The 71,678-nt window shown below is 47.9% G+C and overlaps 1 protein-coding gene and 1 long non-coding RNA gene across 2 annotated transcripts; one reads left to right on the top strand and one right to left on the bottom strand.

Moving 5' to 3' along the window:
• Positions 1-15,263: 15,263 nt before the first annotated feature.
• Positions 15,264-19,627, bottom strand: LOC143820178 (uncharacterized). The gene is made up of 4 exons (XM_077302645.1): positions 19,488-19,627; positions 15,750-15,836; positions 15,511-15,630; positions 15,264-15,379 (listed from the first exon to the last, which is right to left on the bottom strand). Exons 1-4 carry the CDS (start codon positions 19,555-19,557, stop codon positions 15,264-15,266), a joined length of 393 nt encoding a protein of 130 aa, XP_077158760.1. The 5' UTR covers positions 19,558-19,627.
• Positions 19,628-33,348: 13,721 nt separating this feature from the next.
• LOC143820994 (uncharacterized) lies at positions 33,349-35,566 on the top strand. Its single transcript, XR_013225620.1, has 3 exons — positions 33,349-33,715; positions 34,325-34,510; positions 35,512-35,566. It is a non-coding gene; the product is annotated as an uncharacterized LOC143820994 (long non-coding RNA).
• Positions 35,567-71,678: the final 36,112 nt, after the last annotated feature.

Below are 71,678 nucleotides of genomic sequence, written 5' to 3'. Positions count from 1 at the left end.
TAAAGCTTTCTTATTATTAAGAAGTTAGTTGTGAGTTCTTTCAACGTCTGACAGGCATGTCCCAGCCCAGGGCCATGGAAGGCCCACGTGATGCAAACATGGGAACTTCCACAGCTTCCTGGATACGCCGGGCGGTGGCAGGGGCTGAGGCAGGCCGGTGCTGTGCATAATGGACAGCGCCAGACCTTTCGGCCCACCCAGGCCCAACCTATGGTGTCCCTACGGGGACACCGCACGCCGCTGTGGGCTCAACGGAGCCACTGAGCCAGCAGGGGCAACCCCCTGACCCCGCCATAGCGTATAGAGGGGGCACAGTCCCCCCCACTCCCCCGGCCCCTCCCCACCTCCCCCTCCCCGGCCGCTGCCACTTATCATGGCCGGCAGCATCCCAGCCCTCCTGGCTCCAGCGCAACGTTGGAGTAGCTGCCGTCATGCATAAAGAGTCTTTGTAAATTCGGAAAGGCCTTTGAAAGCTGTGCTGTTTCCTTGAGTTTGAGCACTGTTAAGAATGCACCATTATTTATATATACATTTTAATTTTTATTTGTTTTTATTTATTTATTAATATTTTGAATTATATGCTTCCGCCCTCAAAGACTTGCAGCAGTCTACAATAAAAGAACAAACCAGAAGAAGAATAAAACTGCCCAATGCACAAAATTCACAATACCTTGAAAGATGCCTATTCTGTGGAAATAATCCCCTCTCTCTCCTCCCTTTGCTTTAGGATGCTTAGGGCTGATCCTGCGTTGAGCAGGGGGTTGGACTAGATGGCCTGTATGGCCCCTTCCAACTCTATGATTCTATGACTCTATGATTGGACAGCAGCTGTCAGAGCTCTTTCCTTAGGAGCGAGGGTCTTGTTCTAATTCTAGGGGATCCACAGACGATAACTCCAGGACCTCAGCCCGGCCTGAACCATACGCCTGGCAGAAGATCTCCATCTTGCAAGCCCTGCAGAAAGCTGGTAACTCTGGCAGGGCCCTCAGCTCTTCCGGGAGCTCATTCCACCAGGCTGGGGCCAGGGTAGGAAAAGCCCTGGCCCTACTCGAGGGCAGGCGAATGTCCCGAGGACCCAGGATGACCAGCGGATTCATAACCACAGAGCGAAGTGGCCTGCGGGGGGCTTAGGCAAACTAGTGGTCCCGAGATAAGCAGGGCCCAAGCCGTGTATAGCCTTACCAATACCTTAAACTTGATTCGGAAACAGACTGGTAACCATTGCAGATGTCGTAGCACCATCTGAATGAGGGCCCAAGGTGTACCAGTGACAACCCTGGCAGCCACATTTTGTACCAACTGTACTTTCTGGGTCAAAGCTCAGGGTAGGCCCGCGTAGAGCGAATTACAGTAGTCTAGCCTGGAAATGACCATTGCATGGATCACTGGGGCCAGATGATCAGACAGGTAGGGCGCAAGCAGCTGTGCCTGACGTAGATCAAAAAACACCTTTCGGCCTATATGTGTGACGTGAGCCTCCATGGAAAGGGAGGCATCGAAGATCACCCCCAAATTCCTGGCGGTTGGTGCAGGTGTCAATTGCACCTGATCCAGACAGGGGAGGCGTGCTTCCTGGTCCGACCCTCGACTCCCCAGCAACAGGACCTCCATCTTAGAGGGGTTGAGTTTCAGGCGGATCTGCCTGAGCCATCCAGCCACTGCTTCTAAGCAGCTGGCAAATGTTTCCATGGGGGAGTCCGGCCGGCCAGCCGGCCATCAATCAGGAGATAGAGCTGTGTCTCATCCACATATTGGTGACAGCCCAGCCCATAACTCTGGACCAGCTGGGCTGGAGGGCACATGTAGATGTTGAACAATGTGTGAGGGAGGACCACACCCTGCGGGACCCCACAAGGAAGCCCCACAGGATCCAATAACTCATCCCCCACAGCAACCCTCTGTGACCAGTTCCGGAGAAAGGAGACCAGCCATTGTAGCAAAGTCCTCCTGATCCCGGTTCCAGCAGGGCCGTGGGCCAACAACTCATGGTCAACCACACCAAACACAGCCGACAGTTCTAAAAGCACGAGGATGGCCGACCCGCCCCGGTCCAGCTGGCGCCAGATGCCATCCGTCAAGGTGACCAATGCGGTCTCCACCCCGTGGCCAGGACAGAAGCCTGACTGGTATGTGTCCAGGGCCAAAGATTCTTCCAAGAATGCTAGGAGCTGATCTGCCGTAGCCTGCTCCATTACCTTACCCAGAAAGACAAGATGCAAAACCGGTCGGTAGCTGGCGGGATCTCGCGGATGTAGCAATGGCTTTTTCAGTAGAGAGCGAACCACTGCCTCCTTTAGCCCCTCTGGGATCTCCCCCGAAGTAAGGGAGAGGTTCACAATTTTCTAGAAGGGGCCTTTTATCCGCTGGTCACCCAACTTGAGCAGCCAAGACGGGCAAGGATCTAAGGTGCAAGTGGTCGCCTTCACTGAGTCCAGCAACTTGTCCACTTTGGTTACAGAGAGCCGTCTGAAGCCATCAAACACTAACCCCCCACGATGGCCACGGAGCTTCCAGTTCACTAACTGCATCGATCATGGCAGGAAGGTCCCGGCGGAGCGACTGGACTTTGTCCGCAAAATAGCTCCATATGGCCACACAGCTGAAATCCAGTTCCCTTAACTCCTGATGCTCCTCCTCGAGGGCAGAAAGTGACTTAATTACTCTAAACAATTGTGCCGGGTGAGAGCTTGTGGACACAATTTCACCACATTCTCGTAACGCCTTCATAAGCGTGTGACGAGATCTCCTAGCCGCCTAGTTGCGAGTCTTTGGTCCAAGACAAAATCTGCCTGTCAGCAATAGGAATATGGCTGAAATTAATACATAACCCACAGGGTATAGTTTCTTTAACCCTGAACAACAACTTCCAACCATCTTGGACTAAGGCTGTTCACAGAGGAATCCAAAGTCTGGGCTTCTCCATACACTTATTATCCAAATTAATTCATGATCAAGCTGCATTATTAGTTAAACAGCGGATACAAGACAATCGACGTCAAGTGGACCTGAGTAAAGCTACAACTTTTTTGACCCCAGTTAAAACAAGATATCTTCTTGCCCCTGCCACTTATCTGTCTCGGGTGGTAATAAGTAAGCAAAGAAGGGCATTTACCCTTGCAAGATGCTCCGTCTTGCCTTCAGCTCTTGTAGAGGGTCGCTATAAGAACATTCCCCTTATACTGAGACAATGCTTTTGTTGGAGCGGCGAAATTGATACAAGAGAGCGTATATTGTTCCACTGCCCTGCTTATGTAGACATTCGTAGCAACTTAATTGAACCATTCTTTAAAACATTGCCAGAACATCATGATGTAGATTGAGCAAAGAGGCTGCTAAGGGATGAGTCCCCCCAGGTGACAACTCAGCTGGCTAAGTTTTGTGCTGCAGCCATAAAACTCTGATGCTCTAAAGTAGCATAATGTTAAGTTCTTATGATCTGTTTTAAATTGTATTACATTAAATGACCATATTCTTTTGGTCTTTTATATATTGACTTCATACAACTTCATCTGAACGATTGTAATAAAGTTTGATTGATTGATACTGGACTTGAATTGTGCTCCTCTACTACAGACCAGCATGGATTGAAATACTTGAAGCAACTTGAAGATTGTAACTGTGTTTTGACAGATCAAGATCATGGTTAGATGTATTGTATTGGTGCCACCCTCTTCTGAACATTATTCTCTCCACCAGGCTGAACTAAGATCAGAATTGTGACCACCGCCGCTATATGTTATATGTAACTTTTAATTGGGGTTTTTATGGGGATTTTATTGTGTTTTAACTATTTATGTTGTAAACCGCCCTGAGACCTATTGGGAGAAGGGCGGTCTAAAAATTAAATAATAATAATAATAATAATAATAATAATAATAATAATAATAATAATAATAATAATAATAATAATAATAGGAAAAGATTTTATATAGTTCTCTCTCATTTGTCATAGGTTGTTTGGAAACCTCTTCTGCATCAAAGAGGGATCGAGTCTCAGGGTGCACTGCTGCCGTGCCACAAGATGTACTTTGGAGAGCACCTTTCATTCTCAGGCACTCTGGACTGCCTTGGAGAAGTGGGTGCAGAGACAGCAATGGCGAGGAGAAGCCAAATAGCACCAAGGTATGCTGCTCAAATCTTAAGAATATGCACTAGTATTTAAAGAACATCAGCATGCTTATCATTTGTTTTGGACCAGTTGGCCTTGTTTATTTCTTTGTTTCTTCCTGGAAAGCCAGAGGCAATTCAGACACAGAAGAAAATTTTGTTCCGGGAACGCAAGAAACTGGTTGGGCTTGCTGCTTCTGTCAATGTGTGCTCCTTCCGGAATTTACTTCAGTAGAAAGGGAACTGCCTCTATATAGAGATGCAATAATAAACGTGATCCTCTTTGAAATTCATGGACAAGTCCTTGATGGGCTGCTCTCTTATACTATGAGAGGTTGCTTATAAATGTTAATAATTTTAATATATTGGTCGTATTGTGGGTTACAAATGCCTAACTAATTTCTTCTGCATGACTATTTCCCTTTGGTTTTGTTTCTTCACAATCTCCACTCTTCACCTGTAGACTGGAGGATTTCCCTGCATCCCCAACAAGCACAGCCACACCAGAATTTCTCTATGTCGCATTGTGTTTCAATGGCTTGCAATTAGCACTGTGTGTGGTATAGTTAGGATGCATTTTATTGTCTTGAAATGTACCTGGCTCCTCCTTAATTATAGCAAATGTGCTGGAAAAACAGAATATACACTCTAGTGCATTTTCTTTGAGTATTCTCTGAGTCTTTTAGTTTCCAGAAGACTGGTACTCTCTTTCCAGTGCCTTCTTCGCAACACCAGTACTCATCTTGAATTTTTTGCTGACTTTTAAGGTTTCCAAAGACAGGTTCCAAACACTCCAATCCAGGGATCTCTTCACTCTTCAGAGCTAACTCCCTATTTGACTGGGGAGAGAAATTCTCCTCTAACTATAAGATCTATCTAAGTCCAGTGGCCCCTTTAAGTCCAACAAAGATTTATTCAAGGCGTGAGCTTTCGAGGGCAAACACTCTTCCTCAGGCTATGAACTGACCGTCATGACAGTGGGAATACATAAGCAAAAGTTAATCCTGTTAAATCAAATGACTAATCTTTGTAGGTCTTAAAAGTGCCCCTGGACTCTGACTTTGTTTTGTTGTGCTGCTTCAGACCAACACGGCTGCCCACTGGAATCTACAAGAGCTCTCTGTTCCTTGGAGCAGCATTCTGGGTTCATACGTGTGCCCTTGCTGGTTTTTAAAATCTCACTTTTTCACACTATAAAACACAATAAGATCAACACATTTCACCCAAAAACACAATACGGCTGAAGAATTATACATAATCAATAAGAAACATACACATTCATATAATTTCATGGTTCCACAGATGCAGAGTTATACCACATATTTAATTCAGTTTAAATTGAATTCCATTTAATTCAGCTTGGAACTATACAGTTAAAGAATAAAGTTTAAAGGCACAGCAAAGGAGAACTCTCACTGTTGCTTAGAGACAGGAGCATAGAAGAAACTCCAGAAGGAAGTTCGGCTGACTTCATGAGCAAACCAGTTATAAATCCTGTCATTTTCTATGTGATATTTATTTGGCACATGGCACATGGCTCTCTGATTTGTGGTGCCCATGTCTGCCCTGGTGCCCCTTGGGATTGTCTTGGGTGCTTGCTGAGCCTGGTCCTGAGTCAGGGCAGGATTCCATCACCCGTCCGACTTCCCTTCTTCCCAGGAGGTTGGATTCCTGCGGCAGCCATTTTGGACAGGTGCTCACCTCGCCTCGAAAACTGACAAAGGTGCACACAGGCTCCAAAACATGGGGGACTCTGGTACAGTAGTTGATCAGAAATGCCCCTCGTGTACCCAAAGCCACTTTATTTTTATTTATTTTGTTTATTAGATGTTTATACCGCCCTTCCATATGGCTCAGAGGGGTTTACAGATAACGTCAAGGGGGGATACCTGGAATGGTCTAATATATAACGTAGTCAATACATGAACAATAATCCAACAGTGGTTCTGAATAACACGATTTCAGTGGTCTTAAACAATAACAGTATAACAGGAAGGGTAACTTAGCCAAGTCCCCCAGAGAAGTCAGGCTGGTTCAGGCCATTGGGGGGGGACTTGGGAATGTTATTTGGGTTTGCTCAGTCTCAGGCAGATGCCTGGTGGAGGAGCTTCTTTTTGCAGGCCCTGCGGAATTGTGGGAGTTTGGCAGGGCCCTAAATTCCTCAGGGACCTCATTCCACCAGGTGGGGGCCAGGACAGAAAAATCTCTGGCCCTTGTTGAGGACCGACGTGCTTCTCTGGGGCCAGCCAATTGGTGGTGGTGGAGCGTAATGCTCTTTCAGGAGTATAGGCAGAATGATGGTCTCTCGGGGACACTGGGCCCAGACCGCATATGGCCTTGAAGAACCAAAACCTTAAGGTTGATCCGGAATTTGTGCATGAGAGAGTTTAAAGTGACCTTGGGTGCGATGAGATTTACCAAAACCATGCATAGGAGAAAAGAGTTGGATTATTCTTCCACATAAGCTACAGGTCTCTGAGCAAGGTTGCATGAAAGCCTTCAACTAAGGGCACTTACACAGAAGTAAATGTTAATTACATCTCTGGGAGTTTCATATAATGGGTGAATCGGCTTTTTTGCTCAGTCTTGGCCCATTTCTTTTCCTATCACAACACAAACGGCTTTTGCCCATTTAGGTACCCTGATTCCCAACATAGTGTTTTTGCTGTCAAACTGGACCCTTTCTCTTCTTTTTCACCACTGAAAAAGCTTCCTAGCTGCAAGACCTCGGAGCACGTGAGGTTCTCGTTGCTCTCTGAAGGAGCAAAAAAATAAATGTAGGAGGTATGCCTAGCTTTGACCAGGGCCAGGGCTTTTTCAGTCCCAGCGCTGACCTGGTGGAATGAGCTCCCGGAAGAGCTGAAGGCCCTGATGGAGCTGTCCAAGTGCCGCAGGCCCTGCAAGACGGAGCTCTACTTCTAGGCGCCTGGTTGGGACCAGAGTCCAGTAGCATCTCTGGAATAATCACAAAAAACACTGGGACAGATTATCTGGAGTTATGGCGCGAGGGGCCAACAATACTGACATCCATCTCTACTTCTTCCTTCTCCTGAATCGTATGTGCATGTTTGTGCATGCTGCACAAATGGCCGGAGAAGGTAATGGGATCGATGAGGGCAGATAAACTAACATACAGTCCAAACAAGGCTGAGGCATTGTTGAACAATGGCACAGCTGCTTGAGAACTAAGGATCCAGCCTGTCCTCAAGGTGGTTGCTTCTCATAAGAGCAGGTTCGTAGCTTTGGGGTGCTGACTGATCCTGGCTTTCCATTGTTCAGATCTTCTCCATGGCTCAGTGGCTCTTATTAGTGTCGGCTGATAGCTGGTTCCTGAAAGATGTGATTCAGCCATGCTCTGCCATGCTCTGATTGTCTTTAGACTAAGGTCTGCCTTCCCAAATTATCAGGAAATTTCATCTTGTTCAGAATGTGCTGCTGCTAGGGCCTGGCTACCACCATCCTGTCATCTCTCAAAGATCTCCACTGGCTGCTCTTTTTTTCCTGGCCTCAGCTCAAATGACCGCCCTCCAAGCTATTTCTTTACCTTGAAGAACTTAAACAGCTTAAAGCTGTGAGGGGGATCCTTGAGGGACCTCTTCCTCCTATACTTTTCAATGCTCCGGTTAAGATCTCCTTCCAAAGTATTGCTGTCTTTGTCACTAGTGGCAAAAGCAAGGCAAGAAGAGATGAGAGACAGAGCTTTCTTGGTGATGTCACTTTGGACATTGGAATGCCCTCCTCCTCTTGATTCTCACTAGTAATATCATCAATATCTATCTATTTATAAATATAGATCTAATTCTCAGAGTAGTCCAATATGACTGGAGACATGAACAAACAAGGCACATCTTTCTACAAATCTCATAAGAGATCTTGAAATATGAAGTAAATAAATAATGTTGTTGTTAGGTGCGAATTCATGTCCGACCACCAAGACCCCATGGACAATGATCCTCCAGGCCTTCCTGTCCTCTACCATTCCCCGGAGTCCATTCAAGTTTGCACCTACTGCTTCAGTGACTCCATCCAGCCACCTCATTCTCTGTGGTCCCCTTCTTCTTTTGCCCTCGATCGCTCCCAGCATTAGGCTCTTCTCAAGGGAGTCCTTCCTTCTCATGAGGTGGCCAAAGTATTTGAGTTTCATCTTCAGGATCTGGCCTTCTAAGGAGCAGTCCGGGCTCATCTCCTCTAGGAATGACCAGTTTGTTCGCCTTGCAGTCCAAGGGACTCGCAAGAGTCTTCTCCAGCACTAGAGTTCAAAAGCCTCAATTCTTTGACGCTCGGCCTTCCTTATGGTCCAACTTTCGCAGCCATACATTGCAACTGGGAAGACCATAGCCTTGACTAAACGCACTTTTGTTGGCAGGGTGATGTCTCTGCTTTTTAGATTTGCCATAGCTTTCCTCCCCAGCAGCAAGCGACTTTTAATTTCTTTGTTGCAGTCCCCATCTGCAGTGATCTTGGAGCCCAGGAAAATAAAATCTGTCACTATCTCCATTTCTTCCCCATCTATTTGCCAGGAATTGAGAGGGCCAGATGCCATGATCTTAGTTTCTTTGATGTTGAGTTTCAAGCCAACTTTTGCACTCTCCTCCTTCACCCGCATCAAGAGGCTGTTATTGTTATTGCTATTGCTATTGCTATTGTTAGATTTATTTCCCGCCACTCCCCGTAGGCTCATGGCAGGTCACAGTAGTCTTGTCCCCATTAAAATACCCATTATAAGACTTTAAAACAATCCCAGCATGGCGGAAGCTCTCATTATTCCCACCCCTGCTATCGGAGTGGCAGGAAGGATGGGGAGGAGATCTAACTTACTAGGTCCGGGGGGTGGGGGAGAATACTGACTCTCATTCGCTGGGCCCGGCCTCAACCAAAAACCTGGCAAAAGAGCTCCATCTTGAAGGCCCTGCGGAAAGCTGGGAGGTCGTTCTGCCAAAAAGGCCCTGGCCCTGGTCGAGGCCAGACACGCTTCTCTAGGGCCAGGAATGACCAGGAGATTCTCCCCCGCGGAGCATAGAGCCCTGCGGGGCATATAGGGCGACAGCGGTCCCTCAGGTATGTGGGTTCCTACCTGCGTATAGCCTTAAAGGTCAAAAACATAACCTTGAACCTGATCCGGGCAGCAATTGGCAACCAATGCAGCTGCCTCAGCACAGGATGGATATGGGCCCTCCAAGGTGTGCCAGTGAGGACCCGAGCAGCTGCGTTTTGCACTAGCTGGAGTTTCCGGATCAGGGACAAGGGCAGACTTGTATAGAGAAAGTTACAGAAATCTATTCTGAAGATGACTGTCGCATGGATCACTGTAGCCAAGTGGTCAGGGGACAGGTAGGGCGCTAGTAGTAAGGCCTGGTGAAGATAGAAAAACGCCAGGCCCACTACTCTCTTGACCTGAGCCTCCATAGTCAGGGAGGTATTGATGGTCACCCCCAAATTCCTGGCCTGGGGCGCAATGGTAAGTTGCGCTCCTGCCAGGGTGGGTAAGCCCACTGCCTGGTCCTCTCCTCTGCCTTCCAGCCACAGGACCTCCGTCTTGGAGGGTTTGAGTTTCAGGCGACTCTGCTCGAACCATTCAGTCACTGCTTCCAAACATCTGGCGAATGGTTCCGGGGTCGAGTCCAGGCAGCCATCCATGAGGAGATAGAGCTGGGTGTCATCAGCATACTATTGGCAACCCAGCCCAAAGCTCCGTACCAGTTGGGCCAGAGGGCGCATAAAGATGTTGAATAACATGGGGGAGAGGACTGCGCCCTGTGGTACCCCACAAAGGAGTCCATAGGGACTCTTTGCTTTAGTTCCTCTTTGCTTTCTGCCATTAGAGTGGTATCATCTGCATATCTGAGGTTGTTGATATTTCTCCCTGCCATCTTGATCCCAATTGGTGACTCATCTAATCCTACCTTTCTTATGATGTGCTCCACATACAAGTTAAATAGGCAAGGCGACAGTATACAGCCTTGTCAAACTCCTTTCTCAATTTTGAACCAATCAGTGATTCCATTCCCAGTTCTCACTGTTGCTTCTTGACCTGCATATATACGTTTCTCAAGAGACAGATAAGATGCTCTGGTATTCCCATCTCTTTAAGAACTTGCCATAATTTCAATGAAGCAGAAGTAGATGTTCTTCTGGAACTCCCTAGCTTTCTCCATGATCCAGCGTATGTTGGCAATTTGATGTCTAGTTCCTCTTCCTCTTCAAAATCCTGCTTGTACTTCGGGACGTTCTCGGTCCACATATTGCTGGAGCCTAGCTTGTAGGAATTTGAGCGTAACTTTGCTAGCATGAGAAATGAGTGTGATGGTGCGGTAGTTTGAACATTCTTTGGCATTGCCCTTCTTTGGGATTGGAATGTAAACTGACCTTTTCCAATCCTGTGGCCATTGTTGAGTTTTCCAACATGCTGGGATGTTAATGCTGGAATTGACTGTTTTTTTAAGTTTTATTATTTTATATATTTCAAAGCTGCAATATAAAATAATAAAACTTTAAAAAAGTCAAATCCAGCATTAACATCCCAGCATAAAAACCCAGACCATACAAACTGAGATTAGTTCCCAGACTAAAATAGTATTAACCCCTAGCTTTCTTGAAGGAAGAGTCAGCACTGGACCCATACCAGTCGGGCTTCCATCCTGGCCATGGGGAGGAATCAGTGCTGGTCGCCTTGAAGGAGGTTATCCTGTGTTATGCATGGCAGGATCCCTGCCTTATGCCTTGGCACACTGTACTCCTTAACCAATAGCACAGCGCGACAGTCTAGACTTGGGAGCAAGCTAGACACAGGACAGACCAAGTCACTCTGGCAGGGCAATGTCAGAGCAGACTCCATCTTGGGAATCAGGACAAGCCCAGGCTTGTTCTCAGCTACAGGTTTGGAAATCCAGGTGCCTCCATGCCCTACTCTCGACCCCCCCCCCCATTGTATTTCTAAGGGAGTGGACTGGCTTCCTCCTGTTTGCCTAAAGGCTCCTAGGAAAATCCTTTGTCTTGCAACATTTTTCACACTTGGCCCCTCTGCCAGGGGAAATCTCCTCCCCACATCCTGCCAGCGAGACCTGATGGCTCTCTTCCTCAGAGCCATTAATACCTTTATCCAAATCCATTTACGGCCATCACCCCCCCACTTGGCCAGGTATTGTCCTAATCTCCGGGGACCCTGGAAACTTCCAGCACATGCTTACCTGAGCCTTGTCACATAGCCCCCTTCCCAAAATCCTATAAAAACTGTGGCTTCACACAGACACTCAGAGTGTCTTCCAACCCGGGACCTCCCACGCTGGTTCGTGCTTCTTCCTCTGACCCACCACTCCTCGGACAGGTAACTATCAAGCCTTCCACTCTTCCTCCCCCCTTCTCTATATGACTGCTTGTATGTGTGTTAGCTATTTGTGTGTACTTTTGTTATTTTCCTTTTAAGAAAAGCTTATATTAATATTTTACCATTTACATCTGTGTTTGCCTTGAGTTCCTACAGGTGTAATAAACCCTCGTATACAAAGGTAACGATCCGATAACGCTAAGTTATCCCCCTCTCGCAGCATTTGAGCTAGGGCCATTTCGCACAGCTTCAAAATAGCACAATGGTTGCTAATTGGAAACGCTACTAATTTGCCATAACCCACGACGTCGTAGACAATCTGCAACAGTCCTGAAACCGACCCGCAAAAAGCGCTTCGTTGTAGCGCTTCTAGGGGAATCCAGAAAAGTGGATTCACCCTCCGGATAGCGATACACTCCTGCAACCAATCTGCGACAATAGCGCTAAAGACTTGTGCGTTACCATTGTTGCGGGTTCTTCAAAGTCCCTCCTCCCGAGCCTCTCCTCCAAACTTCCGGCGAACTGTTCGCCATTTTTTTTTTCTCGGACCGAGCACAAATCAACGAGGCAACGAGACAGCGACTGGCTTTCTAGCACGATCACTTTCGGAAATTCTGCCCGGACACCACAAGAGTATTTCAAAAGCACAGTAGCACACACCGTCACGTTCCCAACATTTGCCCAAAGCTTAAAACCCCGTCTACCTTCGGCCAGTACTAGCGGAGTCAACGTACAGGGAGCATTTTAAAAAACTTTCCTCTGAGCGTGCCAACGAACGTTCGCCGCTCGCAGTCTCCTGTTTAGATTAGAGGGGTTCAATAGATATGATTCGAGGTGATACCATGAGGGGCGGTTTATGTGTAGTGGGTCTTTGTGTGGTTCCGGGTACGTGGTTGTGCTTGGGTGCGGACAACCCCTTCCATCGGCGGCTAGACCTCCGGCAAGCGGAGTCGCCGTCCACCGTTCATTTAAAAAAACTTTCCTCTGAGCGTGCCAACGAACGTTCGCCAGTAACATGTCATTGATTTATGCTTTGGCTGGTGAATATTATTGGGGAACTGTCGCGTACCGCTGCACTTGCTCTCGGTTTTACACCGGCATGCGTTTTTGTAATGGCGGACATTTCAGTAAAATGGCTCCCGCTGCATGTTCAAACTGCTCTTCTCGCGTGTAGACGAATCAGCGCATGCGAGAAGTCAAACAACAAGGGCGCTAATCTGGCCATTAGGGGCAGATCCTGTTCCCGCGCGAGGAGTTTTGAACGTGACATGTGACCTCATGTGGCCAATGTGCCTGTCCCCTACTGCCCTCCACCAATCAGGAGCCGGCTAGTCCCTTTGTCTTTGTGTGCGGGAAGGTATATGATCCGTTGCACCCTGCACCTCGCACCACCTCCATTTTGCTCAGCTACTCGCGAAGGCACCATGGAATCTTCTTTGCAAGCGTCGTCCGTCCCGGCAACCGGCAGGGGGCCAACATGGAGGGACGCGGAGATCAGGGACCTGATCGCGATTTTCTCGGAAGAGAAAATCCAGGACGCCTTCCAGTCCTCACACAGGAATCGGGAGGTGTTTGAGCAAGTGGCCATTAAGATGCGTGCCCTGGGCCACAACAGGACCGGCCTTGAATGCCGGTCAAAAACAAAGACCATGCGGGCGGAGTACATGCGGGCCATGAACCACAATAAGGGTTCCGGCAACGCTAAAGTAACCTGCCCGTACTTCGAGGAGCAGCGCCCACTCTACGGCGACGGGGACGGAGCCGGCAGGCCGAAGCGCGTCGGGAGGAGCCTGAAGGTGGTTCGGAAGCCGGCTGCCCCGGTCGAGGAACCACCCGCTGAAGAGGATCCCGGCGAGGGCACCTCGTCCACCGTCCGGCCTCCACCCCCCGTCCAGCAACGAGGCGCGGACATGGTGACGCTGGACCTACTCGCCATCGCTCCTGGGGAGCCAGAAGAGATTCTTCAGCAGACGCCCCTTGCCTCCGGTAAGCACTTTTATTTTTATTTTATATTTAATTTTGAGCAAATGTGTGTTCTGACGTTTGGGAATCGTTTTCTCGTGTGTTCGTTGCAACGCATAATATGCTAGGATGTTTGTGGATTGCTTGCTATGGTGGCTTTTTAAAACGGTAGTGTTTAACCAACAACCCAAAAAGTTTTGCAGCATGCCTCAGCCATAGGCCTTCTGCAGTGCTTTAGCCACTACTTTGGGAGCTTGCTGTGTGGTTCAGGTTGTATGCTTGCTCCTTTTTCACTATTTTCTGCTCTTGTCCACAGAGACACAGATGCCAGGGACGGTGGTCCTCGAGTCCCCAGCAGCGGTGGCCGAGGACAGTGATTCTGGGGCGTCAACAAACGTTGGTAAGTATCAGTTGCATTAAGGGGGGGGGGGTTTAACTGATTTGTGCTTTTCTGTTTGTGCAGGGCAGCAGCACTGCTAAGAGACAGAAGAGAATCCCTCTACGTTGCTGCTTTAGGGTTTGAAGCTTGCTTTGCCACACTTTGGTCCTAAATCATGTTTTTTTTTCCTTTTTGCAGATTTCATACCCGGGACGCAGGAGGAGGAGGAGCGTGGGGTGGCTGGACCTCCTGCCCAGCGCAGGCGGATACAGATCCAAGATGGTGAGCGTGCATGAACTGTTCCTTTCGAGCCATGGCTGCAGGACAATGTCGCAAGCCACTAACTGTGTGCTCCCTTTTCATTGTTGTGAGTCTTGCTGTGAAAGTAGGCAAAGGAAAAAGGCCACCATGGGCAAACAAACACTAACCATGTGCTCCCCGGGCATTGTTTTGAGTCTTGGTTTAACAATATGTAACCAAAAAAGGCCACCATGTGCACCAGGGTGGGTTTTGACTGTCACGATGGTACTAACAGTTCTGTTTCTCATTTTTTGCCAACAGAGGTCCTTTCAGATGACGATGAGCCAGCCCTGGGTCCAGCCGGCTCACCACCTAGAGGTGCTCTCCAAGCAGAGGAGAGGCTGGCGAGGGAACGCGGCAGGCTGAGGCGCGTCTCCATCTTAACAAGCGTTGGAGAAAGGATCCTTGAGCACTGCCAGGAGGAGTCAAGGCGTGCCGCTGCCGCAGACCAAGCAATGCTCTCCCTCGTGGCCCAGGAGGGGAAAAAATTGCGGGCAATCCTTAGGGAGTCAAACCAATCCCTACGCGAAAGCGTGGAGGAGGTGAGACTGATAAGGAGACTGATGGAGAGGGCGGTCGTGGTAATGGAGACGGCCAACCCTCCTCAGATTACCGTACACGTCCCCCCCCCCACCCACACCTACACCACCACCTCCAGCACCCACCCCACCGACCCCGTCTCAGAATGCCTCGACCCAAACTAGAAGGAGGACTGTTCTCGGGAAGAGAATAATAAAACCCTCGGACAAGTTCTCCCCCTCCTAGTTTGGGCCAGTTTGTCTATTTAACTTTATCTGTGTTTGCTGTTGTTTGTTAAATAAAGTTTATATTTTTGACTCTGTCTTGTACCCTCTCTAGTGATTGTGTCTATTCTGGTACTGTTGTGTGGGTTGGAGGGGTGTCAGTTAAAGGTGTTTTAGGAGTGTGGGGTGAAAGGTGTGCGAGTGTAAGGAGTCACACTGGAGTCTTTTTCAGAAAATTTGCAACAACATTTTATTTTAAAAAACAGTTCAACAGGGGAAAAAAATTAGGGAATGTAACTTGGACCCCCCCACCACCACCACCACCCTCCAGGAAAGCCAACTTTTTTTTTAACAAATTTATATATTTAACAGGGATAAAAAATTAGGGAATGTAACTTGGACCCCCCCCCAACACCCCCCACCCCAAAACACAAACAGAAAACAAAACTCAGGTCCCACTGCTCCCCTCACCAGCCCCTTCCATCTCCCTCACTCTTCTGCACAACCGTCCCATGGTTCCCCTGACTTTGCGGCGGAAGAGGTCTTTGTCCTCCTTCTTCTTAACTGTGTGGGGAGGGAGAAAAAGTACACATTAGTGCCAAACATATTTTCCAATCTGGAGTTTACATGGATACACTTTTTAGTGGCCTTAGCCACAGTGTGAGAAGAGTTGGGCAGTGGGGAACATAACCTACGTTCTTCCGCCTCCCTCTGCTGCCTCTGCCTCTCCATCTCCCCTTTTAGGTCAGCCACTTCTGCCTCTAAGGATGTCACCCTGGCCTCCATGGCACGCATCCTTGCCTCCATAGTTTCTGCTATAGAAATCAAATAAAGAATTCAATCACACTTCAAATGGAAGCATCACAGCAGGCTCCCTTATGGCTCCATGGGGGTACACACACATGGGTCTCCCTCAAAGACATAAAACTCTCACCTGCAGCCTGTCCTGAGGTGGAAGGTCCCTCTTCCTCCCCTTCCTCACGCTCAGGTAATTTTGCAAGCTTGGATGGTGATTGTGTAGCTGGGCAAAGAAAAAGAGAAATCATAAGTAAAAGCACACAAACCAGAGATGAAACACAGCTGATGGCCACACCACAATCAGAGTCAAAGCGCATTACCAAAGTGGTTCTACAGTACTGGCGGGCTAAGTCAGAGGGGGTTGACAGCATCTTAATACTTTCTCGAATTTCATTGGGGACAGTAGGGGAAAGAGGCAGCTAGTCATTCCATGCATGTTTAAGGGTAAAACACAACGAGGGCAGCACTCACCCATATGCCTCCTCATTTCCAGGGGGGGCTTCCCAGCCTTCTCCCATATCTTGACCATCAGGTCGTGGAAGACCGTTCTCCCACTTGGCTGCGGGACCCCCCCACACACTGTTCTAGACTGTTTAGGAAGTCCAGCTTCACCCTCTTAAATTTCGTCCGGACCTGCTCCCAGGTCCGGACGTAGCCCCTCTCCCTCAGCTTGGATGCCAACACCAGGTAAGCACCCTTGGTGTGGCAGTGGGTGCTGGCCATAAGGTGGCCAACACTTTTTGATTGGAGAACAAGCTCCAGAAGTGCCTCAGCCTCGGCGCGCTGCCAGAAGGAGCCCTTCCGTGGCTTCGGCATCTTCGGAATGACGGTTAGGGAACGAACATGCGTTGCTCCGATCGACCACCCCTATTTTAAATGTATCAAAGCTGCCCACCAATGAAATTATTCCTTGGAACATAAGTGGATTGATCCTCCAGTTTGACAGGGGTCGCCAATACTTCCTGGCTACCCGCCTCCCCAAACTTTCCCCGTTCAGCGCTTCCGTATTGTGTTTGTCAATTTCAGCGGGGAGTTAGCATTTAGGGCTGTCAAAGTGCTTTTGGACCAGAGAATCCCCGTTTTTTTGCTGGCTAAGTAGACAAACCGCACAAGACAAGGTTAAACAAAGAACATAAAACTTTATTCAACACCAGAGTAGAAAAAACAATCAAACACGCCTCCTGTTTCTGTAGATGTGGTTGGTTATAGCGTCCCGAACCTTGCACCCCTCCGCATAGATCCTTTTTTTCCTTGCTTCAGGGATGTCTTGTGTGTCCTCAAGGACTACAGGATCAGGTTCATCCACAGGGAAGGGGATGTTATGTCCCTTGTCCTCGCAGATGTTGTGCAAAATGACACATGCGATGATCAGCGGAGTCACATTGTCTATATGCACATGGAGTCGAGACATCAAGCAACGGAACCGTGACTTCAAAGGGCCAAAGGCACGCTCCACGACATTCCTTGCGCGGGAGTGCCTGAGGTTGTAGTGGCTCTGCACGTCTGTCCTTGGCCGCTTATAGGGAGTCATGAGCCAGCGGCGTAATGGGTAGGCTCCGTCCCCGAGCACCAACGCCGGCACACGCACGCCCTCAATGGTGGCGGTGGGGTTTCCTGGAACAAAGACCCCTTCGTCCATGGCTTTCCTGAGGTTAGATTCCCTGAAAACAAGGGCATCATGCCTCCTGCCACTCCACCCCACCTCAGCATCGATAAACCGTCCGGAGAAGTCCACAGTTCCTTGCAGGAGAACAGAACAAAAGTCCTTCCTGTTCCCGTACTCCTTTATGCTTCCCCCGGGTGCACGGATAGGGATGTGGCTTCCATCGACGGCCGCAAAACAATGCGGGAATCCAAGCCTGGCAAACCCGTCCATACTCTGGAATAAGGGAAAAAAACCATGGCATGTTAGCGTGGGGTGCATCGCGTGTTCGTTGCTGACCTGTCAAACAAGAAAAAAAAATTTAAAGGGAAAAGGGCATAGAATGACACTCACCGCTCCAAGGCGGTCTCCGAGGCACACCACTTTGCTGAACAATTCCGCCTCCATGGCGAGGCAGAACTCCTTAAGGATATCGCCAACCGTTGTGACTCCGAGTCCGAATTGCTGGGCTACTGTCCGGAAGTACTGAGGGGTGGCCAAGTACCACAATGCGGCTGCCACCCTTTTTTCCACTGGAACAGGGCGCCGCATGCCAGTGACCTGCCTTTCCATGCGGCCACGTAGAGCCTCCACGAGTTCAAAAAATGTTCCCCTAGACATTCTAAAGTTGGCAATCCAGTGGTCATCATCCCAGCGAGACCACACAAAATTTTCCCACCAGTCAGAGGATCTTTCGTCCACCCAGAACTGTCTGGGGAACCGGACCTCTGCCAGAGCTTGCCAGTGCTTCTTTGCCGCCATGGTTGCCCGTAGAGAATGTCTTCTACTGGTGGTCATCGTTCCGGCAATACGTTCTCGGTAGTCCTCGATAGCAGCCCTCCTATGCCGCACGGTGGTATGGATACGCTGGACTACCGCAAGCATCTGAGCCAACAATTGATAAATAATCCTCTCCATTGCAACGTTAACCTGTGCTGCGGGCAGTAGGCTACGCAAACAAAGAGTGAGGCCGACCACGTGTCTGCCCAGGTGCATATAAGCAGGTAACCTGTGGGCGTGTACTGTGGGCGGGGATTAACCTATCAAAGATATCAATGCATCAACCTCTGGTTCATAGAAAACAATAGAAAACACGTTCCAACAGCGCCAATGATTTGACGATGACGCGTTGCTACGGGGTTTCCTGGGGTTTTTTTTAAAAAAAAGGGAACCCCGACAAGTCCGGCTTTAGGGTCGAGGTCAAAGGTGTGCCTGCAGTTTGATTGACGGGCACGGGAGGCCAGAAGCGCTAAAAAGGGACCTCCTCTGTAGCGATAAGACGGAGACCGGAAGCCTGTGGGTTACGAAAGTGACGAGAAGTGAAAGTGCTAAATTCCGCAAAAACCGCAGCTGTGCGTTACGGGCACAGCTAGTTACATTTCGCTAGTTGAAGTAGCGATTTCGCAAACAGCAACCAAATAGCCACTTTGAGCTCTGTGCGAAATGGCCCCTAATATTCCCCACAAGCTCAAAGATACATGTTTTAGGACACGTGTTCAGCAATTTGGGTAACAGATTATGGTGGATCTCGCGGGCAATTGCCCCAGGCTTACTCGGGAGTAAAGTGGACGCACGGCACTCTCCAGTAACCCGGACGTAAGGGGGAAAGCCCGTTTGAACTCTTGGCATAAGTGTGTGAATGTGCTCTTGGAAGTGTGCTTTCTAAAAGGGTTGGCCTCTCTCTCTCTTTTCTACCCTTTTACTATTGTTTTGCTCCTGCTGGAGATTAGTTTCCTTTAAGGCTAGGAACACCGACACGCACCCAACAACTAGGGATTAGCCAAGCGTAGGAAGGCGTTAGGCAAAATTCCTCTTAGCTGTAGGAAGGACCAGGAAAATCCCCCTACTGCTAAAATCTGTGCAAGCAGAGTTGCTCTCTGTAGCACCAAATTGCCCTGCGGCCGCAGGAGTTGGAGTTTCAAGTGTTGGGAGTGGCACGAGAACTCAAGCGGGCTTTGTGAAGCTCAGATGATCCAGGTTTTGGTAATTTTCCCCGTGTTCAGGAAAGCCAGGGCGATCCTAACCGAATAAATTAGCCGGTACCCTCAGGTTTTCTTGGTAGTTTTGTCCCTGAATCGAGAGAGCCCCGGCCATCTCGGTATAAAATAAGAAAACTAGCCAAACCCCGTAAGGACGTGCCTTGACGGGAGCCCTTCCCCCTTTTCCCCTTGCTGCTTTGAAGGATATAGAAGCCGCAAGAAAATCCCCCAGTGATCTCTTCCCTAAAAATACCTTCAGGTTTTCGGTGGTTTTCCCGAGGATCAAGTGCGCTCCAGCAACCTTGATTGGAAAAATCAGCCATCCTCTTGGTTTTTCGGTAGTTTTTGCCCTGAACTGAGAAGAGCCCCGGCCATTCTCAGCCAAAAACAAACTAGCCACACCCATAAGAGGTTAAACTCCACGGGATCCTTTTCCCTCTCTCCCCTGCTGTTCAAGAGACAAGCAGCAGCTGCCCCTAAACTCATCCCCTCTGTGCTTGCTTGCCCAGTGACAAGAAGCCAGAAAACCAAGCCCCGTCCCCTTTAAGATCTTGGAAATTAATAGGAAGAAATGGCATCCAGATTCAGTCTGACTAGCCTGATTACCCATAAGGAACCGGCCGACAGATTGACACTCTGGGTGATCAAGAAGGGCGGCCAGAACCCCTGGCGCCCGGGAGCTTTTAAAAGCTCTAACCCCCTGGAAACCCTTACCGAGGCTTTCCAAGAATGGTGTAACACCAGGAAGCTCGGGGGTGGCAGTAAGGACTCTTATGCCACTTGGGGTATGTTTGTTGCACTTCAGGACAGTGTAGCCCAGATTGCTGAGCTGCAACATGCCCTAGAGGAGAAGGATGCCCTAGTGAAGGAGCAGGTAGCTCAGCTGACTGACCGTCTCGAACAACGGGAGGCCCAGTTAGCTGATCTCCTGGAACAGCGTGAGGCTCATATCATCCACCTCTCTGATGAGATGGAGGACATGAGAACTGAGCGCTTGAGTGCACGGGTGGAGAAGGCTCATCAGCTTCAGACCATCCAGGAACTAGAAAGTCAGCTCCAAGCCACAAGGCAAAGAGCTAAGGTAGCAGAGGCTCGCATTCTCGAGCTAGAAACAGAGCAAGTTAAGATCAAGGGAGCTGCACAGTTCCGAGTGGAGAACAATGTGGCCAAGCATGCTCAAGTAAGCCATGAGGCATGCCATAGAAAAATGCAGCAACTTGAAAAGCAGTTAGAGCTCCAAAGGGCTCTAGTTGCCACAATTCATACAGAGACTCTTCCCCTTCTACCTTCTGAGCCTCTGCCAGAAGAAATAACCCCCAAAATGTTCATAGAACCCCAAGGGGAAAATTCAGCTCCCTTCCACCCAGTTCTAGTTACAACCCCTGCAGACAGAACTGAGAGGCAGGAAATCCAGAAACAGCTCCCCCATTGCAGGCCAGCTTAGAGAATCAGGTTCTCTTGAATTTCCCACTAACCAGGACTCCAAAAATTTAAACATTCAGGCAAACAGTGGTCTCCACTCTCAGTACAGGATCAAGAGGGAGAACCGCTTTAATCAGAATCACCCCAATTCTAGTAGGAATAGAGACAATCGCTCCCTGCAGCCACCTAATGGCTGGAGCAAACAAAAGCCAGGAGAAAGGAGTAAGCCACAAAATGGTTTCCCTTCAAATAATTTTCCCCCAAATACTCTCAAACCTAAATACTTCCAGAATAGAAATTCTGCCCATCAGCAGCGCAATAAAAGAATCAGTAACAGGACTTTTCTATGGCGGGAACTTAGAAATACTGGAGCAGACATGTCCCAGTATCATGACCAACCAACATCTGTACTCATGTTTGGTTTTGTAAAGGCCATTAGAGAGAAAAGGAACAGAGACATACTTAGATATGAGCTACAGAAAACTAGCCCCATAGAAATTTCTTCTCAATCCCCTAAGGACTGGCAGAAGGAAATAGAGAAATTTAAAACTCTTACCCAGAAACAAGATTTGGAAATTAAGGATCTTAATGAGAAAAACAAGGAATTCCAGGGTGAACTTTTTAAATGTAAAAACCCATTTGCAAAATGTACTGGATTTCCAAAGCCACACAGATAATAAATTGAAAAGAAAATACAGTAGACCCAGTAACCCAGCTTCATCTCTTGTCTTTAAAGAAGAGGAAATATTCTCAGTTCCCACATCTCAGAGTCAGGAAGTAAATCTTGCCTCTGAACCTGTACAGAGTTCCAAAATCCAAGTTCACAATAATTGTTCAACATGTGTGCTTCCATTTTTACTTTTAAACCTCCAAATTTTAAATTTGGCTGCAATTGGTAGAGCCTCCACTGATAGTTGCATTCACACTGAAACAGCCACTATTTTGCAATCTTAAAACAGACTCTCTTTGTCTAACTGCCTTCCTAGGCACTCAGGCCTATGACTCATGCCTTGCTCTCCCCCAGGGAAGCAACTAATCTACATAACAAAGGACTGATCAGGAAGGGAAGAAGATTTGTTTCTTTAAAGACTGACCCCTACCTCAGAGAGAATCTAAGGGGGGGGGGAGAGTACAGTAAAATTGTTCTGTTCTAAAATATGTTTTGTTTTAGTTTTTATTTTAAGACAATTTTGGCTGCTTTTAGTATTTGTTTTGCTTTTGTTTTGAATATGTTTAGAAAGCTTCATACAGACCTTTCATTTGGGTACTCAGGCTTCCACTCAGCCTGACTCCTATGAAAAGGCACTCTGTGTATGTACAGAGGAACAGTCTTTCCTCCTTAAAAACACAATTCTTTTAACACACTATTGTGTAATGGGACTCTGACTTCATCTTCATGTTCCTCTCATTCATTCTTTCCCACTCATATTCTCAGCAGTACTCCAATGTAACTTTTAAAAGAAGCAATTGACATCTAATCAGCCTGGCCTACCAGCAGGCAGATCTCAATCTGAAAAACAAGTTTCTATTCCTCAACCCTTGAATTTTCTTTAAGGTTATTTGTTTTATTCATTTTTATAAGAAAACTTTGCTTTTAGATTTGTGCTTATGTGCTCTAACTTTTTAGATTTATGTCAATCCACAATATTTTGCAAATTCTTTTGCCATGTTTTTGAGTCCTCTTTTAATTAGGAGTCCTCTCTTGTGCTCTTTATTGCAAGATCTTTATAGATCACAATCAAAGTGTTGTTTTTGAAGCTTTCTTTTTGTGTTTTGATTTATCTTATGTTCCTTATAGAGAAAAATCTGTAGTAGGTTTTCTGCTTATGCTTTTAACCTATTGCACATCAGAGCATCTATTTCTTTTTGTGCTTATTAACTGGAAAACAACTGACCAGATTCTACCTAGCAATTCTTCTTTTTTTCCCCCTCATATACATATTTGTATTTGAGCTGCTAATCTATTCATTCATAGACCATTTGCAACATGTTTGCAGGAACCTTTAACTTTGGCTCTTTGATTCTTTTTCTGAATGCGTCTTTTTACACAACAGTGCAGCGGACATGCACATGTCCAGTAGATCTTCTTACAGGACTTGAAGGACTTTCTCTCCTCTTGTGTATTTCTACAAAGCATCTTGCTTCAGTCATCCATAGTAATCTATCAATTTTCTCTCAAATTCCCAAACTCACCAGGAGTTTGGCATCCTCCTTCGCTTGTCTTATAATTTCGCTCTAATCTCCATCTCCCTCCCTGGAGATGGCATCTAGCTCCTCTTAAATTCTATTTTCAGTCTCTGTAAGGTCATGGTGGGCACCCACCACAGTGGATCTTTTTGACAGTCACTTATGGGGGCACCCCTCTGCTCCAATCTTTCATTTGAGTTCATTGTCTTCAAAGCTCTAAATTTTTGAGTATTTTTCCTAATCTGTATATCCATCAGGCTGGGTGCCTCCTTGAGCCCAGCCTCAACAGACTTTGCAGCCTCACTCTTTGCAGCTGCACACACTTCTCCATTGAACTTTTGCCTAGCTTCACCCTTCTCTCTCAATTGGGTGTCTCCCCTTTGAGCTCTTCAGCTCCACTGTGCTGTTGATGCCGTGGGTCACTCAAATATTATTGCAACCCACGTCTGCCAAGCCTGCCCTAAGGAGGCTCCAGGCTTGTGCATCTCAGATCAACAGGCCAGTTCCTGATGGTCCTGCCTGTGTGCTCTTCACCTGTATCCTGCTCGCCAACCTCCAGACCTGACCTGGTCAAGATGACAGCGATCCTCTGCCTGCGTTTGCTATGGATGTGTCCTGTGGTCATGACCTGCTGCTCTGCGCTTTCTGCCCCAGCCCACCTGCTGGTGAACTTCTGATGCTTGCTGTTTACCCCAGCTCCTGCTCTATGAAGCCTCACTGCCCAGCCAGCCTGATTCTTCTTCTGTATGCTACATCTGACCCTGCATACCCTCTGACGCCCTGGATTAGTGCCTTTACTGCCTCTTCCCCTGCCATTTCAGTCACAAGGGGGGGAAGAAGATCAACTTGCAAGCTAACCCGGACCTGCACACATCTCCAGCTATTTGCTTGTTGCCATAACCTCTTGCCAGTGTGTCGTGGTTCGGTCCTTGGTGGCTTGGGAACCGGACCGAACCCCGCCATCAGAGGCGCCCGCGATCACGGAGGTAGGGCATGGTGATCATAGGCAAGCCGGCAGCTGGGCGCCCCACCCGATCGTTGAGGTGGCAATGGCCGCTAAAGAACCTCAATGTCCCCCTCCACCTTTTGACAAGGGCCCGGAGATGGCCCTTTGTTCCAGGAAAATGGGCCATCAGGAACCCCGGAAAACCTCGCATATGTGCATGAGTCATGATTGTATCAGCATGTTCCCTCCGCAAGTACTGGGTGGGGCAATACAGCCTAAGGAGGTGGGTTTTGTATAAAAGGGAGCTTCCACCTGGAGTTCGGTGGAAGCTCTTACTCCATACCAGCGGACTCCACGTTGCTGAAATAAAGCTTGTTCCTGTTGTATCGTTCACCAGGCCTGGCGTGACGTTTTCTTCAAAGGGGCACCCTGTTTTTTCAGTTAGCAAGCGGGTCCCCGACATCGTAAGAGCTTCCCACCGAACTCCAGGGTTGGCATCGCATCCGAGCGCTTATCGGGACGGATCCAGAGATGGCGTTTTCAAGCAACGGGGCGGTCTCGACCCCCACGAACCCCGGGAACATGAGTTTAATGTCCCCGGGAGATTTCCTCCGAAAATCGGGGGGCCAGGAACAGCTGTCCGGGACCCCGAGACCCTCGGCAGCGGCGGCCAAGGGAAGGCGCCGGGCCATGGGGTTCCCAAGCACGGCGGGGAGCGCGCCGAGGTCTGGGGGGTTGGCCCCAACCTGGGACACCCAGCTGAGGCAGGCGCTTCGCCCGGTAGGACCTGAGGAATCCCTAGAGGACCTGCGGCGGGCCATGGCGGACTTGGCCAGGCGCTTGCAGGCAGCTGAAGCCCGTGAGCAAGCTCGGGCCGGGCCCGGAGGGACTGGTAATACAACGGCGGAGGGGATCGCGTCGAGTGAGGACGTCTCCAGCGACGAGGACGAGCCCGGCACTGGTGAGCGGGCCCCGGACCCCGACCCGGAGCAGTTTTCAGTCCCGAGTAGGCGAGACGGCCAGCGGAGAGGCGAGACAGCAGAGGATCTCGGGGGAGCGGGTGAGCCGACGGGGCGGCGAGAGCCGGACCAACGCAGGAGCGACGTGCAAGGCAGGGAGCGGCACGGCGTCGTTGGGCAAGTTGGTAGCCGGTGGAGCGGAGCAGGACGAGACGGCGGACGCCGAGAATCCCGGATCCGGAGGGGGTCGGACTACTCTCCAAAACGTTCCCCCCCAGAGCTTAAAGCGCGTTTCGACGGGACGCCGGACGACCTCCCGCAGTTCCTCCTCCACGCGCTGACGCATGCCCGGAGGTATGGAGACCGGTATGAGGACTCCGAGGACTTGGTCTGGGGGGTGGCCTCGTGTCTCCAGGGCAAGGCGGGTCAGTGGTACCTAGGGTTGGCCGAGCGCGGCGACCCGGCAACTCGGGACCTGCAGGACTTCGTGGTCGCGCTCCGCCGACGATTCCAGGACCCCCAGGCTGAGGACAAGGCAAAGAGTCGGATCAAGGGACTTCGACAGGGTACTAGGGGGGTTATGGACTATATAGACATTTTCCGGAGGGAAGCAGGCAAGGTGTTCTCCTGGAACGAGGAGACCCAAATCGAGTACTTCCGGGAGGGCCTTAACCCGAAGCTCAGGGAATGGGCCGTGATCAAGGGGACGGAAGAAGATCTGTCTACACTGGAGGGGTGGTGTTTTGTGGTCGCCAAGCTGGAAGCCAGCCTGGGTTGGGCCGCCGCACCCCCCCGGGAGGCCAAAGGCGGGTCAGCCGAGGCGCCGAGACCGGGCCCCGACAACTCTCGCCCCAAACGACCCCCGAACCCCGAGCGGGAAAGGAGACGCCGGGAAGGTCTGTGCCTGAAATGCGGGGGGTCAGGACATTTCGCAGCGGCGTGCCAACGGCAAGGGGGGGAGGACCGCGGGCTCTCCCAGGGGGGAGGTGCGACACGCCCCCAGCAGGCACGCCGGGCGGAGGACCTCCGCAACGAACCGGGAAGCGCCCAGGCGACGGGAAACGGCCAGGACCTGCTGTAGACGGCGCCGGGCAGCAGGTCCCGCGGTGCGAGGGAAAACCCCTACAGCATGAGGCGCGACCTCCGAACGTGGTAATTTTAGAGCTCCGGAACCCGGAGAACGGACTAAGTTGGGTGGGGGAGGCTCTTTTGGACTCTGGATGCGACCACAGCATGGTCCACCCCCAGATAGCCCGGGCTTTGGGGCTACCGAAGCGCATTCGGAAGGTTCCCCTGGTTTTCGTCCAGATGGACGGCAGCCCGATTCAGGGGGGACCTTTCGGGGAGGAGGTGGGTCCTATCGCCATCCACATAGGGGACCACCAAGAGCTGCGGTGGCTGATCCAGGTCCCCGTAGCGGGATATCGGGCGGTGTTGGGCCTGGATTGGCTGAAGGAACACAACCCCGTGGTGGACTGGCGGGCGGGGACCCTGAAGTTCGACTTGACGGTGGGTGCACGGCATCGGGTCCCCCACGAGAATTCCAGCCACAAGAGGACGGCGGCGCGTCCCAGGGGAGCGGCGGCGGCGCAGCAGGAGATACCAGAGCCCGAGGTCCCGCCAGAGTACCGAGACCTCGCAGCCGTTTTCAGCGAGCGGGAAGCGGACGAGCTACCCCCACACCGCCGCACGGACTGCGCTATCAACATCCCAGAGGGGGCGGTACTACCCAAAGGGCGCATCTACAAGATGAGTGAGGGTGAGCTCAAGGACCTCCGGGAGTTTTTGGGTAAAAATCTGGCCCGAGGTTTCATCCGGCCCGCTTCCAGTCCCATGGGAGCTCCAGTCTTGTTCGTCCGGAAAAAGGATGGGTCCCGACGGCTGTGCCAGGACTACCGGGGCCTCAACGCCATCGCAGCGGGGAACGCTTACCCCCTCCCGCTGATCCCGGATTTGCTGGCCCGGCTGGGCAAAGGGACTCTGTTCACTAAGCTGGACCTAAGGGAGGCGTACTACCGGGTACGCATCCGGGAGGGGGATGAGTGGAAAACAGCGTTTAACTGTCAATTGGGACAATTCGAATTTAAAGTGATGCCGTTCGGTTTAAGCGGGGCACCTGGGGTTTTCATGAGTCTAATTAATGAGGTGTTGCAGGACCTTCTGTTTCAGGGGGTGGTTGTTTATTTGGATGACGTCCTGATCTACAGCCAAGATCCCCAAGAGCACGTGACCCTGGTGAGGGAGGTGTTGAAGCGCCTGCTGGCAAACCACCTATACGTGAAGCTGGCTAAGTGCGAATTCCACCGTCCCTCCCTGGACTATTTGGGCTACCGCATCTCAGCCCAGGGCATAGCTATGGACCCCGAGAAGGTGCAGGCGGTGCTGGCCTGGGAAAGGCCCCGCACCCGGAAACAGCTACAAAGCTTCCTGGGGTTTGCTAACTTTTTTAGAGGCTTCATCCCCAGATACTCCTCCGTAGTGGCTCCCCTCACGGACTTGCTAGGTACCAAGGGGAGAGGTCCTCGCGCCACGCGGCCCAGCGCAGCGCTCGGCTGGAATGAGAAATCGGAGGCAGCGTTCCTGGCCCTCAAGCAAGCTTTCGCGTCTGAGCCCACGCTACTGCACGTCGACCCAACCCAGCCGATGGTGGTACAAGTCGACGCCAGCGACGCAGCAGCCGGGGCGGTTCTCCTGCAGCGAGACAAGGCGGGACAGCTGAGGCCGGCGGCCTACCTCTCACGAAAATTCGCCGAAACGGAGCGGAACTGGTCTACCTGGGAGAAGGAGGCGTTTGCGATTAAGTTCGCCCTCACCGAATGGCGGCATTGGCTGGAGGAAACAGAGGAGCCGTTCGAGGTCTGGACAGATCACAAGAATCTGGAGGCGCTCCGGCAACCGCGATCCCTGAACGCCAAGCAGATGAGGTGGGCGGAGTTCTTTTCGCGGTACAATTTCAAGCTTGGTCACATCCCCGGCAAAGAGAATTTCCTCGCGGACGCCCTCTCCCGTCTGCCGCATTATGGGGAGGGGTACGCTCCCTGCACCAGGTCCGTGTTTGGTGAGGAGCAGCTGGGACGGGGGGTCGTCACTAGGCGTCGGGCCAGGGAGGAATGGGAGCCCGACCCGGCGACCGCCCCGCTCCGAGACCGCCTAGTGGCAGCCTACGGGACAGACGAGGAGCTGGCTGAGCTCCGGGACTCTTTGATTTTGGACTCCGGTCTCTGGCGGAGGGGGGAGGCTGTCTACGTCCCGGAAGGGCTACGACGGGAAGCCCTCAGCCTCTGCCACGATGCTAAGACCGCCGGGCACTTCGGTTTCGTAAAATCCTGGAAGTTGGCCCGGCGGCGGTTTTGGTGGCCCAGTCTGCGGCGGGACACAAAAGCTTACGTCAGTGGTTGTCCTGTCTGCCTGACCTGCAAGCCGGGGGTTGGCAAGCCGAAAGGTCTGCTGCACCCGCTCGAGGTCCCGACCCGGCCGTGGTCAGTGATCTCCATGGACTTTATAACAGACTTGCCTCCCAGCAAGGGGAAAACGGTGATCTGGGTGGTGGTAGATCTATTTTCCAAACAGGCCCATTTCATTCCTTGCGCCAGTGTCCCCAGTGCTTCACAGTTGGCTCGGATGTTCCTGGATCACGTGTTCCGACTGCACGGGCTGCCGGACAAGGTGATTTCCGATCGGGGCTCACAATTCGTGTCCCGGTTTTGGCAAGCTTTCCTGCGCCTGTTAGACATCGAGCAAGGGCTGAGCTCCGCTTACCACCCCCAGACGGACGGGCAGACCGAGCGGGTTAATCAAGTACTGGAGCAGTACTTGCGGTGTTTCGGTTCCTATCATCAAGACACCTGGGTGCCCCTGCTCCCCCTGGCCGAGTTCGCGTACAACAACGCAGACCACAGCAGCACGGAGATGTCGCCTTTTGCCGTCGTCTACGGGACAGACCTGAGACACTTCCCGGAGCTTGGAGAGGTCCCCGCCCGGGAATCGGCCGACCTTCGCGAGTGGGGGAAGCGTGCCGGGAGCTGCTGGAAGTCGCTGCAGGAGCAGCTCCACAAAGTCAAGGCAGCGCAGAAAGAGGACGCCGACCGGAAGAGACGACCAGCTGAAGAGATCCGACCGGGGGACCGAGTTTACCTTTCCACCCGGAACCTACGGTTGAATTTGCCCAGCAAGAAGCTAGGCCCTCGGTTTTTGGGGCCTTTCGAGGTCTTGGCCCCGATCAACGAAGTTTCGGTCAAGCTCAAGCTCCCCAAGAACCTCCGGCACATCCATCCCGTCTTTCACGTGAGCCTTCTAAAAAAAACTCCGGACGGTGACGTTTGGCACCCCGTGTTTTCCCCGCCAGCGCCCGAGGTCCTGCCGGGGGGGGAGCACCACGAGGTGGCGGATATCCTGGACTCTAGACTCCACAGGGGGAAGTTGCAGTACCTCGTGGAATGGAAGGACTTCGCTTTGGGGGACCGGGAATGGGTCTGGGCAGCGGACGTCCTTGCGCCCCGACTCACTGAACGTTTCCACAAGCGGTATCCTGGCCGTCCCGGGGAGTTGGAGAATGGACCTTTGGGGGGGCAGAATGTCGTGGTTCGGTCCTTGGTGGCTTGGGAACCGGACCGAACCCCGCCATCAGAGGCGCCCGCGATCACGGAGGTAGGGCATGGTGATCATAGGCAAGCCGGCAGCTGGGCGCCCCACCCGATCGTTGAGGTGGCAATGGCCGCTAAAGAACCTCAATGTCCCCCTCCACCTTTTGACAAGGGCCCGGAGATGGCCCTTTGTTCCAGGAAAATGGGCCATCAGGAACCCCGGAAAACCTCGCATATGTGCATGAGTCATGATTGTATCAGCATGTTCCCTCCGCAAGTACTGGGTGGGGCAATACAGCCTAAGGAGGTGGGTTTTGTATAAAAGGGAGCTTCCACCTGGAGTTCGGTGGAAGCTCTTACTCCATACCAGCGGACTCCACGTTGCTGAAATAAAGCTTGTTCCTGTTGTATCGTTCACCAGGCCTGGCGTGACGTTTTCTTCAAAGGGGCACCCTGTTTTTTCAGTTAGCAAGCGGGTCCCCGACACAGTGTCTCTCTCATAAAATGGATCCTCGCCAAAGCTGCTTTTTACCCCCATGGAGGAACCTCCTCCACCATTCTATGTGTTTGCAAACATCACCCAGCAATTATATATATGCATATATATATCAACATCTTCAACTGCTGAACCAGTTGCTCATCTTCATCAATCCTCATGTTCAACTATTCAAGGAATCTCCAGCTTCACTCCCAACTTTACCAATGGGACAAGGGGGGGAGGAAGTTTTTCAAACTGTATTGTCTGTCTTCCAAATTGTATTGTGCCCTGTATTTCAACTCACTGCCTATTGCATTGTGCCTGTATCAGTTTTAAATAGTTTGCTAGTTTATGTATATAAGATTTGCTAAATTGCTTAGCTTTACCTTGTTCTTATTGCATTGCTTATTAGAAGCCATTGCTTAGTTCATTGCCTAACTTTTTAGTTTCTACCACGTTCTGCTTGCTTCATAGTAATTGCTTGATATTCATTGCCAGCATTTTTAGGATTGCCTAGTGCTCGCATTCTAAAATATTGCTCAGGTATTGCCCACAGTTTCCTGCCTGCATAGAATTTGGTTTTTACTGCATTTGCTTTTTGTCTATTGTTTGCTAGATTGCCTTGCTCAACGTATTAGTCTGCATTGGTTCATTGCTTTATTCATATGGTGGAGACCCTCACGCTTAGCTAGTTCATAGTTCATGTATGTTACATTTAGTTTTGAGTGGTTGTGGTAAAGAGGAACGGCAACTTCACAGCTTTCCTTAAGTCACCCAAACCTAAATGTGTTTTGTTTTTAATTTGGCTTAAGTTTTTGTAGTTTCTGTAGTGGCAGAAGATGGCCCCACTTTTCTCTCTGAATTTCTAGTCTGAATTTCAATCTTTGCCGCCACTAACGCATTATACATTGGTCTGTAGTGAATAAATTGGACATATAATTCACTACAGAAGGGGGGGAATGTTACGCATGGCAGGATCCCTGCCTTATGCCTTGGCACACTGTACTCCTTAACCAATAGCACAGCGCGACAGTCTAGACTTGGGAGCAAGCTAGACACAGGACAGACCAAGTCACTCTGGCAGGGCAATGTCAGAGCAGACTCCATCTTGGGAATCAGGACAAGCCCAGGCTTGTTCTCAGCTACAGGTTTGGAAATCCAGGTGCCTCCATGCCCTACTCTCGACCCCCCCCCCCATTGTATTTCTAAGGGAGTGGACTGGCTTCCTCCTGTTTGCCTAAAGGCTCCTAGGAAAATCCTTTGTCTTGCAACATTTTTCACACTTGGCCCCTCTGCCAGGGGAAATCTCCTCCCCACATCCTGCCAGCGAGACCTGATGGCTCTCTTCCTCAGAGCCATTAATACCTTTATCCAAATCCATTTACGGCCATCACCCCCCCCACTTGGCCAGGTATTGTCCTAATCTCCGGGGACCCTGGAAACTTCCAGCACATGCTTACCTGAGCCTTGTCACATAGCCCCCTTCCCAAAATCCTATAAAAACTGTGGCTTCACACAGACACTCAGAGTGTCTTCCAACCCGGGACCTCCCACGCTGGTTCGTGCTTCTTCCTCTGACCCACCACTCCTCGGACAGGTAACTATCAAGCCTTCCACTCTTCCTCCCCCCTTCTCTATATGACTGCTTGTATGTGTGTTAGCTATTTGTGTGTACTTTTGTTATTTTCCTTTTAAGAAAAGCTTATATTAATATTTTACCATTTACATCTGTGTTTGCCTTGAGTTCCTACAGGTGTAATAAACCCTCGTATACAAAGGTAACGATCCGATAACGCTAAGTTATCCCCCTCTCGCAGCATTTGAGCTAATATTCCCCACAAGCTCAAAGATACGTGTTTTAGGACACGTGTTCAGCAATTTGGGTAACACCTGTGCCAGCTGGATAAGGGCGGTTTGGCTATTGCCCAATTCTGTGGCCACTGTTGAGTTTTCCAACAAATAATAAAGGTAGTTAAAGATTGGGGGCAGATAAAAGTTAGTTGGTGGGTGGGAAAGCGAAAAGAAAGCAAGGAATGTTGATGATAAAGGCTTCCTGTGCTAATCAGCCCACATATCCCTCCTTCGTAAGTGGGCTTGCTATTTTCTTGAGTGGGACTACATAGAAGCCACAAGAATAAAAACAGGATTGCGCTTATCTTTAACTGTTGTTCATCAAGTGATCTTCTGTGCATGCACACATTTCTCCCTCCTTTTCCTGCTTTGGGCTGCTCTGCTATGGTCTCTAGCACTTCATAGCAGCAAAGGGAGAACTGAGTGAAGAGTTCTCCACATCTCTGTCACATGATGCTTTGGGTGGGAACGTGGACACACTGGAAATGGGGAGGGGGCAATCTTAGGCCCTAGAAAAATCTTAGAAAAAGCTTGGTAGCTCTCTCTGTACCTGGTCTGCAACTGCATAGTCCCATGTTTGTGCACACAGAAGAACACTCGATGAACAACAGTTACATATAAGTGTAACGCCATTTTTTATTTCTTTTTATTAAAGAGTTATATGCAAGTATTTTTGTATTCATATAAAAAGTCTGTAATAAAACTCCTGGTGGATATTCTCATTTTTGCATTCTAGTGAAATATTTGTCCATGGAGATTTGTCCAGGGATATTTTTCAACTAAGGATTTCCACATCAACTACTCCAGATCTCATCGAAATAGGGATGAAGCTTCAGGAATTCTTTATTCAGCAGTTCAATACCAGCAAGAGTGCTTTATCTACCCGGGGCACTGTTCCATATTTCCCCAAAAAAACTGTGGTCAATATAGTAGAAGAAAGTTCACATCAGCACTGTATGTATTAAAGTGATTTTCTTAACTCAGTTAAAACCTACATTTTAGACTTAGCCCTGAACCTTGTTAATTTTACTGTAGATACACCAAACATGTACATTTTAACATTAATATTAAAGATTCATGTATACCTTGGAAATTTGTTATAGGACTTCACAACATTAAGGCATAATTGTTCTGTGGCAAATATTCCTTTTCTATTGGCTAAAAAGAAGAAGTCTAGAAAGCTCCTGAATCAGCCTATATGTGCATCTGTATTACAGGGCACAGAGGATGTATAGGCTCTTCACAGTTCTTAAAACGAACTCACTTCTCCACCATAGTCCGCCTGTCCTTAAGTTTTAATGAGTTGAATCCAGCAATCCATATGTAGTCAATGTTCCCTTGTTACCTGTCTGCTTCCAGGGATGTGGGACACAGGAACAGAGCCATGCAGTCAGGGAGGCTGCACAGATGAGAGAGGAAGAGCAAAAATTGCCCCTCTTGATTCTTCTGTCATTGAGGAGTGAGGAGAGGGCAAGTTTGTCTTCAGTACAACTTCCCTGGCCTGTCTGAGTCAACGTTCCTGGTTCAGAAAAGACAGCAAGCAGGAGAGAAACAAGGGGAAGATCCACAGCCCTGGTTCTTAAGGAACCCACTCAGTGCGTTGTATCGTTGTTTCCAAGCTGATAAGAAACGTAACTTCATATGCCTGGTTGGTTGAAGTCTTTGAACAGTTAAATAGGGCTGATTGCCACAAAAAGGAGTTCCTGATACTGCTACTTCACTCTTTCTGCCCAAAGCTGACCTGTAGCAATGATGGATGCCTATCAGTGAAATTCCTTCTCTACTTTCTGAATTGGCATACAAGTTTTAGACTGAAGCATCTTGTTGGGTTCTCTAAATTTCATACCATTGTTGTTTCTTTTGTAGTGCTGGATGCAAGACCTCATCATCAGTGGCCAGGGGTTTTCAAGGTGGTATCTATGAGCTTGCACAGAAATCACATGAAGTTGGCATGTTTCCACAGACCTAATTTTCACTCTCAATCATGGGCTTCATTTCACCTTGACAAACCGAACACTGCCTTTTGGACAGAAGCACAGAACATTTGGCAAGAAGGTATCTAAATGTTTCTGTAACTCTGCAAAGGGTATTTTGCCTCTGTAATTGTAATTGAGTTTTTACTTAATAAAATGGTGTCTGTGAATGTTTTAAATCTTTTTTAAAAGTGCCTTTCCTTAGCTAGCTGGCTCTGACATTTTTCTCTCACTCCAGGCAATAGATGTTGTTCTCCCTTCCTCCATTTTATCCTCAAACAGTCCTGTGCAGAGCAGGTGGGATAACAGATCATGGCTGGCCCAGGGAAACCCAGCACGTTTCATGATATTCAGTATTTTCACACACACACAATAATGCACTTTCAATCCCGTTTTAGTGCACTTTGCAACTGGATTTTGCCATGTGGATTGGCACAATCCGCTTGCTATGGGGTGCTTAAGTGGATTGAAACCACATTATTTTGCATGTGTGAAAGCATCCAGAGTGACTCCCTGGTCTTAGCCTGACTCAGCGTGCCAGCTAAAGTGAGGACTGTATGTCAGGCCGAGTGTTGTTTCCTTGGTATTAATACAGGATTTGGATCCACTGTTTTTAAACTAATTGTATCTAACATAAAGATGAAGTATTCTGTGATCCATTAACCAGGTTTCTAAACTTCCCTCCCCACAGGTTCTCGTGAGCATCCCACCTCTATGGTGCAAATGCTGGACTTCCCAAAGGAGTTCCTTGGAGGAGCTCCAGGAAGCCCAATGGCAACCACCCTGAAGGGAACAAGGAGGCGTCTTGGAAACCCGCCCCATGGAGGGGCCAGTGGGAAAGAAGGGTGCCATGATGTTGTAGCTATTAGGAATGAAGGTGAGACCAACACCCCCACCAGATTTCCACTTGCTAACCAATGACAGAGATTCATAGCCTTTCCAGATTCAACTCTTGAGAAGTGGTTAACAACACGCATTTGGCAAAATACAGAAATGCGTTTGCTGGAAATGTGGACAGTGTTTCCAGGAAGTAGTTGTTCCCTTGGACTGTCTAATTCAGAGATGGAAAACCTCCATAAAGCCATATTGTGCCCATTGGTGCATGTCGTTACTGGGGAGGAGTTGTATAACAGAATTAAAGCTTTGCATCTCTAACAGAGTGTCCGAGGCTGGCAGCAGAAAATAAGTAGCTGAAAAGTGACTTTCAAAAACCACGCTAAAAACACCCAAGACAGGGTTCAACATGCAGTTCAAAAATAAAATTGCTTGCTTTCGCAGAGCAAATTCACTATCCTGTGCAGAGATCTGAAAAAGAACAACGTTTTTAGCGAGTTTCCACCAACTTTCCCATCATGCGGAATACCCCCTGGTTGGCCTGCCTAGCTTACTTCCCATCAACCAGCACCCTTGAGCACTGACCTTCTCTCTAAAGGGCAGTGAGGAGTCCCCTGTGCGCAGGCATGCCTGGACTTCTTTCAGCTGGAGCATAACGACTGAGCCCCTCCCCTAAGTGCAGGCACTGAGTGCGGCGGGTCAAGGGCACTCTGCCTTATTCTTCATGGCCTTTCACGCCACCCCCCGCAGCCCATCCTGATATCTGCTTCTCTGATTTCATGGTGAGAGGGAGCATTCACCCATTTGCACAAAATGAAAGGGGAAGAATAAGAGGAGTTGGCTGAAATCTGGAAGGGAGACTGATGCGTATTTTGTATAGGCAAGCCCCCTTGACCACTGACCGCCTCTCTCAAGGGCAGCAATGAGTGAGCTATCTGAAGGCAAGCTTGAACTTCTTTCAGTGTCAGGAAGATCATTGCCCCGCAATAACAGCTAGACAATTCATCAGGGTTTTGGACTAACTACCCTTTTCTCCACCCCCAGGGCTAAATATCAGGAAGGAGGAAGACGATGAGTCTGACACAGAAGACCAACAGTGACAAGGAGGGCACAGTTCTTCTAAAAATGTTTTTAATGGATTTAATGTGTTTAATGTTTTTAATGTTTTAATGTTTAAGTTTACACTTGTTTAATAAACGGTTTAATAAATAATAAGTTTATATTGTATTGTTCTTAAAATCTCTCCGTATTTCTTGAGTAAATGCTAACATAGTATTTGAGTGTACATGGGTACATAGGTGGGGAGAAACAAATCTCCCCAGGGCCTGCACTATCACCAACTCAAGAACACATGAAGGGTTATGGTTTTTGGTTTATAATATTATAAACAAATGGTTACCCAAAATTATTTAAAGGTGATGGAGGTAAAACCCGGGTCTGTTCCAGTGAGAGACAGCTCTCACAGTCAGGAACTTCTTCCTGATGTCCAGACGGAATTTCTTTAGAATTAATTTCATCCCATTGGTTCTGGTCCGTCCCTCTGAGGCAAGAGAGAACAATTCTGCTCCACCCTCCATATGGCACCCTTTTAAATACTTGAAGATGGTTATCAGATCCCCTCTCAGTCGTCTCCTCTCTAGGCTAAACAGACCAAGCTCCCCCAACCTTTCTTCATATGTCTTGGTCTGCAAACCCCTCACCAGCTTTGTCGCCCTCCTCTGGACACGCTCCAGCTTGTCTACATTCCTCATCAACTGGGGCTGTTTGGGTAGGTGGGTACCCAAAGTTTCTGCAGGGGTTCCATGCGCCATGCAACTTCTCTGGGTTATAAGAAGCAGGGTTTAAACAAACAGCTCTTCTTTTGCCAAGACCTTCCCCATCACTCCTTCGAGGCAGTGGAGGAGTGTTGGGGGCTGCAGCAAAAGCGTCTCTTCATCCAGAGGAGGAGGAGGAGGAGGAGGAGGAGGAGGAGGTCCAGCTGATCTGCCGAGACTTGGGCTTTGATTGAAGGAAGGTGCAAAGATGCTTTCCCCTCAGCCTCACTTCAACCTGGCTGGCAGGAGCATCCCAAGAGAGTGTTTGAAATGCATAGCTAGATGTAAGGGCTCCGGGGCAGAGTGAGCCTTGGAAATGCATGGCTGAGGACGAAGATGGCTCTCTTCTTCCGAAGTGGACAAGTTGTTGGGGTCGGTCAGGGTGACCACCTGCCCCCTTGATCCCTGTCCCTCTTGGCTTCTCAAGGGGAGCGGAGAGGGGATAGGAGGCCAACTCAGGGATATTATCAACCTTTCCCTAAGTTCCGGGGAATTCCCCGAGCGGCTGAAGGAGGCGGAGGTTTGCCCTCTCCTGAAAAAATCAACGCTGGACCCGCAGGACCCTGCCAACTACCGCCCGGTATCGCATCTGGCGTTCCTGGGCAAGGTGGTGGAAAGGGCGGACCAGCTCCTAGCTTTCTTGGATGAAACTTCGGCACTTGATCCATATCAGTCTGGCTTCCGCCCTGGCCACGGGGTGGAGACGGTGTTGGTCGCCCTGCTGGATGATCTCCGTCGCCAGCTGGATAGAGGCGGGTCAGCCATGCTGGTCCTTCTGGATCTGTCGGCTGCTTTCGACATTGTGGACCATGAGATATTGGTCCACCACCTCGCTGGTACGGGGATACGGGGTACAGCCTTGTGCTGAATACGCTCCTTCCTCCAGAACCGGACCCAGAGGGGGATGAGCTCTCGTGCCCTTATGGACTCCCTTGTGGGGTCCCACAGGGCGCGGTTCTCTCCCCCACACTATTCAACATCTTTATGCGCCCTCTGGCCCAGCTGGTACGGAGTTTTGGGTTGGGCTGCCATCAGTACGCTGACGACACCCAGCTCTATCTCCTGATGGACGGCCACCCGGACTCTCCCTGTCACTACTGCCAGGAAAACAGGTCAGATGAGTCCATAACTAGGAAAGGCAGTGAACCCCCCCCCCTTTCATTTGGGACTGTTGGCAGAAAACAAAGAAGGGTTGGCTGCTTTTCTCTACCCAAAATTGGATCTTCTATGCTGTTTTTCTCTCCCCGAAGGAGCCTCAAAGCGGCTTACATTTGCCTTCCCTTCCCTCTCCCCACAACAGACACCCTGTGAGGTGGGTGAGGCTGAGAGAGCCCTGAGATTCCTCCTTGGTCAGAACAGCTTTCTCAGTGCTGTGGTGAGCCCAAGGCCACCCAGCTGGCTGCATGTGGGGGAACGCGGAATCTAACCCAGCTCACCAGATTAGAAGAGCTGAGGGCCCTGACAGAGTTACCAGCTTTCCGCAGGGCCTGCAAGACGGAATTCTTCCGCCAGGCATACGGTTGAGGCCAGGGCAGGGTCCAGGATTTCCACCTTGGATCCCAGGGCCCATCAGACCAGCTCCCCAACTCACTGGAGGGATGGCCGGGCCTCAGGCTGAACATGATGGGATTAGAATTGATTATAGAGGATGGCCACTGCTGTATTTTTTTAATTGTTAATTGGGTAAATTATGGGGTTGTATTGTATTTTTAATATTTTATCATGTAAACCGCCATGAGAACAGCTGGGGAATGGCAGTATATAAATCTAAAAATAAATAAATAAATGCATACGTACAAGTCCAATCTCCTAAGCAATACACAACAATACAATACAATACAAAACCTTTAATGGCATCCACAATACAAAACAATATACAAATCAGTTCTACAATACGTCAGAAAAGCTGTAAGGAAAAGTGCAGCAGGCAGGGGAGCAGCAAACAGAGAAGAACAAAGCCAGTGACGTCCACCTCTTTAACCTGTGGGTCATCTCCACAGACAAGAACCTGGCTCCCCGCTCAGTGGTCTCCGGGCAACCATCAGCAAGCAGCAGCTCAAGAGCCCTGCCCTCCGAGACATCAGGGGAAGGTCAAAGGGGGGAGATCAAGTCAGAACGTTGGTTGTTATACAACTCACATCGCAGAATGATGTGGCAAATTGAGTCTGGTTCTGTATGGCAATACCTGCAAATTCTTTCATTGCAGGGAATTCTCCTGTACCTGCCTTCAGACATTGCAGAAGGAAACACGTTTAGTCCGGCTAACATAAACGCTCTGCAGTGCAAAGTATTATAAGGTTGGAAAAATACTGTGCCATAGTGTTTGGGGAATAGGATAGACCAAGAGCTTGTGGAGAGCATGGCCCCCTGCACCAGCATAAATTATCTGGAGATCAATATCCAGGATTCTTCTTTGGATGATTTGAAACATATGATCCTCTCCAGAGTTAGCTAGAGAATCAAGGTCAATGCCTATGGATTCAATTTTAGAGGCAATGGCCTGGGACCATGTCAAAGTATAATGGTCAGATGGAAGAAGTGCAAGGAGACTATTTGGTGGAGGGCTAAAGAAAAGATGGAGCCAGGATTTGATGGATAATATCCAAGCACGTGATTCGATAGTGTGTAGACCCAGCTCGGCACACAAAGTCAAATAGGTTACCGAATTTGGTAAGCCTAAAATTCTGTGGAAGAAGGCGGCAGACATAGCTTCTTTATTCAGAGGCTGGATCCATACAGGAATCCCAAAGAGCAGGCGAGGATCACCCCGAAGAGCCACAGGCACATATTGGTTGCCCTTCTGGAAGTGGAAGCGACTCATGGCCTGTGATTTGATCTGGGCCAGGGAAAGGCTAGTGTTACGGTGGGTAGACCATTCTAGGTTGTAATGAAAAAGAAGCCCCAGATATCTGAAGGACTTCACCTGTTCAATCTTTTTCCCTGCAACTCTCCAAGGGGCATGCTTCCAAGATTTAGAAAAGGTTAATATTTCGGTCCTATCAAAATTGATATCTAAGGAATTCAAATCACAGAAGGAGATACATTTACGTAAAGAACGTTTAAAACCAATTTCTGTGACTGAGAGAGCCAGAGCACTACACCAAGCTGGCACTACACGGAAAGGCAAAGTGTGCAACGTGGTGCAGCACTCACCCCTCTCTCACAGAATCACAGAATCATAGAATCATAGAGTTGGAAGGGGCCATACAGGCCATCTAGTCTTGCTCAACGCAGGATCAGCCCTAAGCATCCTAAAGCATCCAAGAAAAGTGTGTATCCAACCTTTGCTTGAAGACTGCCAGTGAGGGGGAGCTCACCCCCTCCTTAGGCAGCCTATTCCACTGCTGAACTACTCTGACTGTGAAAAACTTTTTCCTGATATCTAGCCTATATCGTTGTACTTGAAGTTTAAACCCATTACTGCGTGTCCTCTCCTCTGCAGCCAGCAGAAACAGCATCCTGCCCTCCTCCAAGTGACAACCTTTCAAATACTTAAAGAGGGCTATCATGTCCCCTCTCAACCTCCTTTTCTCCAGGCTGAACATTCCCAAGTCCCTCAACCTATCTTCATAGGGCTTGGTCCCTTGGCCCCAGATCATCTTCGTCGCTCTCCTCTGTACCCTTTCAATTTTATCGACGTCCTTCTTGAAGTGAGGCCTCCAGAACTGCACACAGTACTCCAAGTGTGGTCTGACCAGTGCCGTATACAATGGGACTACGACATCTTGTGATTTTGATGTGATGCCTCTGTTGATACAGCCCAAAATGGCATTTGCCTTTTTTTACCGCTGCATCACACTGCCTGCTCATGTTTAGTTTACAATCCACAAGTACCCCAAGGTCTCGTTCACACACAGTGTTACCTAGAAGCGTATCCCCCATCCAGTAGGCATGCTTTTCATTTTTCAGATGCAGAACTTTACACTTATCTTTATTAAATTGCATCTTGTTTTCATTTGCCCATTTTTCCATTGTGTTCAGATCTTGTTGAACTCTGTCTCTATCTTCCGGAGTATTTGCCAGTCCTCCCAATTTGGTGTCATCTGCAAACTTGATGAGTAGACCCTCCACCCCCTCATCTAGATCATTAATAAATATGTTAAAAAGTACCGGGCCAAGCACCGAGCCCTGAGGTACCCCGCTACTCACCTCTCTCCAGTCTGATGAAACACCATTGACAACAACTCTTTGAGTGCGGTTCTCTAACCATTTCCCTATCCACCTAACTATCTGAAAATCCAGATTGCAGTCCTTCAACATCCACCAAAACATCATGAGGAACCTTATCAAAAGCTTTACTAAAATCCAAGTAAACGACATCAACCGAATTTCCACGATCCAGCAAACCTGTGTCAGACGTTGCAAGGACTCACAACCAACTTCTTAGAAATAGAAAGTTTTATTGAGAAGTACTTCATACACCTAGACTAGAGAAGTCAAATCTGCCTGAGGACAGATTTGCTTCTCCTTATCAACACAATTCTCCTGCCCAAAACTTGAGAGTTCCCAAGGGAGGGGAGGAAAGAAGAGTGATACTTTCACATGGCCTTGGCTGTCTTCAGGCTCAGATAAGGTGTTATGGTTTCCAGAACCCGACCCAGCCGAGAGGCCTCAAGGAAAAGTACATTCAGAGATAATGGCTACAACAACATAGTTTCACTTTTAACGAGCAGGCATGATATAGGGCCTGGAGCTCCCAGGCACCAAGCAGCAACAAGCAATCTAACTGTCATGGAGAAACTCAGGCTAATTTATGACAGGGTTTTCTAACAAACCTGACATCCCTCCGCACTAAAACAGACTCCCCCATTACCCCGCATCCACTGGCCATGGGCACAATGGGAAGGCACGATGGAATGCCTGGAGAAGGCGAGGGCCTTTAACATTCCCCGCATCAACCCACTCCCTTTCCCCCAAAGGGAAATCTTTCCAATCCACCAAGTACTGGAGCCGGCCCTCGTGCAAACGGGAGTCCAAGATCTGGTTGACTTCGTAGTGGGTGTCCTTGTCAATAAAGACAGGCACAGGCGTTGAGAGCGGAGGGTGCCACACATCCGGCAAGGGGGCTCGCCGCAGCAGGCTGGAATGAAAAACCGGATGCACATTCCTGTAAGTTTTAGGCAAACCCAATTCAACAGTTACATCTTTGATCACTTTTACAATGGGAAACGGTCCCACAAATTTGGGACCCAATTTTTTAGACTTTTGCTGACAGCGTAGGTTTTTTGTGGAGAGGTAGGCGAGGTCCCCCAACTTCCAGGCGGGTGCCGGCGCACGTTTTTTGTCTGCCTGGGACTTATACGCTTGTTTTGCTTCCTCGAGGCTAGAGACAATGTCTGGCCAAGCTGCACTAATATTTTTAGCCCATTTAGTGACATCAGGGGCTTCAGTGGAAACCAGTTCCCAGGTGGGTGCAGCAATTAGGTCAGTTCCGTACACCACCTTAAAGGGAGATACTCCGGTGGACGCATGCACCCCGTTGTTGTAAGCAAATTCAACTAGGGGCAGGAGGGCGACCCAATCACTCTGTTGGTGGTTAATGAAACAACGTAGATATTGTTCAAGAATTTGGTTCACCCGTTCCGTTTGTCCATTGGACTCAGGGTGGTAGCCAGAGGTCAGGGCTTGTTCCACCCCCAGCAACTTCAAGAGCTCCCGCCAGAACTTGGCAACGAGCTGGGAGCCACGATCCGTGAGCAGTCTCCTAGGAATACCATGTAGTCGGACTATGTGAGCCACAAACATAGAAGCCAGTTTGGCTGCCGAGGGCAGACCCACGCAGGGGATGAAGTGAGCCTGCTTTGAAAACGCATCCACTACCACCCAAACCACAGTTTTACCCTGGCTGGGAGGCAAGTCAGTGATAGTCCAGAGTCACATCGGACCAGGGGCAGGAAGGGGTGGGCAGGGGCTGCAGCAACCCTTGATTCTTCCCTCCTGGGGGTTTGGAAACAAGGCAGGTGGGGCAGCCTTGCACATATTTTTCCACATCCCCTCTCAACGTTGGCCACCAGTAGTGTCTTCTGACCAGGTGCAGAGTTTTCACAAAGTCGAAATGCCCTGCAGTCTGTGCATCGTGGCACAATTTCAAAACTTCTCCGCGCGCCGCTGCCAAAACGTAGAGGCACTCACCTTTGAAAAACAGGCCCCCCCTTGTCGACTAGGGCGGGACGAAGGGAAACGAATTCAGTGTCTTGTAGGACCTCCTTCTGTACCCACCCACCGGGGACCGGGCTCCCCCCTTTTGTTTGACTACGCGTCACGGCAGCCAACCCCAGCTGGGCGGGCGTGAACACCGTGTCCACCAATGGGTCTCGTTTGCTGTTGTACTGGGGCAAGCGAGAAAGGGCGTCCGCCAAAAAATTCATTTTGCCTGGCAGATGCTTTAGAGAAAAGTTGAACCGGGAGAAAAACTCCGCCCACCGCATTTGCTTGGCTGACAAGGAGCGAGGCTGCTTGAGCGCTTGGAGATTTTTATGGTCCGTCCAAACCACAAACGGGACGGAAGACCCTTCTAGCCAATGCCTCCATGTAGCAAGGGCCAATTTCACTGCAGCTGCCTCCTTTTCCCAAATTGCCCAGTTGCGCTCTGTCCCCAAAAACTTTTTTGACAGATAGGCTAGGGGGTGCAGCTTCCCATCTTCCCCCTCTTGCAGGATCACGGCCCCCATTGCCACATCCAACGAATCTACTTGCACTGTGAATTGTTTGGATGGGTCAGCATGCGCCAATACCAGTTCAGAAGTAAAAAGGCGTTTTAAACTTTCAAAAGCCTCCTGGCAAAGGGGGGACCACTGGAGCGGGGCGCCAGGCCGATTCGCCGCTTTACCCCCATCTTTTGTTTTCAACAAGTCAGTCAAAGGCAATGCCACCTTGGCAAAATTGGGGATAAACGTTCTATAAAAGTTCGCGAAGCCTAAGAAACTTTGAAGTTGCCTCCTTGTCCTGGGCGGTTCCCAGGCCAATAAGTCCCGAACTTTGCCTGGATCCATTTCAATCCCAGCCCTGGACACCCGGAATCCGAGAAACTCCACCGCCTCCCGGTGGAACTCGCATTTCGATAATTTGGCAAACAGTTGGTGCTTCCGCAGCCGGCTAAGCACCTCCCGGACTAATTTTGCATGTCTCTCCAGGTCGTCAGAATTCACCAAAATATCATCAATGTAGACCAGCACCCCCTGATACAACAAATCATGCATAATTTCGTTAATCATGTTCATGAACACGCCCGGAGCGCCGGCGAGGCCGAACGGCATGATAGTGTTTTCAAATTGGCCCAAGGGGGTGTTGAATGCCGTCAGGTACTCTTGCCCCTTTTTTATGCGGACCCTGTAGTAAGCTTCCCTCAAATCCAATTTTGTAAAAATTCGGGCCCTCCCCAAATGTCCCAACAAATCCTTAATCAATGGCAACGGGTAGGGGAGACGACTGAAGATGGCGCCATAAAAAAGCTGGACTTCTGTTCAGCTCTTAAGCCATGCCGAGGGTCAGGAGCTTCTGCACCTGGCTGACCTGAGCAGATACGCAAATCTGCTCACCGGTCGCCCCAGGAACCGGGAACGGCATCCTGAGGGTCCTACAGATCCGTGGGGAGGTAGGAGGACCGAACTCCCCGGATTAATAGCGGCCTGTGCTCAAGGTCACGATGGCGTCTTTGTCGCAAACAACTTTACAAGCTTGAAACGACCAGCTGACCTTACATTCTTCCCAGACCATCATTTACCAGATCGACAGGAGCAGAAGCTGACAGAAGCTGGAATCTGCAACAGTAAGAATTGAAAGCTTTCTGGCTTTTCTCTCTCTTCTCCCACAAGCTCTTCCCTCCCCCCCCCCTCAACCAATTCACAAGCGAATTCCTTTTTTCGCCGAGTGAGAGACTCCCAGCTAATTATACCCATTAACCAAACAAAGAGAGTGCTTTGAAGATTTGTGGGTGAAAGTTCAGTGGGGGAATTTGACTTGATACGGAGATCGACAAACTGATAATTTGGGATCGCTCGTGCTCCCGCGAGACCTCACGAGACTTTCTGTTTATAGTTTGTGACTGCCTAGAACTATGGAAGAATTAACTAAGGCACAGCTTTTCCATTTGTTATGCAAAGGAAACTCAAAGATACTGAAAGCAGTCAATAAGCTGGAAAAGGAAATTCGTGGGACTAAGGGGGAGCTTTTGGATGGAGCCCATGGTCTGGAGAGACCAGCTGATGACGTAGCTCAGCTAACAATAAATCAAGTGAAACTTCAATGTCTGGAAGTTAATCAACTGGAGGGAGAGAGTGCCAGAGATGTAAAAACCCAAAGTACCTTTGAAGAACCTGGGAAAACAGATTCAAGGAAGGAAAGTACCGAAAACCTGGAAGTCTATTCAGAGCACGAAATGATTTGGATCAGCAAAATAAAAAGAGTCTATTCAAAAGCGACAGCAACTAGGAAGCTATCAGGAGATATTCCTGTGCGACCAGAGCCTCCAGAGATCCAGATTGACAAAGGATTCAGAGCCTCCTCAAAGGCGACTACAAGCAAGAATCAAGTAAGAGATTTCTCTGGCCCTGACAGAAGGACAATCAGAAACACTCTACTATGGAAAAAACACAATTTCATTTTCTGCGACCACCTGAAAGATGAGTTGAACAATGGAGTATTCTCTTGGCTTCCTGTGGGAAAGACAGCAGCAGTAGCTTTTAGGACAGGTCCAATATATGAAGGGAACTGACTTTATATCATCTAAGACAATAATAGAATATATCCTTATAATAGATTATACCCTCCTATGTATCAACAACTACTTTGTTAAGAAAGATGGTAATAACTCCTAGATCAGGATTAATATGCGATGGGAATTGAATATGTATGTCAATATGTATGCTAAAAGAGGATGACAAACCATATTTCATAGGCATTAACAAGACGGCAGTAGTAATTCTTGGGTCAGGGCCAATTTATGAAGGAGACTGACCTAATATCATTTAAGATAATAACAGAATGTATTCTTATAACAGATCATACTCTCATATGTATTAACAATCACTTGGCTAAGAAAAATGGTAAAAACTTCTAGATTAGGAATAATATGTGATGGGAACTGAATATCTATGTTAAAAGAGATGGCAAACCATATCAGCTGGTCGCTTTTTCTCCACAATTTCTCTGTAAATGCTTTATAAAATAATAAACAATAAAATTATTTTTTAAAAAAATGGCAACGGGAAGGCATTGCAGGTGGAAACAGCATTCAGCCCCCGGTAGTCCGTACAGAGGCTCAGGGACCCATCCTTCTTTTTCACAAAGAGGACTGGGGCGGCCAGGGGGGAAGTGGCCGGTCTAATAAAGCCCCTGGCTAAATTTTTGTCCAGGAACTCCCGGAGCTCCTTCATTTCTCTCGGGCTCATAGAGTACAATTTGGCCTTAGGACGCGGCTCTCCCTTTTTCAGCTCAATTGCACAGTCTGTCTTGCGATGGGGAGGCAACTGATTGCATTCGGTCTCAGCAAACACATCCTCAAACTCACAATACTCCCGTGGGAGGGTTAGTGCCCCCGCCTCCGCCACCGCGGCCATCGCCTGGCAGCCTGGGGCGGGTAGGGGTCGTACGTGCTGCTGGCAACCCAGGGACGAAAACTTTACTGTCCCCTTCTTCCACTTCACCGTGGGGTCGTGTTCGCGCAGCCAGTCCAGCCCCAACACACACGGGAACGCGGAATGAGGTGCCACCAGGGGTTGGATCTGCTCCCAATGTTTATCAATGTCCAAGTCCATCGGGAGCGTTTTCACTGTCGCCTCCCCCCCTGGGGCACATTTCCCATCCAACTGAGTGATGGGTAGGGGCTCCCTCAGAGGCACCTTCCCTACCCCCAAAGTCTCGGCCAGTGCTGGGCTCACCAGGGTTTTGGTACAGCCCGAGTCCACTATGCAACGTACTCCCAATTTTTTCCCCGAACTGGGTTCTGTGAGAGTGGCGGGTAAGAGAACCAGGGGAGAGTCACTCACCGCACGTTTGCCCCTGCCGGAGACCTGCTGGCGGGGCGCCTTTACAGCAGGTCGTCGTCGTTTCCCGACTGCTCTCCGGATTGCAGTTCCTCCTCTTGGCTACTGCCACTAGATTCCTCCACCACAGTCGCTGCTCCAGCCGGGGCGAGCAGGGACTTGGCGGTCTTCTTTGGGGCCATTTTCTTCGTTGTCGTGGCCTTGGCTGGTGCTCCGCCCGTCGGTTTGGTGCTCGCTGAACTTCCCGCCCCAGCTTTGGCTGGACACTGGGCAAGGAAATGGCCGGCCTGGCCGCAGCCCAAACATAATCCTTTCTCCATGCGACGCGTGCGCTCGCTGGGATCCAGTTTAGCTTTAGGCTTGGGTTTCTTCGGGGTGGAGATCTTCCCTCCCACCTTTTCCGCGATTCCTTTGTACTCAGCGGCCCGTTCAAGACGGCTTTCCATCTCTCCCGCCAGCTGTACCCAGCCCAACACAGTCAACGGGTCGTCTAGGAGGAGGCACTTGCTGGACAGGTTTCCGGAGAGGCCCCCCCACGAAGGCATGCACCCTCTGGGGTTCTGTCCAATCCGGAACAGCCGATGATAATTTTTTGAATTCTCGGGCATACTCGGCCACAGTCATTGTCCCTTGTTTGAGGGCCTTGAGTTTCTTTTCCGCCGTCTCTTTCTCAAAGGGCTCCACGTACATCAGGCGCATGGTTCTCAGGAAGTGATTGTAGTTTCGAACTGCTCTCGGGTTGTAACGGTAGAGATCCATGAACCACTTCCCCGCCTCTCCCTCTAGGCACTCTCCCACGAAACGGATGCGCTCGGCATCATCATGGAAAGTAAAACCCATGTCCATCATGTAAGCTTGGAGGTGGACCAGGAAAGAAGGAAAAGCTGACGAGTCACCCGAGAAATGGGCCTTAAACTTGTAGGTGCTCCACATTTCGACCCCCCTCAGATGGGGAGGCAGGCGACCCGGACCCCAATCCATCAGAGCCCGCGCTCCACGGGGTCGTGGGCACACTCGGTGACCGACTCCTGCCGCCGCTCCAGCCGCCGCTCCAGCCGCCGCCGCGGCGCCACCAGCGCCGCTGCTCCGTCGGCTGCCGCTGCTGCTGCAACTTGCACTCCAACGGCTCTGGCTCCATCAGCCTGTGCCTGGACCAAAGCCCGACCCAGCACCAGGGGTCCCGCTCCTCTCCCGGCAGCAGCCGCCCCGAAGTCGTCTTCTTCTTCTTCACCCTCTGAATGCGCTGCTGCCCTCGCCGCTGCCAGGGCTGCGGCTTCGGCCTCGGCCGTGGCGTCCATCGCTGCCACCTCGCGCTCCCTCAGGGTTGGAAGGTCTCCCACATGCTGGCCGCCTGGTTCGCGGAAGTCTGCTTGCAATTCTCGCAGCAAACGCCTCGCCTCATGCTGCGACTCCGGAGCCAACTCTCCCGATACCGTCTGCAGCCAGTTGGTCACCCTGCCGATTCTCTGCTGCAACTCCTGCACCTCGAGGGTGGTCACCAATCCTCGACTTGAGACCCCCGCAGGCAGTTGCTCAGGCCACAGCTCATCACCTGTCAGGCGGTCATACTTTGACAGGTGCCTGCGTTCGGTGATGTGCTTTTCCAGGAACTCGGAGTGGCCCGGAGTCGCTTCACCCAGGGCTTTGGCCATTCCCGAGCTAAACGAGCCCGCGCCGGCCACTTCACCCTGAGATTAGTCCCAATCCAGACCCTCTTCCTGTTCAGTATAGATATTACCTTCGTCCTACATATTGGCAGGCGAAAGGTGTTGTGAGATTTGACTTAATGTCAGACGTTGCAAGGACTCACAACCAACTTCTTAGAAATAGAAAGTTTTATTGAGAAGTACTTCATACACCTAGACTAGAGAAGTCAAATCTGCCTGAGGACAGATTTGCTTCTCCTTATCAACACAATTATCCCGCCCAAAACTTGAGAGTTCCCAAGGGAGGGGAGGAAAGAAGAGGAGACAGATATAATTAAAACAGTGATACTTTCACATGGCCTTGGCTGTCTTCAGGCTCAGATAAGGTGTTATGGTTTCCAGAACGCGACCCAGCCGAGAGGCCTCAAGGAAAGGAACATTCAGAGATAATGGCTACATCAACATAGTTTCACTTTTAACGAGCAGGCATGATATAGGGCCTGGAGCTCCCAGACACCAAGCGGCAACAAGCAATCTAACTGTCATGGAGAAACTCAGGCTAATTTATGACAGGGTTTTCTAACAAACCTGACAACCTGTTACTTGGTCAAAAAAGGAAACCAGGGCCTAGTCTGCACACCTAGGATAATGCACTTTCAATGTGCTTTGGCAGCTGGACTTTCCTGTGCGGAACAGGAAAATCTACTACGAAAGTGCCTTGAAAGTGCATTATCTATTGTGTGCAGACTAGACCCAGGTTGGTCTGGCAGGACCTGTTGGAGACAAATCCATGCTGACTTCCTTGGATCACCAAATTGTCCTCCAGATGTTTAATATCTGCTCCATTATCTTCCCCACAACAGAGGTCAGACTCACTGGTCTGTAGTTTCCCGGGTCATCCTTCTTCCCTTTTTTAAAGATCGAAATAACGTTTGCTCTCTTCCAGTCCTCCGGGACATCTCCAGTCCTTAAAGAGGTTCCGAAGACGATGGACAAGGGCTGTGCAAGTTCTCTGGAAAGTTCTTTGAGTACTCTCGGGTGCATTTCATCCGGACCAGGGGATTTGAACTCATCCAGTGCAGCTAAATGCCTCTCGACAATCTCTCTATCCATGTTAACCTGCCACCCAGACACTATCCTTTGGCTACGGCCATCTCTAGATGTGCCTAAACACTTTGACCTGTGGGAAAAAACAGATGTAAAATAGGCACTAAGCCTTTCTGCTTTCTCTGCATCATTCGTTAGAGTTTGTCCATCCGCACCCAACAGTGGGCCTATTGCCTCCTTTACTTTACGTTTGCTCCTCACATAACTGAAAAATCTTTCCTTGTTACAATGGGCTTCCCTGGCCAATCTTAGCTCACTCTCAGCTTTGGCCTTTCTGATAATTGATCTACAGTGCCTAGTAACCTGTAGGTACTGTTCTTTAGAGCTCTGTCCTTCCATCCATTTCCTGAACATTTTCCTTTTCTTTCTTAGTTCCTCTTGAAGTTCTCTGTTCATCCAAATAGGCTTCTTAGAGCTCCTGCAGTGTTTTCGTCTTTCTGGGATAGTCATTGATTGAGCATGCAATAGCTCTTGTTTGAGTAGCGCCCACCCTTCACATGCTCCCTTCCATTCCAGCATTCTCGCCCATGGTATGACACTTATCATGTTTCTGAGTTTATTAAAGTTTGCCCTACAAAAATCCAACATCCGCATCTGGCTACGAGCTTCCTTGGCTCCCCATGTCAAAAGGAATTCTATGAGGACATGGTCACTTCCCCCTAGGGTCCCCACCTCCTTCACCTCATCCACCAACTCTTGCCTGTTGGTCAGTATTAAGTCCAGTATGGCTGAACCTCTTGTGGGTTCATCTACCATTTGATAAATGAAATTGTCAGCCAGGCAGGTCAGAAAGTTACATGACTGAGGACGCTTTGCAGAGTTTGTTTCCCAGCACACATCTGGGAAATTGAAGTCACCCATGATGACAAGGTCCTGCCGCTTGGATATTGTATCAAGCTGCTCACAAAGTGCAGCATCCACATCCTCTCGTTGGTCAGGCGGTCGGTAGCAGACACCAACCACCACACTGTTTGTTTTCCCCTCGCTTATTTTCACCCAGATGCTTTCCACTGTAGATATGCACTCCTTCACTAGAATTTCCTGACAGGTAAGGCCTTTCCTCACATACAGTGCCACTCCTCCACCTCTTTGATCTATTCTGTTTTTTTCTGAACAGTTCATATCCATCCACCATTACATTCCAGTCATGAGAATCATTCCACCAAGTTTCTGTGATGCCTACTAGATCATACCTTTCCATCAGCATGAGAAGTTCCAGCTCTTCCTTTTTATTGCCCATGCTTCGGGCGTTAGTATAAAGACATCTGAATCCTTTTACTTTTGGTTCCCTATGAGCTGGCCTTGCCGGTTGGGCTGCCGCCGGTCATTTTCCTTCCATACACTCCCTATGTTGATCGTCTCCTTCCCCTTGTGGCTTTAGTTTAAAGCTCTCCTGATGAATCTCCCCAGGTTCCTGCCAAACACATTCTTCCCCAGTTTCGATAAGTGCAGTCCATCAGATGCTAGTAGGCTGTCCTCAAGAAAGCCTATCCCATGGTCCCAGAAACCAAATCTCTCCTGCCGACACCAACTACGCAGCCACTGATTCACCTCCATTATCTTCCTCTCTCGACGCATTCCTCTTCCCTTGACAGGCAAGATTGAAGAGAATACCACTTGTGCCCCCATTTGCTTGAGCTTCCTCCCCAGATCTTGATAGTCTTTTTAAATAGGAGCGATGGTATTCAGGGACGTGTCATTCGTTCCCACATGGACCATCACTAATGGGTAGTGATCCGTAGATTTGAGGAGTTTGGGCAGCCGTTCTGAAACATCTTTAATTTTCGCCCCTGGCAAGCAACACACCTCTTGGGTTAGGGGGTCGGGCCCAGCCACATGGCGATCCATTCCTCTTAACTGTCAAGCATTGCAAGAACTCACAACAAGCTTCTTTAAAAAAGAAAGCGTTTATTGAGAAGTTACTTCATACACCTAAGCTAAAAAAGTCAAATCTGCCTGAGGACAGATTTGCCTTCCCTTATCAAGGCAGTTCTCCCGCCTAAAACTTGACAGTTCCCAAGGGAGGGGGAAAGGAGGCAGCAGGTGCCATAAAACACAGTGTTACAATTCACACGTCCTTGGTCTTCTCCGGAGACAAGATAAGATGTTATGGTTACACAAGGCAGGCCCGGCCTAGAGGTTCAAAAGACAAATAATTCACAGCTCTCTGTGATAACAGGATGCACAACATAGTTTCAGTTTCAAGCAAGCATGCAAGCATAATATATGGGCCTGGGTCCTAAAGAACAAAGCAAGGGAAAGGTTAAACAAATAATCATGGAGAGACTCATGCTAACTCATGGCAGGGTTCAGCAGCAATCCTGACATTAGCAGGGAGTCTCCAATTACCAGTACTCTCCTTTTTTTTTTCTTCTCAACTCCATTTCCTTCTGTCCCCGTGGCCTCTTCCCTTTGTCTTAGACTTTGTTTTGGGACCTTTTCCCCTGTTGACCCTTGCACCTCCTCTGCAAGGGCCTGAAATCTATTCTGGAGCTCCAAAGGCCCTGAGAACTGTCTTGCTCTTCACCGTTGAGTTTTTTTCCGAACTGTCTGCAGAGGCTCCCTAGTGTGGTCAATCTCCTTATCCTCTTCAGGACTGGCTGTATTCTCTTTGTTCCGAGTTGCAGGGCTCTGGTCTATGAACTCCTCCCCTTTCTTACTTTGGGTCAGAGTAATAATTTTGTTTTCTAATCCCCTAATCATGGAGACTCTGAGGATTCCTCCAGAGATACTGAACAATCTGAACACTCTCGTGGTTCAGGACGGTTCTGACGGGAGTAAAGACAGATCTGGGGATTTAAACCATGAGACAAAACAGACTACCGTTTTACTCTGAGAGGTATCTCTTGGGATGACTGATATGTTCCCATTGGGCTTGACCACTCGTCAAGGTTCCCAGATCCTACAAGCCCTCTTAGACAGAACACACTCCCCTCCTCTGTGAAAAATGCAGCCATAATGGAACTCTATGCTCCAGAGGCCAGGAAGGCTCCCATATCTTGTGTTCCCATCCGGACTGAACCTCTCAAAGGTATTGGCTTGAGATACGGAAAACACATCAGTGGGGAACACGTATTACCAGAAGAGTAGTCAAAAACCTTGATGCCCTGTTTCTGTGACATTCAATGCCTGCATGGCTCTAAGCCTGAATGAAGGAGGAGGGACCCATGGAGGACCGTCATGGGAATTAGCATATGCACGCGATGATAAGCACATGGGGGCCGCAAAAGGAAAGAAGTCCTGCACAAAGAAATTTGCACACAAAGGTCGTTATTTTATGGCCTCTTGAGACTGTGTCAGATGGGCCACTTGGTTATCCCCTTAAGGGACAGAACCATTATTACAAAGGGACATACCCCCTCCAAATTGGTCAATTGGAGGAGGAGCTTCGGAATGATGGCACTGTAGGAGACCATATCTTATGGTCTCTCAGACCAAACTGAGGGGCAGGGGCAGCAGCGCCTGTCAGACTTGAGCGAGGTGCGCAAACCTTGCTCGTGGTCGCCCCGGGAGCCGGGAACGGCATCCAGAGGGTCCTACAGATCCGTGGAGAATAATTTCTCCGGATCTCCGCAGTTTGTGTCAGAGGCCCCGACGGCAGCTTAAACCGAAAGTAAATTTCTAAGCTTGAGACGACCAGCTGTATGAAATCCTGCATCTCTTCTGCCGGCTCTCTCAACTTTTTGACTAGCTTTTACAGCTCGAGCGACTGACAAAAGGAGTGGAATCATCAGCATAAAGACTGTGAGTTCTCTGTCTGCTTTCTATTGCTTCAAAGCTAGGCATCAGTCTCCCTCGATCTAATCAATTTGCATGGGAATGCTCTTCACAGACTTCACAGACGGGAGGGGAAACTAGCGAATCACACTTGGCAGAACAGAGAGAAGGAAAAGCTTAAATCCTTACCGACAGAGAAAGCGGCAGGAATTGTTTACAATTCATGGAGATCGCTTGGTTGATAATTACCGGGCTTCTCAACTCTCGCGAGACACTTTGGGATTTGCGGTGGATGTATGCAGCGGAGTTAATGAATATTGTAATGGAGGAAGGACCCATTTTAGATGTCTAACTTGCGCCTGTTTGAGTGGATTATAATTTGCCGATTCTGCTTTTTTCTTTTTTTTCTCTCTCCTGGTGGCTTTTTATTTTTTATTTTTTGGGGGGGGACATTCTCTATATACACTTCCATTGATATTTTTATAGCCCTGGCCCCCCCTCACCTTTTGTAACACTTTTTGGCTTTTGTTTTGAGACAAAGTCCCTGTTTATTGGTGGTTGTCACTTTTATAACGGCTCCTTTTAAAAAGAAATTTTTAACACCCCTCTGCAAGTCATTTTTGGAGCTATAGTTGATTTTGGAAGGACATATCTTTCTATCCCCCCTTATCCCCCCCCTCTTTTTTCCTATGCTTTTTTGTTGTTTTGTTCTGTTATCTGCAGGGTCTAAAGAGAGAGTCAGCCCCACCAACCAGGTTGGAAGAAATCAACGATCTATGCCCATTATATTGGTATAAAAGATTAGTATCGCACAGATAATAAATTAACAGAGTGTATGAATGTTCAGGCTGCCATTCTGCTAGAGTATTGATTTAATGATTATTGTAAGGTGATAAAGCAAGCACCTAAAGTTGAAGAAATAATAGCAACATATATTAATCTATAACTCTGTATTTAAAACTCTATTTACTGTATTGGCATTGTGAAAGCGGTCATAAAGTCAAATTATAGTGTTGGTTTTGAGCAAAACAAAAACTCTTTTTTGATGACAGACAGATTAAGACCTCGCCCAAAGCAAATCAGATCCCCTAAATCAGAAGTCACTATAACCAATTTTTGGAAGAGGAAAAAGGAGATGGCTGAAGCAAGAAAGGAGGCAGAAGCAGAAAAAAAAAGAAACAGATCAGGGGAACAGAAGCAGAAGAGAAGGAAAGTGATATTGAAAACCTAACCAATGCACAGATGTATTGCCTACTATGCAAGGCTAATTCAGAGATACTAGAAGCAGTTAAAAAGGTTGATAAGGAGGTTCAAGACATCAAGAAAGAACTTTCAGACAGAATTGATGGTCTGGAGAAAGTAGTTGGCAAAAACATAAATCAGCTGGCAACACACCAAACAAGAATCCAACGTGTGGAAGATAATCAGCAGGTGCGGGAAAAAGTGGCAGAAGACAAGTTCGAAGTCCTGGAAGTAGAATCTAAAGCCAGGAACGTAATAATTAAAGGCGTACCGGAAGAATTTGGTAAAACAGACCTGAGGAAGGAAATTACCGAAAGCCTTGAAGATTACTTGGAGGAGGAAGAGATCCGGATTGACAAAGTATATAGAGTATACTCACAGGCTGCCGCACGCAAGAAACAGCCAAGAGATATTCTTGTAAGTTTTGATAGCAAAGTAGTAAGAAATAACTTGCTCCAAAAGCATCGGGAGACGCCGCTGAAATTGGCAGACCAAGAAATACAAATCTTTCAAGATTTGCCAGCAGACACACTACGGAAAAGAGCACAATTTCATTTTTTGCGACAGATCCTAATTGCCAAAGGGATAAGATATTTTTGGAGAATCCCATTCGCCCTTGAAGTGATATTACCATCGGGAAGAAAAACTATCCGAACGCTCCAACAGGCTCAAGAGCTTGCCGACAACTTATCTCAAGGCACTACAGGGGCAGGATCACCTAGGACCTCCCCAACAAGAGCGGAAACTATGCATCGATTAGTTCAACTCTGCGACGATAGATCATCCTACCTAACACAAGCAATGGGAACACAAGCCACCCCTTCTCAAGCAGAACAAGGAGCAACCGCCCCAACACGGAAAAATGGAGAAGCTAAAGGTGCTATCCGTAAACGCTAATGGCTTGAATTCACCGGCCAAACGCACCAAATTTTTCAACCAACTGAAAAAAATGAGAGCAGATATTTACTGTATACAGGAAACACATGTGAGAAAAAAAAATCTAAATATATTATCAACAAGAAAACTAGGAAGAGAATTTGCAGCCTCTGCCACAGTGAAAAAAGGAGGGGTGATAACTTACATTGCAAACCCCAACATTAAGGCTGAGCAGAAAATCCAAGATAATGATGGCCGATTTTTGACACTTGAAATACAACTACCAGATGGTCAGAAATATACATTGACAAACATATATGCTCCCAACAATGCGAAGGACAAATTTTTCGAAGAATTCTTTCAGAAGCACACAGAAACTATTACTGAACAGTGGATCATAAGCGGAGACTTCAATGCAGTAATGAACCCATCGCTGGACAAATCACATAACCGACAGGGAGCATATTTTCCGAAATCGGCCAAGCGCAATATCCACCTCAATTCATTGATCTCTGGAGAGAACTCCATCCCAAAAGCAAACAGTACACCTTCTATTCTCCTCGACACTCCTCATACTCCAGAATAGACCAGTGCTGGTGCTCAAAATCGTTATTACCAAAAGTAGCAAATATGGAAATTCTCCCCAACACCTTTGCAGATCACAACCCAATATGGGCAGAATTTTCCTTCTGCAGAGCTGGTATGCGATGGAGAATGAATGAATATATTCTAGAAGACGAAGAGAATCTGAATCTGTGCGAAGCTGACTTAAAAGAATTTTTCAAACTCAACTGCACAAAAGAGATTCCATTATCTACGGTCTGGGATGCGAGTAAAGCGTATATAAGAGGAAGATTGATAAGCCTGAACACCGCTAAAAGGAAAAAGAAAGAAAAAGAGCTGAATGAAATTGTCTGGTCAATTAGACAATTAGAAATTCAGCACCAAGCCCATCTGTCTAAGAAGACAGCCAAACAAATAACGCTCTTAAGACTAAAAAGAGATGCACTGGAAACCGAAGATATGAGGAAAAAACTGGACTGGATAAAACAAAAGAATTTTGAACATGCTGACAAATCTGGAAGATGGCTGGCATATAAATTAAAAGGAAATCATAACAAAAGTGTTATATCCAGACTCAAATATGGAGACAACCACTTTCGTACAGATCCGGAAATACAACAATGTCTCTCAAACTTTTTCCAAAATTTATACCAAACAGACGAAGAAACTGTACCTGATAGCATGGAATATCTTGGAGGTACCCCATCCTTAACCTTCACAGACGAGCAACGAAAGATATTAAACCAGAGATTCTCAGCCCAGGAACTGGCCGAAGCGGTGACAGCTATGAAATTAAATAAGGCCCCAGGCCCAGATGGCCTCTCCGCAACTTATTACAAGAAATTAAATCATACATTACTACCAGTCCTGACACAGATGGTGAATGAGGTAGTGGACAATTCTGGAAAATCACTCCCCAAATCGTGGCAGCAAGCGTCGATAACACTCATACACAAAGAAGGCATGGACTCACTATCGCCAAATGCTTATAGACCAATATCACTACTTAACGTGGATTATAAAATTTTTGCAAAGGCCTTAGCAGAAAGACTGAAGAAATGCCTTAATGAAATCATTCATCCAGATCAAACAGGTTTCATGCCCAAAAGGTACATGAAAAACAATGTCAGATTTGTCCTTAATGCAATGGAGGTGGTCCGCACTAAAGGAATCCAAGCGGCTTTTGTGTTTTTGGACGCTGAAAAAGCTTTTGACAAGGTGCAATGGAAGTTCCTACTGGCCACGCTTACCCAACTAAAATGTTTTTGGAACCTAATTAAGCATGTATACTCAAAGCAGGAGGCAAGAATCTTGGTTAATGGAATGTTAACTAAAGACCCTATCCAAATTGGGAAGGGAACCAGACAAGGATGTCCGCTATCCCCCCTACTATTTAACCTGGTATTGGAGTCACTAGCTAGTAAAATTCGAGCAAACGCAAAGCTCTCGGGACTTACGATTGCGGGAGAAGAATTTAAATTTAAAAGCTATGCTGATGATGTTGTTTGTGTATTAACTAATCCAAGCACCACCTTAGAATTGTTGTTCGAAGAGATAAACACTTTTGGGAAACACTCTGGATACAAGATAAATCTCTCTAAAACCAAGGTTATGCTACTTGTCATGTCAGACTTGAATATAGAGATAATCAAAAGGGCACTAAGGTGTGAGATTAACCCTAAAAAGGTCAAATATCTAGGAGTCCAAATTGGAAATTGCTCTGATACCTTGTTTGCTAACAACTACGGGGAGCTCTGGTCACAAATCCAACAGGACATTAAGAAGTGGAACAGCTTGAACCTTTCGTGGTCAGCAAGAATGGCCACAGTAAAAATGTCAATATTACCAAAATTTAACTTCCTCTTTCAAACTCTGCCAATAGATATTAACGACTCTGTGGTAAATAAATGGCAGTCTGAAATAAATAAGTTCATTTGGAACTATAAGAGGCCAAGAATTGCCTTTAAAATCCTACAAGATGACAAGAAGAGAGGGGGACAGGGCGTCCCAAATCTAAAATTATATCTACATGCGGCAACACTGACAGCAGTGGCAGACTGGATAATTGATCCAATGACAAGAGATTTGGTGCTGGAAAAGGTAGATAGTAAGCAAAGCCTCCATGAAATGCTCTGGCCCTCTCTGAAAACAAAAGGAAAGGAAAAACCTAAGGTCAACTTCTGGACAAGATCTCTTCTAAAGATTTGGAATAAATACAAAACAAGACTTTGCTCCTCATCATATTTACTGAAATCGCCAATAGAGGCGTATTTTTCCAGACAGCAGCAAAAAAGAATAACATGCCCAATGTACAAGGACTTGTTAACGAGAACAGGTGAGCTCAAGAGTCTGCAAGAATTAAACAAAGAAGGATATGAGCTACGATGGATGGAGTATAACCAACTGAAAGTTAGACTAAAAACAGACTTTGAGATTCGAGTGGACAAAAACTCGCCTCTTAGTGATTTTGAAAATATGTTATTGCTCAAAAAACCACACCTACAGGGCCAGATCTATAAACTTCTTTTGAAATATGAGACTGAGTTAGAACAAGTAAAGAATTGTATGATTAAATGGATGCAAAACCTGGGCTCCATAATTGATATGGAGGAATGGGAACGAGTTTGGATTAAAATCCCTAAACAAACCAACTGCCAAATTTTAAGGGGAAACTGGTATAAGATGTTTTATAGATGGTATATTACTCCAAAGGTCATTGCAAAAATTTCAGATAGGTTTGATAATAAATGTTGGAAATGTCATAAAGCAGTAGGTTCTTTTTATCACATGTGGTGGAATTGTGAGAAAACAAAAAAGTAATGGGTTAAAATACATATGGTGTTACAGGAAATATTTAAAATGTGATACCCAATGAAGCCTGAATCTATGTTGCTAAGCTTCCACCCAAGTGCTTTACCAACTTCCTCTAGAATCCTCTTCTTCCATGCAACTACGGCGGCACGGTTGGTGTGGGCGAAGCACTGGAAGGCGACTGAGACTCCAACTATTTCTACATGGCTTGATAAATTAGCGGACTTAGCAAAAATGGCAAGACTCACTAACATGGTTAAGAAGAGATCTCCGGAAGAATATGATGAGCAGTGGAGTGATTATTTGGACTTTCTTAAGAAAGACAGCAGTAACTGTTAGATTAGGACCAATATGTAATGGGAACTGACTATATATCTCTTGAGATAATATCAGACTACATTAAGTATGATATACGTGTATTGATGATACTTATCAGCTGGTCGCCTTTTTGTGTTTTTTATTTTTCTGTAAATGCTTTTTATAAGAACAAATAATAAATAAAAAAAATTGGTTAAAAAAAAAAACAAATTGGTCAATTGGTCATTGCAATCCCATTGGTTTTACAATTCCCGAAGCAGGAATATTCTATAGTATCTTTGAGAACAGATTCAAAAGAGTAGTCATGTTGGTCTGAAGTAGCACAATAAAATCAGAGTCCAATAGCATTTAAGACCAACAAAGATTTATTCAAGCCATGAGCTTTTGAGTGCCAGCACTCTTCCTCAGACTATGAACTGACCATCATGACAGGAGGAATATATAAGCAAAAGTTAATTCTGTCACAGCATCCAAGCACAGCCACATTAGAACTCTCTGCCAAACCAGCCAATCAGACCCCTCGAGCCCATTTGTAGTTCACAAGGACATATATCGGAAATTAAACTGTCAATGCCAGTGATAAACGGCTTCCACCCCACCATTTGCTGCAAATGGGCTTGAGAAGGTATTTAAAGGGTCCAGGAACGCATCCAGGATCAGCCATGTTGTGTGGAGCAATGAGCTCTAGGTGGCACAGCAGCTCCTAGTGCAGGCTTCTCCTGCAGTCTGGTGTAAACTGGACTTCTGGAGAAATGAGCCCAGCCAGGATCTCCTGCATTTCCCATTCAGTTTCCTTGTAAAGTTCCTTCTTTTGAAGTCAAATGTCTCAATTGCCATGAATGTGAAGCTTAACTGCACTGTGGTCCCTGTTCTCAATTGGTGCCACAACTTCTACATTTCCCACCAGGTCCAGCCCTTCCCATCCCAAGTGCAAGATCCCTGCCCCTCCGGTTGGCTCTAAGAGCAGCAGTTCCAGGGCCCTCCCTAATGATGCCCAGGAATCTCATTTCTGCAGTATAACTCAAGCACATGTTAACCAGTCAGTCTGAGGGTAGTTAACTCTCCCAGTATAACATCATCTCCTTTAGTCGCCTCCCTTATTTCCTCCATATCAGAATAAGCCTCAAGGGTTTGATCAGATGGGCAATACTGTGTTTAAGTAACCCTTTAGGGCCCAGTATTTCCATCTGTATCACTTCTGTTGGGGTAAAATTTCCCTAATGTTTTGTACCTTATTTGATTCTATGCCCTCCTTGATGCACAACAGAATGCCTACCCCAAGACTGCCCCTCCTTGTCCCAGCCATCGGTAACAGCTTTGCTCAAGTCTTGCAACCTGAAGACTGCCTTCCCTTCATTGAGTCTACCCATCTCACATTGGGTCTACTTCTTATCCTACTGCCTTCAGCTCTTCCTAGGATTGTTTTTCCCCAATGAGTCTTCCCTTCTCATTGTATTTTAGGGATGCTAAGTAGGCCAAGGTTAAAAACATAATTTTTAAATGAGCGACTTAGCAATTTCCAAGTGCAACTCTATTATTCTATGATTCTATGAGTCACAAAGAAAAAAAATCCATACCACAGAACTAGCTAAGATACAGATTTCTGATTTTCATAAAACTCCAAGGTCTTAAGAAAAGGGGTGGGGTGGGGTAAACTCCCTCAAAGTACCTGTGATGTCTCTGCGTGTACAGAAATATCTTAATCTCAGCTCTGACAACTATTGGGATTCTGTAGCCACTAAGGTGCACTGGAGGAAGAAAATAGGATTTCCCCCTCCATTAATTCAGAAGACAGGTTTATTTGTGGTAGCAGCACATCCTGTAAGGTCACAGACTGTGGGAACAAATGACGTAGGGGTAGGATGGGGGCCCTGCCTATATGTCTGTCCTGAACTTTAGCTGTAACAACAAGGCAGCCTATGTAGCCATTTGTAGTCTCCAAAATACACTTGTTGTTAGTTGCAAAGTCGTGTCCGACCCATCGCGACCCCATGGACAATGATCCTCCAGGCCTTCCTGTCCTCTACCATTCCCCGGAGTCCATTTAAGTTTGCACCTACTGCTTCAGTGACTCCATCCAGCCACCTCATTCTCTGTGGTCCCCTTCTTCTTTTGCCCTCGATCGCTCCCAGCATTAGGCTCTTCTCAAGGGAGTCCTTCCTTCTCATGAGGTGGCCAAAGTATTTGAGTTTCATCTTCAGGATCTGGCCTTCTAAAGAGCAGTCAGGGCTGATCTCCTCTAGGACTGACCGGTTTGTTCGCCTTGCAGTCCAAGGGACTCGCAAGAGCCTTCTCCAGCACCACAGTTCAAAAGCCTCAATTCTTTGACGCTCGGCCTTCCTTATGGTCCAACTTTCGCAGTCATACATTGCAACTGGGAAGACCATAGCCTTGACTAAACGCACTTTTGTTGGCAGGGTGATGTCTCTGCTTTTTAGGATGCTGTCTAGATTTGCCATAGCTTTCCTCCCCAGGAGCAAGCATCTTTTAATTTCTTTCCTGCAGTCCCCATCTGCAGTGATCTTGGAGCCCAGGAAAATAAAATCTGTCACTACCTCCATTTCTTCCCCATCTATTTGCCAGGTATTGAGAGGGCCGGATGCCATGATCTTTGTCTTCTTGATGCTGAGTTTCAAGCCAACTTTTGCACTTTCCTCCTTCACCCACATCAAGAGGCTCTTTAGTACCTCTTGGCTTTCTGCCATTAGAATGGTTGCATATCTGAGGCTGTTTATATTTCTTCCTGCAATCTTGATCCCAATTTGTGACTCATCTAACCCCGCCTTTCTCATGATGTGCTCCGCATAAAAATTAAATAGGCAAGGAGAAAGTATACAGCCTTGCCAAACTCCTTTTATTGTTGCTCAGTTTTCCCAAGCCCCTTTTGACTTCACATTCCAGGATGTCTGGCTCCAGGTCAGTAACTACCCCATTGTGGCTATCAGAGATGTTAAGTTCTTGTATAGTTCTTCTGTATAGTTTTGCCATCTTTTTAAAATCCCTTCTGCTTCTGTGAGGTCCCTGTGAGGTCCCTACCATTTTGGTCCTTAATCTCAGTGGACCTCAACCTTTTTATCACTGGGGACCGGTCAATGCTTGACAATTTTACTGAGGCATGGGGGGGGTAGTTTTTTGCCGAGGGACATTGCCTCTGCCGCCTGAGCCCCTACTCAACTTGCTTTCCTGCCGGCGCCCCTGACTTCCTGCTGCCCGCTGGGGGGGTGCTGCCAGCAGCAGCTGCACAGTGCCATGCCGAGGGGGAGTATCAGTACCAACTGATCCACGGACCGGGGCTGGTCCCCGGACCGGGGGTTGGGGACCACTGCTTTATCTTACCCATCTTCGCATGCTATGCTCTCTTCATATCTCCAATTTTCTTGAAGAGATCTCTGGTCCTCCCTATTCTATTGTTTTCTTCTATTTGTTTGCACTGTTCATTTAAGAAGGCATTCTTATCTCTTCTAGCTATTCTCTGGAATTCTGCATTCAATTGGGTTTAACTTTCTCTTTCTCCTTTGCCTTTCACTTCCCTTCTCTCCTGCTAGTCTTGATTCATGGATCTGACGTTCCAGGTTCCTATGGAATAAAAGTCTTTACAGCATCGGACTGTCTTTTCGCCACCAGTTCCCTCCACAACTGAGCGTCCTTTCGGCTTTGGCCCAGTCGCTTCATTCATTCTGGTGCTACTCGTACTAGCTGTCTGCTCATCCCCAGTAGCATATTGGACACCTTCCGACCTGAGGGGCTCATTTTCCGGCGTCATATCGTTTCGCCCTTTGAACCTGTCCATAGAGTTTTCATGGCAAAGATACTGGAGTGGTTTGCCATTTCCTTCTCCAGTGGATCACCTTTTGTCAGAGCTCTCGGCTATGATCTGTCCGTCTTGGGTGGCCCTGCACGGCATAGATCATAGCTTCACTGAACTACACATGGCCCTTCGCCACAACAAGGCAGTGATCCTTGAAGGGGATACACTCCTGAGCTGCTAATCAGGACTCTGAGTTTCCCTTGTTGGGAGCATGACATGATTAAAGTCAGTCCTTCATCTGACAGCTGCTCTCCAGGACTCAACTAATGAGCTTCAGCTCTCTCATCTCCTTCAATTTGACTCTTTCACTGGAGCTACCAGGAATTGAAGAAGTGTTGTTTTTTATACCCCACTGTTCTCTACCAGAAGGAGTCTCCAAGTGGCTTACAATTGCCTTCTCTTCCTGTCCCCACAACAGGCACCCTGTGAGCCTGGAGACCCCTGATATTACTGCCCTGTGAGCGCAGCAAATCAGGGCTGTGACCAGACTAAGACCACCAAGCTGGCTTCATCTGGAGGAGTGGAGAATCAAACCTGGCTCACCAGAAGAGGAGCTGCCGCTCTTAACCACTATACCATGCTGAACCAGAGACAATCTACAGGCTCTACCAATGAGCCACAGACCCCTATTTTTTTTCTTCACCTTCTTGATTATTGATGATTGAAGGCATTTGCTTTAAATTTTGGGTTCTATTTGGATGAAGGCAATTATTCATTTTAAAATAACATTTGTAGATTCTTGTATTGAAAACCTGTGAGAACAGTGTTGGGGATGCCAATATCAATATCTAAATGAACTTTAGATCAATATCTAAATGAACTTTGCACTTAGTATTTAGATCCCCAAACCTTCATAAACAGTCCTGTATTTCTAGAGTTTAATTTAATAGTTGCCCATCTTGGAACACTCCTCAAGTTGCTCTCTCAGGACATCTGCTCATGAGTACTTGGGATGAAATTTTGACCATGCTGAGAAGATTGACCATGACTTTTCATATTCTACTTCTCTTTAAAACTACTGGGCTTTTTGTTTAATTTTTCAATTAGTTTAAAAAACATTTATAACATATTAAATTTTATTCAAGGTATAAGAAATTCAAAATAAATTCACACAGACAATAACAGCTTTATAAATTATACAGGAATAATACAATGTGCAAATACAAGAAAACAAAGAAAACATAGAGTCACATGACCCAAAGGGTATTAAAGATTATGGCCAGTAAAAATTCTGAAAATGCATAGTTAAGTTCTTTCAGTGTAAATTGTAGTTAAAACTATACAACTGAATGCAGTGTAAAACAAAGACATCTATAAAATGTTTGTTTGCGACATCTCTAGTCTGAGAGATCTTCCTTGTCCCTTCCTTCCCTTCCCTTTTCATCCTGCAGGACGCTGCCAAGCTGCTTGATCAGAACTGAGAGGACCTTGGAGGGAGGGTCCGTGACTCCGCGCTGATGCCGTTTGGAAATCGTGGTTCTTGCATGATGGTCAACCTTTCTTTCAGTCCAAGGAATTAATCTAAATGTAAAACATATTGCCCATGTCAGTATTCAAATAAGTAAATGAAGAATTTTTGTGGTTCAATGTCCAAAACTGTAGGTAATATTTCAAATATTAAGAAAATATGCAAGCGACAGGACCTTTTTCTGACCAAGTAACAGGTTTGCTGGATTGGGGAAATTCGGTTGATGTCGTTTACTTGGATTTTAGTAAAGCTTTTGACAAGGTTCCCCATGATGTTCTGATGGATAAGTTGAAGGACTGCAATCTGGATTTTCAGATCGTTAGGTGGATAGGGAATTGGTTAGAGAACCGCACTCAAAGAGTTGTTGTCAATGGTGTTTCATCAGACTGGAGAGAGGAGAATAGCGGGGTACCTCAGGGCTCGGTGCTCGGCCCGGTACTTTTTAACATATTTATTAATGATCTCGATAAGGGGGTGGAGGGACTACTCATCAAGTTTGCAGATGACACCAAATTGGGAGGATTGGCAAATACTCCGGAAGATAGAGACAGAGTTCAACGAGATCTGAACACAATGGAAAAATGGGCAAATGATGCAATTTAATAAAGATAAGTGTAAAGTTCTGCATCTGGGTCAGAAAAATGCAAAGCATACCTACTGGATGGGGGATACGCTTCTAGGTAACACTGTGTGTGAACGAGACCTTGGGGTACTTGTGGATTGTAAACTAAACATGAGCAGGCAGTATGATGCAGTAGTAAAAAAGGCGAATGCCATTTTGGGCTGTATCAACAGGGGCATCACATCAAAATCACAAGATGTCATAGTCCCATTGTATACGGCACTGGTCAGACCACACCTGGAGTACTGTGTGCAGTTCTGGAGACCTCACTTCAAGAAGGACGTCGATAAAATTGAAAGGGTACAGAGGAGAGCGACGAAGATGATCTGGGGCCAAGGGACCAAGCCCTATGAAGATAGGTTGAGGGACTTGGGAATGTTCAGCCTGGAGAAAAGGAGGTTTAGAGGGGATATGATAGCCCTCTTTAAGTATTTGAAAGGTTGTCACTTGGAGGAGGGCAGGATGCTGTTTCTGTTGGCTGCAGAGGCGAGGACACGCAGTAATGGGTTTAAACTTCAAGTACAACGATATAGGCTAGATATCAGGAAAAAGTTTTTCACAGTCAGAGTAGTTCAGCAGTGGAATAGGCTGCCTAAGGAGGTGGTGAGCTCCCCCTCACTGGCAGTCTTCAAGCAAAGGTTGGATACACACTTTTTTTGGATGCTTTAGGATGCTTAGGGCAGATCCTGCATTGAGCAGGGGGTTGGACTAGATGGCCTGTATGGCCCCTTCCAACTCTATGATTCTATGATTCTATGATAGGGATTACTGGGGCTAAAACACTTGACACAATACTCTTGATACCAAAAATAATGTGAGTCCGCAAGATAAGCCAGGTGTGATGCAGACTCTCTAACAATTTCTATTCCAACTCTTTTTTTAAAGTAAAACATTACCTTCCATTTCTGGTGCAGATTAGTGTCTAAATGATGAAAAGCAACTCTTCCCCAATACGAGTGGGTAGCTGGATTTCCCTCACCTTCATCATCAATCTCTTCCAGCAGAAAATGAACAAAAGGTACCCTCCCAAATCAACTGTGGCCCATAAGGAAACAACAGTTTTCGAAGGCTCCTGCAAAGATGATAAAGCAAGTCTCAGGGTTCCAAGCAGGATCGTCTTGTGATAACAGCAGAATTCATGAGTTCTGTGCCATGTGCCTGAAAGTTAGTTTTAGAGAGTCTGGAGATGGGTTTACCATCCACTAGTCCTCGGATGGAGGGGTTGGAACTGCTTTCATTCGAGTGTGATGTGTCCAGCCTCCCTCTGCCATTCGGACTGCGGTTTCAGTTGTCAATAATACCTGGAAGGGACCTTCCCATGATGGTGATAAGGGTTCAGACTTCCACTTCTGGATTAGGACCCAATCTAGAAGCAGAAAGGAATGGACCGCTACCTCCAATGGAGGAGCTTGATGAAGTTCTCTTTTCCTGCAGCGAGATAGTATTCTTTCTTCTCAAATCGGGAAGGGAAGAAGTTTTGTTTCTTTAAAGACTGACCCCCACCTCAGGGAAGCAAGGGGGGAAGTCACAGATCCTCTTTGGGAAATGCGTCCTTTACAGATTTTTCTTCCCTTTTACATTTTGTCTTTTTATTTTTAATTGGCAATTAGAACATTTTCTTTTTGTCATTTTTTTTTTTTGTTTTGAATGAAAATCTAGCTTATCAGCCAGCCAATAAAGACCCTGTGCCCATGCATAGGAACAGTCTTTCCCTTTAAAGATACCAGGTTTCTCTGCCTAAGAATGGGAGCATCTGGTTGAAGTATTTCCATTGTGTCCAGTTCAAGGAATGGAAGGGACAATCGGACAATCCCCAGGAGGATTGTGCCACTGAAGAGCCCCCAGAGGTCAAACCTCCAGCCCCCACCACAACCGTTGTGGTCAAACAACTCTCACTGAGCAATTCAGGAGAGCCTGCATTAGAAGGTGTAGCAGAAACCTTCCTCCAGTTTGATACAGGGTAAATGGAAATAGGGACAAAGACCTTGCCCGCTCTTGGATGCGAGGGGGGGAGAATACCTTACACAGCTAAATAAATGTATCCATCTGGTTAGCCCCAATTGGCATGGATGCTTCCCTGATGGATGTAGAACTGATGCCACCTCTTGACTGGCCAAACCAGTCCAAAATCCTCTGGAGATTGTTGTAGAAGTACAGCACTCCACGAACTCAACGAGTGAACGTTTCCCTGGCACTCGCATGTGCGCAGGTTCACTCGGTTATTTTGGCCCTAGTCATGGAACTAATCAGACCTAAATCTGAGGGCCACATTAAGTAAAGCAGTTCATGATGGCAACCCTCATGCCGAATGACGCTGCCCTATTTGATTGGTGGGCTCTCTGGCATGTCAAGATTGAGCTGGGATTGCTCCGCCTGTTCGTGGCGACAGTAGTTCCACCGGAATTTTTCCAAATTCACCCTGTAGTTCTTCTTGGACTTCTAACTCAGTCCGGAGACATCCTCTATGTTAGCCATTGGGCTAGGATCTCTCTTCTACGGGTTGGCAGACAGTCAATGTCCAAGGTTGCCAATGCCGGGAGAAATAAGGCCTCATCTGTGACAGTGAAGCCCTAGAGGCACATCACTCGTGCCTTGCCCACACCAAAAACTGATCAGGAAAAATGTTCTTTTGGATGTGACCCAAGAGCATAATTCGGCCATTGGTTATCACCGGATCCAGCCCATGGCACCATTACTTAATCACTGTTTCTGTAAAATGTACTCAATCCATGAATGGGTCTTCACTTACACCGCTCTCCTCTGGACGAAGCAAGAGCTCCCATATCTCTCCTGTCATCCTGGGACTTGGTATGGAACCCCTCCACAACCTCCTCATGCATCCTGCTCTTTAGAAAACCCTGGAAGCAGTGAAAGCAGCTGGAGATGCTGCCATCTTGACCGCCACTCACAAAGGTACCACTTTAGCCACCAAGACTACTAACTCGGGACATCACCAGTGGTGGGAATCCCTCCTAAGATGGTCAAGCAATGCTACCAGTGCCATCAATTTCAAGATGCACCCCATCATCATCCTCATCTGCCAGATCACCCTGGTCATTGTCCTTTTCTGCCTCTCCTGCTGGGCAAAGGGACAATTCAACAGACTGTACCTGATTGCCTCGTACCCATAATGGACCTTTGGTCTACTCTGCGCCATCTACTGGCTGCTACTGAAATTCACCTCCTGACCTGGAGTTGGCTTTGAACTATTATGCTTCCTGCTTTTCCCCTGCCTGGGTATTCCAGGAAGATACTTCATGCAGCCCCAAGGACTATGGACTCTGCTCTGAACTGTTTTCTGCCTTTCACCAGCATGGACAGGATCCCTCCGTTCCACTGCATTTTTCTTGTATAGGTGTGGACCTGCATCACCTACAGCTGCCCTTCCTGTCTACCCATTCAAGATGGTGATGGAATAAAAATTCATCTTTGTTTGGAAGAAATGTGACTCTAGCCTACACATGGACTGGACTGAATAGCAGCAAAGCAATTGCAGCTGCTAGCCCTACCGGATTGGACATTTGATTTAAAGGGAAAGACGCCTAACCTCTTTCCCTCCATGAGAGTTATGTATTTTATTTCATTTACTGTTATTGTATTGTTGTATTGATGTGTATCTGTGTGTTTTTTCCCTTAGGTTTTAAGCATTTGAATGTAATTTTAATTAATGATATTTAGAATGTTTTACTATAGATTGTATTTGTAAAGGTAGATTGCTTCCCGCATGTTAGAAATAACTGCCCGCACCTGTCATAAGGAAAAAGATTCAGCTTTCACTTCGCCCATACATTTCCACAGTCAACTAAAAGGGACCAGCCCTTAGCTCTAAATACTATTTTTGCTTTTAATTTGGCTTTGATAGAGTAGGCAAGAACTGGAAACCTACCTCACCCTCCCAAAGGTCTTTCTGATTATTTTCTTTTGTGGACAGTTTATCTTTACTTGCATGTGTTTCAGTCATTTGTGAACATTCCAAAGAGTTCCACTCTTTGTAATTCCCAAATGAAGGGGGGGATTGTTATGTGGGCTGTCACCCGTCCATGAAAGGCTGGCACACCCGTGTCAACCCTTCCTGACACTCCTGAGCAGACCCTGGCACCAGAGAGAGAAAAGCCAGGTCAAGCCTTGCAAAGCATAACGGGAGAGCAACTAAAACCCACTTCTGGCTCTGAAGCAGGACTTGGAGTTAGGCTTTGTTACCCAAATTGCTGGACACGTGTCCTAAAAACACGTATCTTTGAGCTTGTGGGGAATATTAGCCCAAAATGCTGCGAGAGGGGGGTAACTTAGCGTTATCGGATCGTTACCTTTTTATACGAGGTAGATTGAACCCGTGAAAGGACTCAAGATGGACTAGATATATATATTGCAAAAATAACAGTCTTTAATAAAGTAAGAAAAATAATAAAAGGCATAAAATACACTAACACACTAACATACAGTCGGATAGAGAAAGTAATAGAGTAGGAAAAGAGGTCTGGTATAATTACCTTCCGTTGAGTAGAGAGGCAAGAGAGCAGCGACACGTCCTGCGTGAAGGGAGATTCCCAAGGGTCCCAAGATGGAAAAACTCAAAGTGATGGTCTCGGGCCACTATTTTTATGGGGTCCCAAAGGGGAGGGGACCCAAGACTAGGGCGTGGGGTGTGTGTGTGTGTGGACATGCGGGGTGCACGTGGGTGTACGTGCAGTATGCAGGTGATGGGGTCTTCCAAGGGTCACTGCATATCCTTGCCAGACCGGAGATGTATGTGTTAATGGCTCTAGACAAAGAGTTAATGGGCTTAAGCCGGATGGCTACTGTGTATCTGTAAGGGTTTGAGGAAGAGATTCATAGAATCCTGGGGCATCCTGGCTAGAACCAAATCACTTTATCAGTAGTACAATGGGGGGGGGGGTCAAGAGTAGGGCATGGAGGCACCTGGATTTCCAAACCAGCAGCCGAGATCAAGCCTGGGCTTGTTCTGTTTCCTAAGATGGAGTCTGCTCTGACATTGCCCTGCCAGAGTGACTTGGTCTGTCCTGTGTCTAGCTTGCTCCCAAGTCTAGACTGTCGCACTGCTCTAGGTTTAGGAGTACAGTGTGCCAAGGCATACAGCAGGGATTCTGCCATGCGTAACATTCCCCCCCTTCTGTAGTGAATTATATGTCCAATTTATTCACTACAGACCAATATACTCTGTTTCAAGTGCTGGCAAAGGGTGAAATTTAGAAAGAGAGTAGTAATGCCATCTTCTGCCACTATAAAAACTGGTATGTACCAAAACTGTTGGCCAATTAAAATAAAAAGCAAATTTTGGGGTGACATGGGGGAAAGGAGGACTGCTGGTCGCATTTTTTTTCTCTTTACTTCTACCATTAAAACTAGAACAGAATTATTCTTGAGAGGGTCTCCACCATATGAGTAAAGCAATGAACCAATGCAATGAGCGAGGCAATCGAACAAACAATAAACAAAAAGCAAATGCAGGGAAAACCAAATTCTATGCAGGCAGGAAACTGTGGGCAGTACCTGAGCAATATTTTATAATGCGAGCACTAGGCAATCCTGACAATGCTGGCAAGGCATAACACGCAATTACTATGAAACAGGCAGAAAGTGACAGAAACTAAAAGTTGGACAATGAACTAAGCAATGGCTTCTAATAAGCAATGTAATAAGAACAAAGGTAGAGCTAAGCAATTTAGCAACACTTGTATACATCAACTGGCAAACTATTTGCTACATTCGCAATCTAACTAAACTGGATACATTGTATACAAAAAAAAGGTATATTTACAGCAAACATGTAGGGTGGGATAGGTGGCAGTCACCTTCCCAATGGATACATAACCATAAGCAAACCATTCCCGTTCCCACCCCTACTCCCCCCCCCCCAAGAATCTTCTTGGCAGGTTGTCAAGGTCTTCTGATGCCCTTCCCCCCCCCCTTAGCTTCGGTCGCAGCAAAGTCTCCAGAGAGGGTGGCATCAAGCGTTATTCATGGTCGGGCTTATAGTAGGGAGGTCGCGAGGTCTTTGGGGCAAACCGGGAACAATTGGCATCTATGGCAGGGGTTGATCTGTATCGGGAAACAAACTGAGAGGGTTGCGTTATGGATTCCCGAGAGTCGGGAACCCGGGGAGCTGGATGGGGGGAAACGAGGGAGTTCGGAGCCGATCGGGTGTTCTTCGGCTCTTGGAGAAGCGGAGAACGAGGTGGGGGTTGTAAGGCGGATCGAGGCTGGCGCCTTCGTGTCCAGGCGGGGCGGATGCAAATCCAAGCGCTAGGCAATCTGGATATGCGAATGGGAGCAAAATTAAGGTTTTTGGGACAAGCCAATTCCAAAAAAAAAACCAAAAACGGGGAACGGAAAAAGAAACATAGTTTTTTTTTTTTTTCTTTTGCCGGTCAAACGGACCCGGTTGCCGGGACTCACTGCAAAAGAAAAGTTACTTGGTAAGCAAGGGATGTTGCGGCCGTCCGGCATAAACCATCTCGTCTGGGTGCGTCCGCGAGACAACCGGCTTTTCAGAACCTGAGAAGCTGTCACTCTCGGGGTGGCCCCTACTGCCACAGCAAATGCAGCTTTCTTCATGAAAGTGTTCGTTTCTCTGGTTCTGAGACGCCGATTGCTTTGCGTGTAGACGCAAAGGGGGGGAGTCCCTGCTCTTAGGGGCTCCCGGGGTCCCCGCGATCAAAAAGGGGACCCACCCCACTTACCAAAGTAAAAGGCAGAAAAGAAAACCAAAATAAGATCCAAAAAGCAAGCCAGGTGGCTTGTCTGGCATAAAAAGCAAAAGAAAAGGGGTACCTCCTCCCGGGCGGGAGTTGGGAACCTAAAAACAAAGGTAGCACGTAATCGTACGGATGCCGGTCTCCCGGCGGGAGGTGGCTTAAACAGGAGGATTTTGGGCTCTCAGGCGAGAGAGGAGCTGAAGCTCGTTGACTTGTCGCTTGACCCAGCAAGTCAGGGCAATCAAGGCTATGATTAAGAGAATCTGAAAGATTAGGATCAGAACGATAGGATGCATCATGAGATTAAAGATTCCTGTGGCGTGACTAGACCAGCCCAAAAGGCTTTCCCACCAAGCGTGATTTCCTGCGGAGGCTATCTCTGCAGACAAGCTTGCAATTTCCTCCCCATTGTGTTGCACAGTGAGGATCGCGTCTTCTCCTGCCGCTTTTACGTTTGCAAGAGTGGCTTGTAGATCCGGATGATGCAAGAGGTTTTGGATTAGCTCGAGTCCTAATCCA

The sequence above is a fragment of the Paroedura picta genome, chromosome 11, assembly GCF_049243985.1.
Source record: "Paroedura picta isolate Pp20150507F chromosome 11, Ppicta_v3.0, whole genome shotgun sequence".
Taxonomy (NCBI): Eukaryota; Metazoa; Chordata; class Lepidosauria; order Squamata; family Gekkonidae; genus Paroedura; species Paroedura picta.
The sequence above is the reverse complement of the archived record's forward strand: the minus strand, read 5'-3'. Positions and strand labels throughout refer to the sequence as shown.

Coding starts and splice junctions, on each gene's coding strand:
- LOC143820178 (XM_077302645.1), bottom strand. CDS start 19,557: ATGGCTGATTTTTCCAATCAAGGTTGCTGGAGCGCACTTGATCCTCGG. Junction 15,631..15,749: donor CACCTCAGGACAGGCTGCAG/GTGAGAGTTTTA, acceptor TGATTTCTATAG/CAGAAACTATGGAGGCAAGG. Junction 15,380..15,510: donor GCAGAGGGAGGCGGAAGAAC/GTAGGTTATGTT, acceptor CTCCCCACACAG/TTAAGAAGAAGGAGGACAAA.